The sequence below is a fragment of the Amblyomma americanum genome, chromosome 7, assembly GCF_052857255.1.
Source record: "Amblyomma americanum isolate KBUSLIRL-KWMA chromosome 7, ASM5285725v1, whole genome shotgun sequence".
NCBI classification, from domain to species: domain Eukaryota; kingdom Metazoa; phylum Arthropoda; class Arachnida; order Ixodida; family Ixodidae; genus Amblyomma; species Amblyomma americanum.
Genome location: NC_135503.1, coordinates 167,558,492 through 167,630,580, shown reverse-complemented (window position 1 = coordinate 167,630,580; position 72,089 = coordinate 167,558,492). Strand labels below are relative to the sequence as shown.

At 48.5% G+C, this 72,089-nt stretch overlaps 3 non-coding genes across 3 annotated transcripts; all 3 read left to right on the top strand.

Moving 5' to 3' along the window:
* The first annotated feature begins 43,875 nt into the window (after positions 1–43,875).
* TRNAS-CGA (transfer RNA serine (anticodon CGA)) lies at positions 43,876–43,949 on the top strand. Its single transcript has one exon. It is a non-coding gene; the product is annotated as a tRNA-Ser (tRNA).
* Positions 43,950–49,097: 5,148 nt separating this feature from the next.
* TRNAS-UGA (transfer RNA serine (anticodon UGA)) lies at positions 49,098–49,171 on the top strand. The gene has a single exon. It is a non-coding gene; the product is annotated as a tRNA-Ser (tRNA).
* Positions 49,172–49,570: 399 nt separating this feature from the next.
* TRNAS-UGA (transfer RNA serine (anticodon UGA)) lies at positions 49,571–49,644 on the top strand. Its single transcript has one exon. It is a non-coding gene; the product is annotated as a tRNA-Ser (tRNA).
* The last annotated feature ends 22,445 nt before the right edge of the window (positions 49,645–72,089 follow it).

Here is a 72,089-nt window from a genome sequence, read left to right as displayed (position 1 = left end):
TGGTAAACCAGTTATCTAACCTAACATCACTTTTATTACAACGCTTAGAAGCCTAATCGAGAATGGCGAGTACACGTAGTTCTGGTGTGCTCCAATGTAACTGCAGAGGTCTCTCCACAAAGCTGGGAGAGCTCCAATCTCGACTTCGCATAAACAAGCTCCAGGTGTGGGCCCTGCTACTGCAGGAGACCAATGCCTTGCCATCTATTCCGGGCTTTAATGGATACATGTCTCCTTCGATGAACGACCGTCGTGTGCACACTGTTGCCCATCTGGGAAAGGCGGCGTTTTCCTCAAGTTCGCCTCTCTTTAGAAAACTAGTGCACCTCATATTTATTTATTTATTTACAATACTGCCAGTCCCATCAGGGACCATAGCAGGTGGGCGAACAAAAATGACAAACATGATAAAAATTTGAGCCGTGCACTTTGGAATACAAATCAAACACACGTGAACAGAAAGGAACAAGAAAAATACAAGAAAAGGTAAACATTAGCAAGGAAAAAGAAAAATACATGTCTAGGAGTCGGGTAGAGCATTGCCATAAGGAATTCAATTAGAGCACATGGGAACACAGCAGCGGAAAAAATAAGACTTTCTTCACAATTAATTAACAATCTAATGAAGTGATGAGAGGCGGTTGAGTATGTCAGTGAAACTGCTTTATTCGTTAATTGATAATGATTCTATCCGTGACGTGAACTGAGATAATGTGGTTGCAGTTATGATTGAGGGATCAAGGCGATTCTATTCTCTGATCACGAGGGGAAAGTACGAATACATGAACGTGTTGTTATGGCATGAGTATTCTGTTATCGCGGCTGCGTGTTTATGCCTCGACGGGCGTGATTGCGAGAAAGATATGTATTTTGATACATCTATCTTGTAGTAGTTGTGCATCAGGTGAAATAAAAATTTTAGTCGTGCTTGTTGCGCTCTTGATGATAGCGTCTCTAAACCCGAAATAGCCGCGAGGTTAGTTGGTGAATCTGTGCGCTTTTATTTGTTGTGTATAAACCGCAATGCTTTACGCTGTACTTTTTCTAGTTTTGTTACATTAGTCACTGAATGGGGGAACCAAACTGTGTTAGCGTATTCTAAAACTGGTCGAACGAAAGTAGTATATGCGAGAAGCTTTGTCGATGTGGGTGCAAGGCGCAGACATCTTCGAAGAAAAAATAGTTTGCGTAATGCTTTCGAGGTTATGCTAGCAATGTGCGCGTCCCATCTGAGGTCAGAAGTTAGTGTGACGCCTAAGTACTTATTATGCTGGTGAACTTTCGTCAGTATTCTGCCATTAACAAAGTACGGAAAATCATAAGGTTGCCTTTTTCTTGTTACCGTCATGCAAACAGATTTAGTCGTGTTTACCGTCATTTGCCATGTTTTGCACCATTCGGTTATTTTGTTCAATGAATCGCTGAGTGAGATGTGGTCTTCGTAGCTGTTAATTGTTTTATAGATAATGCAGTCATCGGCGAAGAGTGTGATGTTAGAATCGATATTGTTGGTTATGTCGTTGATGAAAATTAAAAATAACAGTGGCCCCAACACGGATCCTTGAGGTACACCTGATATGACAGGTACTGTCGCAGATTCCATGTTCTGAAACAGTACGAATTGTGTCCGGTTTGATAAGTAATCTGAAATCTAATCTAAAATTTCCCCATCCCCGATGGCACCCCGTAACTTTGCTATTAATTTGTTGTGGCAGACGCGATCCAATGCTTTAGAAAAGTCCAATAATATAATGTCAGTCTGGCTACAGTTATTGATGGCGAATGCAAGGTCATGCACAACCTCTGTAAGCTGTGTGACGGTTGATAGCCCATGACGGAATCCATGTTGGTTTGGAGATAACAGATTGTGTGTATCAAGGAAGTTTGTTAGGTGTTGAAGGATGATATGCTCGAGCATCTTGCAAGCCGTGCTGGTGAGAGATATTGGTCTATAGTTCGATGGTAATGTGGTGTCTCCTGTTTTGTGTATTGGTATAATCTTTGCCTTCTTCCAGTCGTCCGGTAAAGTTGATGACTCGAGAGATTTACGAAATATTAGACCCAAGTATCTGCTGCACCATTCTCCGTATCGTTTCAAGAAATCGTTTGGGATATTGTCTGGTCCGGGTGATTTTTTAGGGTCAAGCGTGAGTAATAGATTAAAAATGCCGGCATCTGATATGATTAAAGGGTCAATGCGTGATGTTTGATTGCCGTAAATGACCGGGAGATTATCGTCATTTTTTGTGAAACTTGAGTGAAAAAACGTGTTCTACGCATTAGCATTGTTACCTCTATCTTCTGGAGACAAGTCGGATAACGGGTTCTTAGTTGGACGGAAATGGTTCCAAAATCTATGCGGGTTGTTTGTCAGAAAGTTAGGCAGTGTTACATTAAAGTAGTGTTTCTTGGCCCGTTTGCCTATCTCTCTTAACTTCGCGATTGCGCACGCTAGTTTTGTAGTTTTAGAAGGACATGAACCATGATTTTTGATAGAAATACGCAACCTTTTCACATGACGTTTAGCGTGGATAACATCCCTTGTTACCCATGGACTGTTTCTTTGTGGACGCTTAGTTTTTAGTGGAACATGATTAGTTATGCAGTGTGAAACCATAGTCTTGAAATGAAGCCAAACCCTGTTAATATTGATTGAGGGGTCGGAGACCATTTCACTGAATGCTTCAAATTCATGTGCGAGGTAGGTTAATATGCTGGCATTATCAGCCTTATCGAAGTTCAGTGTTGTCTTTACATCGGATCGTTTTTGTATTGAGCAGTCTAGAGGTAACAAACATAATGGTATGTTGTGATCAGAGATGCCTTCGATGATTTCTGTCTGCGCTTGGTGTACTGGAAAGTGATCACTGATTAGTATAAGATCGAGTATATTGTTTGCTGATCCTTCCTTGCGCATTGGTTCTAGGATAATTTGGTGGAGATTAAAGGAGAGCATTAAGTCAAAAAGAGCTTCTGAAGATGATGATGTGTGTTGCATAGTTATCCAGTCCACGTCCGGAAGGTTAAAGTCACCCATGAGAATGATTCTAGTGCTGCAAGCATATTGTTGAAGGAAGTCATGAATGACAGAAATGCACTCATCTCCTGAAGAGGGACTCCTATACAAACAGCCTACACAGACAGTAGTATTGTTGCAGAGAAGTCTTCAGAATACGCTTTCAGCACCCGACACATCTGGGAGCATAACAAACAGCAGGGTTTTCTTTATCAAGAGAGCCACACCACCGCCACGGGAGTCTCGGTCTTTCCAAACGACTGAGTAGTTGGGTGGTGCGATTTCATGACTCGAAATTTCTGGTGAAAGCCAAGTCTCCGTGACGGCGACGATATCAGGTTCTCGATCAATTAATAAGTTTTCTAAAGATTCTACTTTGTTTACTATGCTCCTTGCGTTTACATTTATGATGGTCAGTGCTTTAATCGTGCTCTTCCCCGTGTCGTTGGTGGGCTCCTTTTTTCGACTGTCTCCTCCTGCTCTTCGTTTTTTTTTCAGCGGAACTTTGTCGTTCGTTTCATGATCCCAAACAAAGGCGCAGCTGTTTATAAATAATTTGTCGAAGGCAAGCGAAACTTTGTCCCCTTTTTGTCGATTTTCTTTGGCACTGTTCCACAGTTTTTTTCTGATTTATCGAATTCTCGGAGAGAAATCTTCCCCAATGGCATATTTCGTGTCTTTAAGTTTAAAACCTTGCTTCAGTATTGCTGTCTTGTTACGGGCATCCAGGAGTTTAAAAATTACCGGCCTATTCTTATTAGCTTGCGGCCTGCCTAACCGGTGAATACGTTCAAAGGCAACTGGCTCGAGCTTTAGGATATCTTGAATGATACTTTTGTTGACAGCCTGCTCCAGAGTTTCGGTTGTTTCTTCTGCATCTTCTGGTAGTCCATAAACAATTAAGTTTGATCTCCTGCTTCTGTTCTCAACATCATCTATCTTTTTTTCCAGTGATTCTATTACGTGATTCATGCGAGAGATCTCAGTTTGATAAGACTGCACTTTAGTTTCTAGAAGTGTTATGGCATCTAACTTGTTTTCGATGTCTGTCAGCCGTTTTTCCTTTATTTCTTTAATATCTTCCGCAATATCCTTCAGTTGTTTAGCGATTTGTGCCATTTCAGGGCCGGGATTTGTTTCGACGTCCCCTGATAACAGGAGGAGTTTGCACAGGAATACAGCAACATCAAACACTTCAAGACAGCTGCGGGCACGGCAGCACTACCAAGAAACGGTCGCTAGAGCGGAAGCATTTGCCAAAACGCCTGCTCACCTGCACAATGAAGACGAAAGGATTAGCGCACCGCATGCTAGTAGTGCCGCCGAGAGGTAGTCGCAGTGGCTGTGAAGCTTCCCAAGGCAACTGTTGTGGTCGTATCATACTATGTAAGACCCGGCGGTGGTGATCCCTCCCGCATTAATCTGGGATGGTTATTAACTCTACGACGACAGCACCCAGGGTGGCCTGTGTTAGTCGGTGGTGACTTTAGCGCCCCTCATCCGGACTGGGGGTACCCCACTTCAAGCCCCCGTGGTAGGCGTGTGCGGGACGCATTCGCGGATGCGCTGTTTGTTTTACTCAACCATCCAGATTCAGCAACGCGGACTGTGCGCCATGCTCGCATTCCAACGTATGCTCCGGACCTTACGTGGTGGTCAGGATCCGGGACTCCATCGTGGCACCTGGAACCAGACTGCTGGGGTAGTGACCACCATCCTATCATCATCGGTCTCCATCCATCAAGGGCCCGCCGATTGCGCCGTAGGTGTTCTGTGGTCAATTGGGACACGTTTCGCACCAGCGTCGAAGATCTCTCTCTGCAATCATCTACACTACTTGTGGACTGCATACAAACTGCTCTGAATAAGGCTACTGCTGTTACCTGGACAGACGTGAATCGCCCGGCGCCGGATGTGGGTCTGCTTAACCTGTGGGCTGCTCGCCGACAAGCTGAGATGGCAGCTTCCCGAGACCCGACTTCTGCGCAAGCACGGACAAGGCTGAATTACCTTACTGCCAAGGCTCGCAGATATGAACGCGATTTCTCGCAACGGCAGTGGCATGCGTGGTGTGAGCAGTTCTCGACAATGTCATCGAATGCTGTTCTCTCGCGAACGTTTCGAGCAATGGAACGTGGTTCCCGTCGTCCTGACGCAGCGGCCACAGCATGCTTCGCAGCTAACTTAGATCCGGATGATTTCGCCAGAGAGCCAGCGCGGAAGTTTTTCCCCAAGTATGATGTGTTGCCTCCAAGGATCATAGGAACTTCCTTGGCTGCCATTCCAGCATATGTCAATAAGCTCCCATCTACAGCCGACGCCGAGGGAATTGCGAGGCCATTTTCAATGCCCGAGTTGCAGCAATAGACGAGGCCCTTCGGAAGACTGCGCCCGGTTCGGACTCCATTCCGTACGAGGTTTACAAGAACTTAAGTGCCGCGGTACAGCCTCAACTCCTCGCCACCATTAACAAGGTATGGATAGAAGGCGTCGTACCAAAAACCTGGAAATCGGCTATTGTGATCCCCATACCAAAGCCGGGGAAGCCGCCGACAGACCTCGGAAATTTCCGGCCTTTATCGCTTACGCCAACATTATGCAAGTTTACCGAAAACATGCTTGCCACACGACTATCGTGGTGGCTTGAGCACTATGGTTTCTACCATCCCACCCACATTGGCTTTCGTACGTCCGTAGGTACAGAAGATGGACTGCCTGTCTTGGCGTCAGCAGTTCTGGCGTAAACTCGCAGCCACAATGTACGTACTGTATTGGCCATGAACGCTGAAAAGGCGTACGATAATATCAGTCGTGCTGCCATCCTGAAATCGCTTGACATGCTGCATTTCCCCATCAGAGTGCGCCATTTTGTTAAATCCTACCTTGAAGGCCGACACTTTGCCATACTCCTTGGTGGTGAGGCCGTCGGATCATTTGTGCCACTTCGCGGCGTTCTCCAGGGATCGGTGTTATCGCCAACATTATTTAATATTGCTTTTATCCGCCTTGCTTGGCGCTTACATGATGTCTCTGAGATTAAGTTCTTATTGTATGCTGATGATATAGCGGTGTGGAGCACTCACAACGACCTGATGACTCAAGCAGCAGGCCTACAATCAGCCATAGATATTACGTCGACTTTTGCTTCTTCAATGGGTTTGCAGCTTTCAGTGAGCAAAACCACGTTCGTGTCAGTCGGCAACCGCTGGGGGCGCCGTAAACTGGCTGCAACACCAATTCGTCTCCATCTATCCGGAGCTCCAATTCAAGAAAGTACGACCGTAAAAATCTTTGGCTTGACAATACACGAGTAAGGAACAGGTACTGTTTAACTTTCTCGGGCTAAAAAGCAAGCAATTCAGGCGTTGGGTCTGATTAGACGCATTGCTCCCAAAACAGGCGGAGCCCGCTCTCATGTTGCCCGACAGTTGGTGGGGGCGGTTGTGCAACCGCGCCTCGTTTACCAAGCCCAATTCTAGCATTTGACGAGGGCTCAATGGGATCATCTAGAAGCTGTTAATCGGGAGGCAATGAGGGTGATCACTTGCCTTCCCCGCATTACCCCAATCGTGGCGCTCCAAGAACATGCGCAGCTGAATACACTAGATGAGCTGGTGCAGCAACGACGTGATGCTCGCCGCCTAAAGTCAAGCCTTACACACACAACGTGTGCACTCAAGGCATATGCTTCAGCGCACTCCATTCTACAGCCGCCCCCGGCAGTTCTTCCTCCTTGGCGTTTTGTGCAGCTAAGCGACAACAAACCAACTGATCTACGTCGGCCATCATCTACCCGCGCGGCATCGTCGTTTCTCGACCGGATTACAGAGGAAGACGCCAATCTGCCACATGGCTCCATTTTTATGTACGTTGACGCAAGCATCTAGGCCTGCGAAACAACAACGGCAGTTTACTGTCCTTGCAAGCCTGCTCTGAACAAAACGTCAAAGTTTCGCCTCTCAGAACCTCCTTCCTTCTTCTGTGCGGAGATGCTTGCGGTTCAAGAGGCACTTTGTTTTTTGCCACCGTTCCCATGCTACCCACGGCCCGCATTGTCATTCGCACCGACGCCCTTCACGTCACACGCCTTCTACGACGAGTCAGTCGCACCCCAAAAATCTGCCAAGACATCCATCGTCTAGCGACACGCATCCCGCAGCAAATCCGTATTTAGTGGGTCCCGCGTGACCTCCTGGCCGCACAAAGCCGCGCAGATTCTGCGACCCGCCTTTCGACCCCAACCTCATCTTTGCCTCGTGTCCCCACTCTAAATAACACCACCTTCCTTTTAACAAGAAAGGAACACCTCCGGCGCCGCACACGTGCTCAAATCCCTCCGTGTGCGGTAACCCTCCCCCGTAGTCTTACCCGTGCAGAAGAGGTTGCGCTTCAGAGGATACGAGTCGGGGTTGCCCTAACTCCAGCTGTGACACGCAAGTGGCCGCATTTAAAAGATTTATATCCCCGCCCCAGGTATCCAGTCTGCAAGATCAGAGACTGTGAGGCGGATATCCACCACCTGTTGTGGGACTGCCCGGCGCTGAAGCCGACGAGAATTCGGCACCTGGCGGCAGTGGGACTCTCACCGGACAATCCGGATTGCTATATTGCCTGGACACAGGGTCCATAGCATCGTTCACTTCTTGATTTCATCAAATCAGCCCATCATTTTCATTTATTTAGGCATCTTACTCATCTCTCACTTCATAGTTTTTAGGCCCTGAGGCAATAAACATCGCTTAAAAAAAGTCCCAAATTCCGACACCACCTGCAATACGAAAGATCCATGTAAACCCGATATCCAGACACATGCATCACGAGCGGCAGAAGGGCATCAGGAGAGCCAGAGTCAAAGCACTGGCAAAGAAACTATCAAAAAAGCTGGAAGCGGTATACGCGGAGATCGGGGCCTATGCCGAGCCAAGCAGGTTTGCTATTGCTGCGGTCGAAAACAAGAAGAGGACATCATCAGGGCTTCCATGTATCCGAAGGATTTTGCGGAAGCGGAACCGCTGGCCATAGCCATCACCATTACGACTCAAGACCAACAGGGGAAGTCAATGCACGTATTGACCGACTCCCAACAAGCTTGCAGGGACTACCTTGCTGGAAAACGTCACGGAGGGGCAAGCACACAATTAAGTACACTCTCACTCACACAGAATAACAAGGATACCTAGTCACGAATGCCTAGCTGGAAACGACGTAGCGAATGATCTAGCCCCAGCTGTCACAAACCGGGCGGATCCCCGTCCCTAACCCCCCTAGGACCGTATTGTGACAGGCTGGAACACCTTAGGCTAGAAAGAAGACATTTCGCACCGCCACACAAACAACTGTCCTTCTCGGGTGCCATTGAGGGGAAGAGGATACAAAAACATATCTAAGTCCACATTTTACTCAAGATCAGACCCACACAATACCCAAGATCCTGTCCTTTGGTGCGGAGCAAGTTCCACCCTCTATCATACATTTTGCGAATGCCAGGACAAACCAGAGAAAAAGTTAATAGTGCCGTGCCGTACCCGGCACACGGGCAGTCGGAGGAGGCCCTGAGCAGCGACAACCTGGAACAGCAAGCCTGGATCATCAAGCTAGCCCGGAGGTAAGCTGCCGCCAGCGAAGCCCTGGACTAGGGGCCCCTACCACCAGGATCCTTTGTAATTACAAGTTTTTCTCTCTCTGTCCAGCGACTAATCATTAATTGCACTGCCATTGTGGGTAGTTTGCTTACAATCCCGTGGTCAGCTAGTGATGACGTGACAACTTCACGTGATGAAGTTGGGCCACCTGCTAGAAACAGGCTTCGGACAGACAGGAAACCGCTTTTCGGCGTAGTGGAAACCGCAGGGCACTAAAATGGCGACCACAAGAATCGTTGGAGCTTGTGATAACCCTTATACAGCTCAAATGCTGCATTTCAGTGACGTATAATTTCCATGTGGCCTGAATAATGTTTTATTTTAAGCTACAGCATAAGAGCCTCACTGCAGCGGAAAGCCAGCATCACACCGTCAGAATACACTAAAGAAATTAAATGGCGGTGGTTTAGCTCTGGTTAAACCTGGATTGACGCGATAGCTACCGCTGGCCGAGTGGAACTTGGTCACGTGACCAACCAAGTGACGAACCACATGGTCAGCCACGGCGCCGCGCCACTGGCGGTTGCTCCTCACCACGTGACAGCGTGGCAGAGCAGCCACAGGGTGGCGCGCCGGCACACTGAAGGCTCGAAACGCTACCGTAATGTAGCTATCCCTACAAAACTACATAGCTGGGTGAGAGGGAACCGAACCCGCGGAGGCGCTAAGAAATGAGTTCAGTTGGCCTCTCCATCAGACTACTACGCCATCGCCACAGCTTTTTTTTAGCGAAACGCTTCACAACGCCATCTTTTTGAGCCGTCAGTGTGGCCGAAAATTTGACCTGGAATGTAGATAGAGGTCAAACAAGGAAATGACGCCTATCTCGCATATCTCGTGGGACACACGAATCGCTCTGTAAGGGAAGGAAAGTCAAATGAAAGTTGAGTTTAAGGAAAGGGAAACGACGCGGACATCAGCGATGCGAGAAGAATATACTCAGCGATTGATGCAGGCTTTCGTCGTAAGCCGCGTCGGCTACGCAGCACTCTACCTCAGCCTCAGGAAGCTTGACATCAAATAACTCGACGTCATAATCAGAACAGACTACCCGTAGGCCCTGGGTCTCCCTCTTGCGACAATCAACGGACCGGCTGTCATGACTGGGCGTCCACAACATGATAGACGAGCTGATAGAGGCACACCTGACGGCGAAAGTGGTACCGCTCTCCACTACACTGTCTGGCCGACTAGTCATCAATGATTTAACATCAATTGCCCCCAACAGCTGGACAGCCTTATGAAGAAGACAATTCACGGCGGCTCCACTAGCCAGGAATATGCACCCCGATTTTCACCAGTTAATACAAGCATGAGCCGAAGCTATAAAAAGGCAAAACAGTGGGCGCGGGGCGTGTTCTACGTCAATCCTGCGGCTCTCGAGCAGGGAGTGATGGCCGTCACCGTAGTGCACCAAAATAAAACAATTGATGGGCTAGCACTGGCTAGCCAGAATATACTGGCTGCAGAAGTGGCGATTGCTCTAGCTGGAACACACACTACCTAGGAATACATTCTTACAGATTCAGAGACAGCGTATCGAAATTTCCTTAGGGGCAGGATCGCGCCGCTAACAGCTAAAATCCTGCGAGACAGCCACACCTGTGGCTACCAACCCCCCACACTTGCACTTAATATGGGTACCAGGCCACCATGGGTACCAGGCATCCCACGGAACGAGAGCGCACATGCCTCAGCCCGAGCATTTCTCCTCCGGGCACTTAGTACGGATGTCTTGGAGCCTCCTATCCCGCTACTACCTTACACCAACATACTTCAGCACTTAAGGTTATCCCGTCGGGTCTGCCCACCGCCGGCTAAGACACTAGACAAATGGGATGAACTACACGTCTGAGATCTACAGACCAACACTTACAACAAACCACGAAGACTACACTCAATATACCCGGAGTCATTTGACTCACACAGGAAATTCTGCGGGGAGAAGGCGGACCTGTACCATATGGTATAGACCTTACAACAAAATCAGGCCGTCACTGCTGAATAAATAAAATATCTAGGGTTACATTTACCAGCAGATCCCTCATAGAACAGTCACATCGATACGGTTATTAAAAGTTTCCAAAACACTCGTAACCTACGTTTAGCTAATCTAAAAACAAAGCTATTATCATACGCTTCACTAATGCGCTCGAAATTAGATTCCGCCTCTTCGATCTGGAAGCCCCATCAAGAATACCTAGTAACAAAATTGGGGTCTCTGCAAAATAACGCTGCTCGGTTCATATTGTCACGCGTGAATGTGGGAGATCACTGATCACAAGAGACAGCGGCGGGCTTAGACGAACGTCTTGACCACAGCTCCAGATCACTTCTTCTTCTTCAGGCGGTGTGTGCTAGCGAAATGCACCGTGTCACTGGCCCCCCGGAAAGTAAGAGCATCGTCCCGAGGCGTAGCCAGTGTGTTTAAAGAAAAGTTCACTAGGGAAAGCATTATGTGCGCGCGAAAGTCCAGCTCTACCGCTATCGCTCGTAGTAAGGCTTGAGACGGACAACGTGCACCACCTCAGGGTGCAGGGATCGCCGAGACTTCTGAAAGCCGTCAGGTACGACCTCATAGTTGAGGTCTCCAATTGGCCTGATCACTGTGTAGGCTCCAAATTACCGGCAGAGGAGCTTTTCGCTAAGTCCGCGTTGGCGAATCGGAAACCAGACCCACAGACGGTCTCCTGATGTGTACCGAGCATCACGGCGTCAGAGGTTATTGTGTTGGGCATCTCGGCATTGTTGGTCGAGAGTCCGCACTCTGGCCAGCTGACGAGGTGTAGGAAGGTGTGAAGATCTGATATTCGGGTCGATGTCGTTCACATGCGGTAACATGGCGTCCAGCATCGTGGTCACGTCGCGACCGTAAACGAGACAGAACGGTGGCACGTTTGTCATTTCCTGCACGGCTGTATTGTATGCGAAGGTGGCCTATGAGAGCACTTCGTCTCAAGTTCTGTGCTGAACGTTGACATACATTGAGAGCATGTCAGCTAGCGTTTTGTTTAATCGTTCCGTTAAACCGTTCGTCTGAGGGTGGTAGGATGTCGTCTTTCGGTGGTCTGTATGACTGTTGCGTAAAATCTGCTGCAGGAGGTCAGCCATGAATACTGTACCCCTGTCGGTGATCAGGATCTCCGGTGCACCGTGACGCAAAACGATCTGATGGATGAAACATTTTGCCACGTCAAGGGTTATGGCGCTTGGCGGAGTTGATGTTTCCGCGTATCGTGTCAAGTAGTCAGTTGCCACGATGACCCACTTGTTTCCCGAATGAGAAAGAGGGAATGGGCCCGGCATGTGCATCCCGATCTGCTGGAAAGGCAGCAGTGGTGGTGCTATAGGCTTCAAGAATCCAGCTGGTTTTGTTGAGGGCACTTTGCGACGCTGACAGCCTCGGCACGTTCTGACGTAGTGCGCAACTTCCGACTGAAGGCGGGGCCAGTAATATTTCTCTTTGATCCTTGCAAGCGTGCGGGCTACACCCAAATGTCCAGAAGTCGGTTCATCGTGTGAAGCTTGAAACATTTCGTCACGTAGGCTCGTCGGTATGACAAGAAGGTATTGCTGATTGTTTGCGGCGAAATTTTTCTTCACGAAGACACCATGGCGAACGCTGAGTGACGCTACCGAGCTCTTGAAAGCCTTCGGGGCAGTGGGGCGGGAACCGTTAAGAAACTCCATGAGGTGCCAAAGTTCCGGGTCGGCATATTGTTTTTAAGCGAGGCTCGTTGCACTGATCGGAATTAAGGTGATGTCGTCGTCGTAGTCACCGTCCTCCGTTGGGGATTCGACAGGGGCGCGCGAGGGGCAATCGGCGTCCGACTGCTTCCGGCCGGACTTGTACACCACTGTTATGTCGTATTCTTGGAGGCGCATACTCCGTCTGACAAGGCGGGCTGACGGATCTTTGAGGGTCGCGGGACAACACAAGGTATAATGGTTCGTAAGTACAGTAAAACGTTTTCCATAAAGGTAGGGTCACAATTTCGACGTCGCCCACACTATCGCTAGACACTCTTTCTCAGCTGCTGAGTAGTTAGCTTCAGCGTGAGACAAAGAGCGGCTGGCGTAAGCGATGACTCGTTCTCGATTGCTGTGGATTTGAACCAAAACGGCGCCCAGGCCGACGTTGCTTGCGTCAGCATGAAGCTCCGTATCTGCGTTTTCGTCGAAGTGAGCCCGTACTGGAGGTACCTGCAGGTGGCGTTGATGAGTTTTAAATGTTTGTGCTTGAGGGGCGTCCCACGTGAAAGGCGTGTCTGTCCTCTTCAAATGTGTCAGGGGCTCAGCGATTCGAGTGAAATCTTTCACAAAGCGACGGTAGTAGGCACATAATCCTAGAAAGCGGCGGACTGCCTTTTGGTCCTGCGGTGAAGGGAAATTGGCAAAAGCTTTCGTTTCGCCTGGGTCCGGCCGAACTCCCTAGTAACTGAAGACGTGACCCAAGAACTCTAGTTCAGTGTAAGCGAAGTGTAATTTCTTATTTTTTAACGTTAGCCCAGAAGACTTTACCGCTTGCAGCACAACTACGAGGCGACGAAGGTGCTCCTCGAACGTTGGGACGAACACAACAACGTCGTCAAGGTAGACGAGGCATGTCTGCCACTTCAGGTCTGCCAGAACTGTGTCCATCAGCCGTTGGAACGTTGCGGATGAAGAGCGCAAACCAAATGGCATAGAGCCTGTCCGGAGTAATAAATGCGGTTTTTCTCGGTACCGTTCATCAACCTCGATTTGCCAATATCCTAATGTGAGGTCAACGGATGAGAAATATTTTGCATAGCAGAGGCGATTGAGAGCATCGTCCATTAAAGGAAGGGGATAAACATCTTTTTAGTTACTTTGTTTAGGCGACGGTGGTCGACACAAAACCGCAGTGTGCCAGCTTTTTTCTTCACGAGGACGGCAGGTGCCGCCCAGGGACTATGGGGCTTAATGACGTCGTCTCGAAGCATCTTCTTAATTTGACGGCTGATTGCGGCGCGTTCAGTGGAAGACACACGGTAAGGTGACTGTCGGAGAGGGTGCACGGCGTCATCCGTAATTATCCGATGCTTGGCCAAGTGTGTTCTTCCGACGCGGAAAGAACTCGAGATGGTATCGCCGTAGCGGTGGAGGAGATTTTCCACTTGGCCTCGCTGCTGCGGCGAAAGCGCGGGGTTAATGTCGTACTGGAAGTCGGGAACACCGGTGTGAACTTCTGTCGTCGACGACACCATGGCAAGGCTGAGCGCTCGTCGAATGTCGGCGATACCATGAATGTGAGCCACAATGGTCCAAAGGCTGAGATGTTGCTGTTCACCTCCATAATTCGTAAGCAGTACTTCGGTTTCTCCGTTTTCGAGGCAACCGGCCCCTCTGGCGACAGCAAGGCAGCGGTCGTAAAGCATAATTTGTTTGCTTTCCACGACACCTTCAATCTTCCGCAGCGACTTCGCGCCGAGAGATACCACAACACTCGAACGGGGTGGAATGGTGACGTCATCAAGAATCTAAAGAGCTGCGGGACGTTCGGAAGCACTGTGGATTGCGTTCTGGGTGGAGAACGTCACTGACTTTGATTTAAGGTCAAATACCGGGTCAGTTTCTGTCAAAAAAAATTCATTCCGAGGATTTCGTCCCTGGAACACTGGTCGAGTACGACGAAGGCGGCCAGGAACGTGTCCTCTTCGATGGGCACTCGTGACGTGCACTTGACAGCTGGGTGATCAAATGGACCCCGGCAGTACGAAGCTTCGGACCCGTTCAAGGTGTGGTCACCTTTTTCAGAGTCACGGCAAAAGTTCTACTGATTAGCAAGTAGTCGGCGCCGGTGTCCACAAGTGCGGTGACGTCGGTACTGTCGATTGAAATTTTCAGATCAGCAGTTGTGGTCGTAGGTGTACGGGAACGTCGCGGAGTCCGCTCACAGCTGCGGTGTGGCGGCGCCAGGCGGTTTCGTTGCGGCGGTGGAGAATTGATGCGGCGAGGCGTTTTATCGGGCTGGTGATCGTCGGTGCGTCGTAGAAGCGGTCGGCCATGTCTGTACAGTGGTGGAGGATCTTGGACGTTTCGCCGGTGAGCAACCTTCCCCCAAGGTTGCCACTTCTAGTTTTCCCGATGGGGACTAGGAGAACTTCCGCGCGAAATGTCGGCGGAAGAACGTTGCGGAGACAAGAAACGACGTGGAGACGGCGACCGAGCATAGTAGTGTGGTTGTTCGGGTGCCGCGGCCATGTAATCGCTTATTTTTTGAGGCTATTCACCACTCAGCGCAACCCAGCGCACCCCATACACACCACCTCCACCAAGATGTCATGCGCGGATGCGGGGAATCACTGATCATAAGAGACAACGGCGGGATTCGAGAATGTTGTTGTTGTTAGCCTATCAAAAGATGGCACATACCCACACTGGGTGATCGGCCAAGAATCGGGTGGCTATTGACCTGAACGCAGTTAAAAAAAAGGAAAAGCACGTGGGAGCACCACACCGGTGAATTCTTCCTCATGAACAGAAAAGGGATGAGAGTTTTGATTTCAAAATTATAAGAATAATAATAAAGACAGGAATCAAATAATAATGATTAAGTGAAAATGTAATAATTGATAGAAAAGTAAATTTTGGAACACTTAGCAAGGCAGTCGGTGAGATTCTATCTGGAAATTTAGAACAGCGGTACAAACAGATCTGTGGCTGAACCCAAATGTGGTGGCGCCAAATGATAACAACAGAGGGCTGCTCAAACTAACGCCGAGATCCTGCAAGGGCTCCTCCAGCAACCTTTCTCTCAGAGAGTTGAATCGGCGATAATACAGGCAAAAATGTTCTATAGATTCAGGCTCACGGCAAAATGCACAAAGGGGACAGAGCTCCGAACCCGGCTTGTGTAAATAGAAATTTAAAGGGGGGATGCGGCAGCGCAGCCTCGTCAGTGATACTTCAAGCTGCCGAGAGCAACAAAATTTCCTGTTCCAATAATATTCAAGGTGCTCATAATCCGCCGATGTTAAAAGTGTTGTGTCTTGCGTGCTTAAAAACGCACGTAGCCGAAATCCAGATGCTGTAATATAGGCTGTAGCCGGGTTGATTGGCAACACGGGGCCGCTGAGGGAAGCCTTTGCTAGATTGTCAGCAATCTCATTTACTGTCACACTGCTATGACCGGGAACCCATACTAAATGAACAAGGCTAAAATGCGGAGGATGTAGGGATAAGGAAGTTGTTAAAATGGGACCGTCAACATGTGCAGCGAGGGACGAACACAAAGATAAAGAATCAGTAATTACTGCAACTGCTGTAATAGAGGGGTCTAGCTTGCGTAGAGCAAGTACAACTGCTAGAAACTCTGCTTGAAAAATATGGGTAAAATCTGGAAGGCCCAGTGAAAAGGACCAGTCTAAATGCGAGCAAAATATTCCCACACCTGCTTTTTCATTGCATTGCGATGCGTCAGTGGCAATTGCTATATCTGTAGGTAGGTACCTCAGAGAGGTACCTGTAGGTACCTCAGATGATCTTTTAGTAGACCATTTAGAATACTCGGTGGCAAAAGTTTTACATTTTTTGGGAATATGTCGTCGAAAACAATGTGAATAGCGGGCCCATTGCGAAGCACAGGGAGGATATCATAAATGTTTACATCTAAAGGCTGAAGTAAACTTTGCACAAACACTACCTGAGGGGAATTGAAACGAGACCAGAGGACACCAAAAAAGAAGGTCGGCTGGCAACAGAAAATGCTTTGGAAACGGTGGAAATGGGATTCATAAATCCTGAGGTAAGTTTGCACAGTTAAAAATTGAAGTCGTAATAAGAGAGGCGGAATTCGGGCTTCAAGGTACAGCACATTGGTAGCCACAAATTTTGGAACGCCGAGGCACATCCGAAGTGCTTCCCTCTCTAAATGGACGAGAGGACGAAGTTTATATGTAGCCGAGCCTGAAAACAACACTGATCCAAATGCTATGATTGGCCTGACATACATTATGTAGATCATTAATAGCGCATCTCTGCGCATGCCGTACCGGTGATGACATAATCTACGTAACATGACCACGGCACGAGCCCCTTTCGCCGCGACATGATCAATATGAGGTCGCCAGGTGAGTTTGTTGTCATAAATGACCCCTAGGTATTTTAGGGATTGAATCTGTGGTATTATTTTTAACTGGCGAGTGAGAGAGACCACTACAGGAGTGTATAGAGGGAAAACAAAGGTGGCGCACTTGCCAACATTTAACTTGCGGTGTAATGCGCTCAACCAGTGCTCAAGTGTATTCAAATATGACTGCAACAAACCATACAGGGAATGTATATCCGGCGCAGCAGCAAGAAACGCAATGTCGTCCGCATAGACATAAGTGCGTACATGGCGGTGGAGGGGAATTGAGCTCAACAGAATTTCAAAGAGAACAGGAGAAAGAACAGCTCCTTGCGATACACCTCGCGTTTGTCTGCACCTCTCTGAATGAACACCATTATGAACGCAATAGAATTCCCTGTTATAAAGAAATGCAGATATCCATGCAAATGTATAATCTGGAAATTGAAGGGACTGTAGCCTATGTATCAGGATGGAGTGTTCTACACTGTCGTAAGCTTTGGCGAAGTCTAACGTAACCAAAGCCGCGACCAGGCGTTGACGACGAGCAAGGAGAATTCTGCTCTCAAGACCAGCATGTACATTCCATATCGAACACCGTGGCCGGACCCGAGTTGGCACGGGCTGAGTATAGTTTTGCGGTCCACAATGGCTGAAACCAGAATTAGTAACACCCTTTCTATCAACTTTACCACGTTTGATGTTAAAGAAATCGGCCTAATATTATCCAATTCATAGCCTCCACCCTGATTTTTAAGTAAAGGAATCACCTTGGACAGCTTCCACTCAGAAGGTGTCCAAGCGTGTTTGAGAGAATAGTTTATTAGGGGCTATAAGGAGTTGGGAGGCTCTTCAAAGAGAATCTTGAGCATCTTTGTAGTAACACCATCAGGACCAGGAGCAGCAGCTGGCAATCGCTGGACAACTTGTGAAAGCTCTGATAGATTTACTTGTGAGGCATTATCATTTGGCACGACTGGTGCAAACAACATTGGGCGCAGAAGCATGTCTTGACCACAGCTCCAGATCGCTCTTCTTTTTCTTGAGGCGGCGCGTGCTAGCGGAATGCACCGTGTCAATATCTAAGAACTACTCGCGATCAGCAAGTGTAACTGAAATAAAAAAAAGCTCAAAATACCTCTCCTCGAAAAACGGAAAACGCTTTGCATATTGTCAATTTTCTATAAATCATATCACAGTCATTCTTCGTTTGCTTTGTACCATATCAAGCCGGCTCAAAAGATATTCCCACTCATTGATCACCAACTGAAAGTCGAACCAGTTTTTGCTAGAACACACGTCTTTTCATTCGCCTTTTCGCCTCGATATCCGTCAATGGAATCTATTCTCTGGCACCATTGCGTCTGCCAATGATTACGAAGCGTTTGTAACCTCCCTAAAACGTCACTTCGAGCTGTAGCCTTCATCCCTCCATTTTTTTGCATTCTTGTTGAAGCGCAGCTTTCGAAGAAAACTTGAATGTTTGGTGCCACGTGTCTTTATATTTTGAGTGTTTGATGCTTTTCAACGTGGTGTTCCCGCCCAACAAATTTTGTACTTAGCGCAAATTTTTGTTGCTTTGTTTTTACTGTTGTTCCCCCCCATCTAATGCCCCCTGGGGCCTTTAGGTTATTTGAATAAATAAATAAGTAAATAACCAGCCAACACTAGAGCGGTGGGAGGCAGCTCTGACCAGCTCGGATTAAACGAGTCAAATAGAACTCATCGAAAGAGCGCGGACTGCAGCCTATGCCAATGGGGTTCCGGACTGAGAGCTCCAACCACCGCTGCAACCTCCCAAACAATTTCATTAAAATATGTTCACCACCACTACGCCTGTCTCACATATCTCGGTAGACACCCGAACCGCGCCTTAAGAAAAATGAATGCTGGTTTTAAGAAAAGGAAATGACGCCTGTCTCACATTGCGCCGTTTTCTTTCCCCAGAAACCAACTTCTTTTTCAATTTGTCTTTCTGAAATTATCTGCAAGGTTTGCGCATCGTTTGGAACCGGGTTTGGTTCCATATCTCCGCATACAACGAGCAATAATACAGTTGTAAATATCACCGAAGCTATGTTAAATATATAGCTGTCTTGTGTGAGCGCCTTTAATGTCGTTTGGAAGAAGAAAGCGATGATGTTTAACAAATAAAAAAATGCCTACTACTCTGTACGTGTCAATATTGCTATATGTGGAAACCGCCATCGCTCGACCGCAGACGTAGCCAGGGACGTGCAGCTTTTCGCTTTCGACCAAGGTTAACCAGAGTTAAACCACCAGCAATATTTTGCGATTTGTTTAGTGGCATTTCCTAGAAACTTTGTAAGTAATTTAGTTAATGTAACAAGAATATATTTTCAATGTAATAAATGCCATGCTTAAAAAAATTGCTGGTCGTTTAGCTCTACTTAACCCTGGTCTAAAGCGAAAAGCTGCATCTCCCTGCCTACGTTTGTGGTCGAGCGACTGGTGGTTTCCATAGCGTGCCATACTGGCACACACACTGTAGTAGGCATTTTGTTGCGAAAGCAACACTACGCCAGCCAGCCAGCCAGCTCCGCTCATCGCGTGGTCGCACTTCAGCCGTATGCCGTATGCCGCGGTCGACGAACGACCTTGAGCCGCCGTTGCCTAGCAACACCGCAGCCGCGCTCCAACAGTTGGCGCCGCCGTCGATGCCGCTGCCGTCGCCGCTCGCTCCACCAGATGTGCTCCGCTGGGGTAGAGTGAGAGGAGGTGTCGCCTCGAGGAGTATATATATATATATATATATATATATATATATATATATATATATATATATATATGTACAGTATGGAAAGATAAACGTATTTGGTTGCTAAAGGCAAAATGCAAAGTTGTGAAATGCTTCAGCTAGCCATAGATTTATTTTGAGTCGACGTTTCGGACAGAGCCTGTCCTTTCTCAAGACTGCAGTTACAGGGATCCTCTTCTTCTTTTCAAGGAGTTGGCATTGGCACACATGTACGACACATGAACAAAAGAAACAAACGGAGGCTGGAAAGAAAATGGGAACAAAGGAAAGAATACTAGGAAAGAGAGAGAAAGAAAGGAAAGAAAGGGGACAAATAAAAGAGAAAAACGCGCTGTCCCCCGCCGCCCACCCCGCAGCCGCGGGGAGCCGACCCGGGACGAGAAAAAAGACAGAAGAAAAACGAGGAGCGGGAGGGGATAATGTCCATCCCTCAAGGCAACAAAGCGGCGGCGAGTAAAGTGCACAGGAACAGACGGTGGCGGGATCGCCCAACAGACAAAAATTAGAGACGCGTGCACTCGCGTGCCCCGGCCATAGAGAGTAAACAAATCAACAGAATAAAATGCAGACAGGGTCGGAGACCCATAATGTGGAACCTCTTCGGCAGCCAGAGTCAAGGCGGAATCAGCGGCGCCGTGAGCTTAACAAGATACACGTGCACTGTGCATGAAAACACCCAGACACACACAAAACAAAAAGAAAAAGGTGGCAAAACATACGAGTTCGGACAAGTGTCGTGTGGGAGGTAAATGTGAATGGCGGTAGCACTTAGGCAAGTGTTCTTCAATTGCACCCCGCTCGGCAAGGTAATCGAACTGGGAAGATAGGGGTGGGATGGGGTGGGGGATGAAGAAATTTGTGTGAGCTTGAAAAAGATGTCGCTGGTAAGAAACGACCGAGGCATGTCAAGCTGGCTCTCATAATGTCAGCAACGGCCCTGCAAGGGGCGGATGGAGGACAATACACCTGGACTTTCATTAATGCGGTGAGGAATTGTTCCAAATTTGTAAATAAAGTACGACTCGCGTTGTTCTCTTTCCCGGGTGTTGTGGAACCCACCCTGTAGGACTGTTAACTTAATAGCATCAAATGGGTGGTGTCTCTTATTAATGTTTTTTGACAAGGGAAGGTTGGGTAGGGATAAGATATGCGCGCGGTGGTTATTAAAGAGAATTCGTAGAGGGTTGACGGTCTGTCCAATGTACTGCATACTGCACACACTGCATTCTAGGAGGTACATTACGTTGCAGGAATCATAATCAAAGTTGCCATTAATTTTCCATTTGAAGCCTGAAGCTGTGCTTACAGCACAGCTTGATGTTTGTACGTGTTTGCAGACCTGGCATCTACTTTTTCCACAAGACCGGCGTCCCAAAACAGGCTGGTTATTTGTTTTTGAGTGTACTAGAATGTTTTGAATGTTTCTTGGTCGTCTGTAGACCGCGTGAGGGGGAGCAGTAAAAATTTTGGTGAGGCGCTCGCTTTGTTCGAGAATGTTGAAATGTTTTCTGAGGATTTTGTGTACGTTAGGCAGGTTACTGGTGAAGGTAAGTACGTGTTTCCCCCGGTGATCTGTTTCCTCGTTGTAGCGGCGTCGCTCCAGTATTTGCTCTCGGTTGAGTTTAGATGCCTTTTCAAAGGCATCGTCGACAATGGCGGGGGGTATCGTTCCTTAATGAGGATTTCTCGCATGCGTTTGGAATTTTTTACGAAGTCCTCGTCTTGGGAGCATATTCTTTTAAATCGATGTGCCTGAGAGAATGGGATGCTTGTTTTAGAGTGACGAGGATGGCAGCTTTGGAAGTGTAGACATTGTTGGCGGTCCTTCGGTTTTCTATATACACCGGTGGTAAGTGAGCCTTCGTTTACCGAAATCTCAACATCTAGAAAGTTAATTGTGGTGTTGTAGTACGTGTAAGTGAAAGATATGTTGAGGTGGACGAGGTTGAATTCCTTAATAAAACGTTTGAGTTCTTGCTCTGTGTCAGTCCATATTAAAAAGATGTCATCCAAGTAGCGTTTGTTTAGGGTGTGCTTAATGGGGCGATCTTTCAGAAATTTGTATTCAATACTATGCATGAAGATATTGGCGTAGGTGGGTGCCATCATTGTGCCCATGGCTGTGCCGTTAATTTGCAAATAGTGTTCATTGTTAAATTCGAAGTTGTTATATTAGAGTACGATTTTCGGCAGTGTTTCTGAAACACGTAGGGTAGGGGATTCCTCCTTTCTGTTTTGTTCATATGCTTCGATCAGAGATTTGATGCCATCGGAATAAGGAATGTTCGTGTAGAGAGAGACTACATCTAGTGTAGCCAGGAACGCTCCTTCCGGGAGATTGAGACCTATTGCGCGACGGAAATGGTTTGTGTCGCGTATGTAGGAGGCGTGCGTTGTTGGAATATGTCTAATTAGCGTGTCAACGTATCTGGAAATTGGTTCTGTAATCGTGCTCATGCCGGATACTATAGGGCGGCCAGGATTATTCTTTTTGTGGATTTTCAGTAACATGTAGAATAGGCCTTGCGACGGGTTTTGAGCGGTGGGGCTTTAGATAGATTTGGAATGACTTTTGTTAATAGACATAAAAAAATAAAACATTCCCCTATGCACCTTGGTTTCGGTGACTGTTGGCTGCCTTCATAAATTTGTCAAACGAGCGCCTCATTTCCTTTACCTTGTCTGCTAATAGCTTAACGAGGGTCTCGCTTCTGGCAGCCTTGATGTGTCAGGTAGCATAAGAGGGCTCTCGCACAGTTTCCGCCCTCGCCGTTCGATGACGTTCCACGTCACACTCGCGGTATTACAGGACGTTCTACGTCCGCCGCAATGGACGAGGGTGGTGCTGGTGAACACTCCCAAGGTTCGCTTAAACCCAACAAACATAAATACCCACGAGAGCAGCAGATTGGACAGCCGTCGCCGTAGCTCACTTGGTAGAGCACCGAACGCGATATTCGGAGGTCGTGGGTTCAGATCCCACCGGCGGCATGGCTGTTTTTTCTGCTGCTTTGTAAGTAATCTTTTTAAAGCGATATATTAATCGAAGTATTATTATCCAACTGTTAAGCACAAGGCATATAAAAATCAAACATCCCACTACGTACCTTGGTTTCGGTCACTGTTGGCTACCTTCATAAGTATATATATATATATATATATATATATATATATATATATATATATATATATATATATATATATATATATATATACCACCGAAACCAAGATGCATAGGGGAATGCTTTAATTTTTTTTTCATTTTTAGTGCCAATCAATCGGTTTAAAGAAAATTACTTATAAAGCAGCAGAAAAAATAACAATGCCGCCGGTGGGATCCGAACCCACGACCTCCGAATATCGCGTCCGGTGCTCTTACCAACTGAGCTACGGCAACGGATGTCCAATCTGCTGCTTTCGTGGGCATTTATGTATACTGGGTGTAAGCGAAAATTGAGAGTGTTCACCAGCGCCACCCTCGACCTCAGCGGTGGACGTAGCACGCCCTGTAATACCGCGAGTGTGACGTAGAACGTCATCTAACGGCGATGGCGGAAACTGTGCGAGAGCCCTCTTATGCAACCTATGGCAACAAGACTGCCAGAACCGAGACCCCCGTTAAGCTATTAGCAGACAAGGTGAAGAAAATGAGGGGCTCGTTTGAGAAAACATATTAAGGAAGCCAAAAGTCACCGAAACCACGGTGCAGAGAGGAATGCTTTTAATTTTTTTTTTAACTTTTAGTGCCAAGCAATCGGTTTAAAGAAAATTGCTTATAAAGCAGCAGAAAAACAACAATGCCGCCGGTGGGATCCGACAGCACGACCTCCGAATATCGCGTCCGGTGCTCTTACCAACTTAGCTACGGCGACGGATGTCCAATCTGCTTGTTTACTGGGTGTAAGCGAACCTTGAGAGTGTTCACCAGCGCCACCCTCGACAACAGCGGTGGACGTAGCCCGTCCTGTAATGCCGCGAGTGTGACGTAGAACGTCATCTAACGGCGAGGGCGGAAACTGTGCGAGAGCCCTCTTATGCTACCTATGGCAACAAGACTGCCAGAGCCGAGATCCCCGTTAAGCTATTAGCAGACAAGGTAAAGGAAATGAGGGGCTCGTTTGACAAACATATTGAGGAAGCCAGCAGTCCCCGAAACCAAGGTGCATAGGGGAATGCTTTTAATTTTTTTTAAATTTTTAGTGCCAATCAGTCGGTTTAAAGAAAATTACTTATAAAGCAGCAGAAAAAACAACCATGTCGGCTGTGGGATCCGAACCCACGACCTCCGAATATCGCGTCCGGTGCTCTTACCAACTGAGCTACGGCAACGGATGTCCAATCTGCTGCTTTCGTGGGTATTTATGTTTACTGGGTGTAAGCGAACCTTGAGAGTGTTCACCAGCGCCACCCTCCACCACAGCGGTGGACGTAGCACGTCCTGTAATACCGCGAGTGTGACGTAGAACGTCATCTAACGGCGAGGGCGGAAACTGTGCGAGAGCCCTCTTATGCTACCTATGGCAACAAGACTGCCAGAAGGAGGACCCCCGTTAAGCTATTAGCAGACAAGGTAAAGAAAATGAGGGGCTCGTTTGACAAACATATTAAGGAAGCCAACAGTCACCGAAACAAAGGTGCATAGAAGAATGCTTTTAATTTTTTTTATTTTTAGTGCCAATCAATCGGTTTAAACAAAATTACTTATAAAGCAGCAGATAAAACAACCATGCCGCCGGTGGGATCCGAACCCACGACCTCCGAATATCGCGTCCGGTGGTCTTACCAACTGAGCTACGGCAACGGATGTCCAATCTGCTGCTTTCGTGGGTATTTATGTTTATTGGGTGTAAGCGAACCTTGAGAGTGTTCACCAGCGCCACCCTCGACCACAGCGGTGGACGTAGCACGTCCTGTAATACCGCGAGTGTGACGTAGAACGTCATCTAACGGCGAGGGCGGAAACTGTGCGAGAGCCTTCTTATGCTACCTATGGCAACAAGACTGCCAGAACCGAGACCCCCGTTAAGCTATTAGCAGACAAGGTAATGGAAATGATGGGCTCGTTTGACAAACATTAAGGAAGCCAACAGTCACCGAAAGTAAGGTGCATAGCGGAATGCTTTTAATTTTTTTTTTAATTTTTAGTGCCAATCAATCGGTTTAAAGAAAATTACTTTTAAAGCAGCAGAAAAAACAACCATGCCGTCGGTGGGATCCGAACCCGATTGATTGGCACTAAAAATTAAAAAAAAATTAAAAGCATTCCTCTAGGCACCTTGGTTTTGGTGACTGTTGGCTTCCTTAATATGTTTGTCAAACGAGCCCCTGATTTCCTTTACCTTGTCGGCTAATAGCTTAACAGGGGTCTCGGTTCTGGCAGTCTTGTTACCATAGGTAGCATAAGAGGGCTCTCGCACAGTTTCTGCCCTCGCCGTTAGATGACGTTCTACGTCACACTCGCGGTATTGCAGGACGTGCTACGTCCACTGCTGTGGTCGAGGGTGGCGCTGGTGAACACTCTCAAGGTTCGCTTAAACCCAGTAAACATAAATACCCACGAAAGCAGCCGATTGGACATCCGTCGCCGTAGCTCAGTTGGTAAGAGCACCGGACGCGATATTCGGAGGTCGTGGGTTCGGATCCCACCGGCGGCATGGTTATTTTTCTGCTGCTTTATAAGTAATTTTCCTTAAACCGATTGATTGGCACTGAAAATAAAAAAAAATTAAAAGCATTCCCATATGCACCTTGGTTTTGGTGACTGTTGGCTTCTTTAATATGTTTGTCATACGAGCCCCTCATTTCCTTTACCTTGTCTGCTAATAGCTTAACGCGGGACTCGGTTCTGGCAGTCTTGTTGCCATAGGTAGCATAAGAGGGCTCTCGCACAGTTTCCGCCCTAATCGTTAGATGACGTTCTACGTCACACTCGCGGTATTACAGGACGTGCTACGTCCAGCGCTGTGGTCGAGGGTGGCTCTGGTGAACACTCTCAAGACTCGCTTACACCCATTAAAATGAATACCCACGAAAGCAACAGATTGGACATTCGTCGCCGTAGCTCAGTTGGTAACAGCAGCGGACGCGATATTCGGAGGTCGTTTGTTCGGAACCCACCGGCGGCATGGTTGTTTTTCTGCTGCTTTATAAGTAATTTTCTTTAAACCAATTGATTGGCACTAAAGATTAAAAAAAAAATAATAGCTATCCCCTATGCACCTTGGTTTCGGTGACTATTGGCTACCTTAATATGTTTGTCAAACGAGCCCCTCATTTCCTTTACCTTGTCTGCTGATAGCTTAAGGGGGGTCTCGGTTCTGGCATTTTTGTTTCCATAGGTAGCATAAGAGGGCTCTCGCACAGTTTCGGCCCTCGCCGTTAGATGACGTTCTACGTCACACTCGTGGTATTACAGGACGTGCTACGTCCACCGCTGCGGTCGAGGGTGGCGCTTGTTAACACTCTCAAGGTTCGCTTACACCCTGTAAACATAAATACTCACGAAAGCAGCATATTGGACATCCGTCGCCGTAGCTCAGTTGGTAAGAGCACGGGACGCGATATTCGGAGGTCGTGGGTTCGGATCCCACCGGCGGCATGGTTGTTTTTTCTCCTGCATTATAAGTAATTTTCTTTAAACCGATTGATTGGCACTAAATTTTTTAAGAAATTAAAAGCATTCCCCTATGCACCTTGGTTTTGGTGACTGTTGGCTTCCTTAATATGTTTCTCAAAAGAGCCCCTCATTTCCTTTACCTTGTCTGCTAATAGCTTAACGGGGGTCTCGGCTCTGGCAGTCTTGTTGCCATAGGTAGTATAAGAGGGCTCTCGCAGTTTCCGCCTTTGCCGTTAGATGGCGTTCTACGTCACACTCGCGGCATTACAGGGCGTGCTACGTCCACCGCTGTGGTCGAGGGTGGCGCTGGTGAACACTCTCAAGGTTCGCTTTCACCCAGTAAACCTAAATACCCACGAAAGCAGCAGATTGGACATCCGTCGCCGTAGCTCAGTTGGTAAGAGCACCGGACGCGATATTCGGAGGTCGTGGGTTCGGAACCCACCGGCGGCATTGTTGTTTTTTCTGCTGCTTTATAAGTAATTTTCTTTAAACCGATTGATTGGCACTAAAAATTGAAAAAAAAATTAAAAGCATTCTCCTATGCACCTTGGTTTCGGTGACTGTTAGCTTTCTTAATTTGTTTGTGAAACGAGCCCCTCATTTCCTTTACCTTGTCTGCTAAAAGCTTAACGGGGGTCTCGGTTCTGGCAGTCTTGTTGCCATAGGTAGCATAAGAGGGCTCTCGCACAGTTTCCGCCCTCGCCGTTAGATGACGTTCTACGTCACACTGGCGGTATTACAGGACGTGCTACGTCCACCGCTGTGGTCGAGGGTGGCGCTGGTGAACACTCTCAAGGTTCGCTTACACCCAGTAAACATAAATACCCACGAAAGCAGCAGATTGGACATCCGTCGCCGTAGCTCAGTTGGTATGAGCACCGCACACGATATCCGGAGGTCGTGGGCTCGGATCCCACCGGCGGCATGGTTGTTTTTTCTGCTGCTTTATAGGTAATTTTCTTGACCCGCCACGGTGGCTCAGTGGTTAGGGCGCTCGACTACTGATCCGGAGTTCCCGGGTTCAAACCCGACCGCGGCGGCTGCGTTTTTATGAAGGAAAAAACGTTAAGGCGCCCGTGTTCTGTGCGATGTCAGTGCACGTTAAAGATCGCCAGGTGGTCGAAATTTTTCCGGAGCCCTCCACTACGGCACCCCTTTCTCCCTTTCTTCTTTCACACCCTCCTTTATCCCTTCCCTTACGGCGCGGTTCAGGTGTCAAACGATATATGAGACAGATACTGCGCCATTTCGTTTCCCCAAAAAACCAATTATAAGTAATTTTCTTTAAACCGATTGTTTGGCACTAAAATTTAAAAAAAATTCAAAGCATTCTTCTATGCACCTTGGTTTCGGTGACTGTTGGCTTCCTTAATATGTTTGTCAAACAAGCCCCTCATTTCCTTTAACTTGTCTGCTGATAGCTTAACGGGGGTCTCGGTTCTGGCAGTCTTGTTGCCATAGGTAGCATAAGAGGGCTCTAGCACAGTTTCCGCCCTCGCCGTTAGATGACGTTCTACGTCCCACTCGCGGTATTATAGGACGTGGTACGTCCACCGCTGTGGTCGAGGGTGACGCTGGTGAACACTCTCAAGGTTCACTTACACCCAGTAAACATAAATACCCACGAAAGCAGCAGATTGGACATCCGTCGCCGTAGCTCAGTTGGTAAGAGCATCGGACGCGATATTCGGAGGTCGTGGGTTCGGATCCCACCGGCGGCATGGTTGTTTTTTCTGCTGCTTTATAAGTAATTTTCTTTAAACCGATTGATTGGCACTAAAAATTAAAAAAAATTAAAAGAATTCCCCTATGCACCTTGGTTTCGGTGACTGTTGCCTTCCTTAGTATGTTTGTCAAACGAGCCCCTCATTTCCTTTACCATGTCTGCTATTAGCTTAACGGGGGTCTCGGTTCTGGCAGTCTTGTTGCCATAGGTAGCATAAGAGGGCTCTCGCACAGTTTCTGCCCTCGCCGTTAGATGACGTTCTACGTCACACTCGCGGTATTACAGGACGTGCTACGTCCACCGCTGCGGTGGAGGGTGGCGCTGTTGAACGCACTCAAGGTTCGCTTACACCCAGTAAACATAAATACCCACGAAAGCAGCAGATTGGACATCCGTCGCCGTAGCTCAGTTGGTAAGAGCACCGCACACGATATCCGGAGGTCGTGGGTTCGGATCCCACCAGCGCCATTGATGTTTTTTCTACTGCTTTATAAGTAATTTTGTTTAAACCGATTGATTGGCATTAAAAATTGAAAAAAAAATTGAAAGCAATCCCCTATGCACCTTGGTTTCGGTGACTGTTAGCTTTCTTAATATGTTTGTCAAACGAGCCCCTCATTTCCTTTACCTTGTCTGCTAAAATCTTAATGGGGGTCTCGGTTCTGGCAGTCTTGTTGCCATAGGTAGCATAAGAGGGCTCTCGCACAGTTTCCGCCCTCGCCGTTAGATGACGTTCTACGTCACAGTCGCGGTATTACAGGACGTGCTACGTCCACCGCTGTGGTCGAGGGTGGCGCTGGTGAACACTCTCAAGGTTCGCTTACACCCAGTAAACATAAATACCCACGAAAGCAGCAGATTTGACATCCGTCGCCGTAGCTCAGTTGGTAAGAGCACCGCACACGATATCCGGAGGTCGTGGGTTCGGATCCCACCGGCGGCATGGTTGTTTTTCCTGCTGCTTTATAAGTAATTTTCTTGTTTCGCTGCGGTGGCTCAGTGGTTAGGGCGCTCGACTGCTGATCCGGAGTTCCCGGGTTCAAACCCGACCGCGGCGGCTGCGTTTTTATGAAGGAAAAACGTTAAGGCGCCCGTGTGCTGTGTGATGTCAGTGCACGTTAAAAATCGCCAGGTGGTCGAAATTTTTCCGGAGCCCTCCACTACGGCACCCCTTTCTCCCTTCCTTCTTTCACACCCTCCTTGATCCCTTCCCTTACGGCGCGGTTCAGGTGTCCAACGATATATGATACAGATACTGCGCCATTTCGTTTCCTAGAAAAACCAATTATAAGTAATTTTCATTAAACCGATTGTTTGGCACTAAAAATTTAAAAAAATAAAAGCATTCCCCTATGCACCTTGGTTTCGGTGACTGTTGGCTTCCTTAATATGTTTGTCAAACGAGCCCTCATTTCCTTTACCTTGTCTGCTGATAGCTTAACGGGGGTCTCGGTTCTGGCAGTCTTGATGCCATAGGTAGCATAAGAGGGCTCTCGCACAGTTTCCGCCCTCGCCGTTAGATGACGTTCTACGTCACACTCGCGGTATTAAAGGACGTGGTACGTCCACCGCTGTGGTCGAGGGTGGCGCTGCTGAACATTCTCAGGGTTCGCTTACACCCAGTAAACATAAATACCCACGTAAGCAGCAGATTCGACATCCGTCGCTGTAGCTCAGTTGGTAAGAGCACCGGACACGATATTTGGAGGTCGTGGGTACGGATCCCACCGGCGGCATGGTTGTCTTTTCTGCTGCTTTATAAGTAATTTTCTTGACCCGCCGCGGTGGCTCAGTGGTTAGGGCGCTCGACTACTGATCTGGACTTCCCGGGTTCGAACCCGACCGCGGCGGCTGCGTTTTTATGAAGGAAAAACGCTAAGGCGCCCGTGTGCTGTGCGATGTCAGTGCACGTTAAAGATCCCCAGGTGGTCGAAATTTTTCCGGAGCCCTCCACTGCGGCACCCCTTTCTTCCTTTTTTCTTTCACTCCCTCCTTTATCCCTTCCCTTACGGCGCGGTTCAGGTGTCCAACGATATATGAGACAGATACTGCGCCGTTTCGTTTCCCCAAAAAACCAATTATAAGTAATTTTTTTCAACCGCTTGTTTGCCAATAAAAATTAAAAAAAAAATAAAAGCATTCCCCTATGCACCTTGGTTTCGGTGACTGTTGGCTTCCTTAATATGTTTGTCAAACGAGCCCCTCATTTCCTTTACCTTGTCTGCTGATAGCATAACGGGGGTCTCGGTTCTGGCAGTCTTGTTGCCATAGGTAGCATAAGAGGGCTCTCGTACAGTTTCCGTCCTCGCCGTTAGATGACGTTCTACGTCACACTCGCGATATTAAAGGACGTGCTATGTCCACCGCTGTGGTCGAGCGTGGCGCTGGTGAACACTCTCAAGGTTCGCTTACACCCAGTAAACATAAATACCCATGAAAGCAGCAGATTGGACATCCGTCGCCATAGCTCAGTTGGTAAGAGCACCGGACGCGATATTCGGAGGTCGTGGGTTCGGAACCCACCGGCGGCATTGTTGTTTTTTCTGCTGCTTTATAAGTAATTTTCTTTAAACCGATTGATTGGCACTAAAAATTGAAAAAAAAATTAAAAGCATTCTCCTATGCACCTTGGTTTCGGTGACTGTTAGCTTTCTTAATTTGTTTGTGAAACGAGCCCCTCATTTCCTTTACCTTGTCTGCTAAAAGCTTAACGGGGGTCTCGGTTCTGGCAGTCTTGTTGCCATAGGTAGCATAAGAGGGCTCTCGCACAGTTTCCGCCCTCGCCGTTAGATGACGTTCTACGTCACACTGGCGGTATTACAGGACGTGCTACGTCCACCGCTGTGGTCGAGGGTGGCGCTGGTGAACACTCTCAAGGTTCGCTTACACCCAGTAAACATAAATACCCACGAAAGCAGCAGATTGGACATCCGTCGCCGTAGCTCAGTTGGTATGAGCACCGCACACGATATCCGGAGGTCGTGGGCTCGGATCCCACCGGCGGCATGGTTGTTTTTTCTGCTGCTTTATAGGTAATTTTCTTGACCCGCCACGGTGGCTCAGTGGTTAGGGCGCTCGACTACTGATCCGGAGTTCCCGGGTTCAAACCCGACCGCGGCGGCTGCGTTTTTATGAAGGAAAAAACGTTCAGGCGCCCGTGTTCTGTGCGATGTCAGTGCACGTTAAAGATCGCCAGGTGGTCGAAATTTTTCCGGAGCCCTCCACTACGGCACCCCTTTCTCCCTTTCTTCTTTCACACCCTCCTTTATCCCTTCCCTTACGGCGCGGTTCAGGTGTCAAACGATATATGAGACAGATACTGCGCCATTTCGTTTCCCCAAAAAACCAATTATAAGTAATTTTCTTTAAACCGATTGTTTGGCACTAAAATTTAAAAAAAATTCAAAGCATTCTTCTATGCACCTTGGTTTCGGTGACTGTTGGCTTCCTTAATATGTTTGTCAAACAAGCCCCTCATTTCCTTTAACTTGTCTGCTGATAGCTTAACGGGGGTCTCGGTTCTGGCAGTCTTGTTGCCATAGGTAGCATAAGAGGGCTCTAGCACAGTTTCCGCCCTCGCCGTTAGATGACGTTCTACGTCCCACTCGCGGTATTATAGGACGTGCTACGTCCACCGCTGTGGTCGAGGGTGACGCTGGTGAACACTCTCAAGGTTCACTTACACCCAGTAAACATAAATACCCACGAAAGCAGCAGATTGGACATCCGTCGCCGTAGCTCAGTTGGTAAGAGCACCGGACGCGATATTCGGAGGTCGTGGGTTCGGATCCCACCGGCGGCATGGTTGTTTTTTCTGCTGCTTTATAAGTAATTTTCTTTAAACCGATTGATTGGCACTAAAAATTAAAAAAAATTAAAAGAATTCCCCTATGCACCTTGGTTTCGGTGACTGTTGCCTTCCTTAGTATGTTTGTCAAACGAGCCCCTCATTTCCTTTACCATGTCTGCTATTAGCTTAACGGGGGTCTCGGTTCTGGCAGTCTTGTTGCCATAGGTAGCATAAGAGGGCTCTCGCACAGTTTCTGCCCTCGCCGTTAGATGACGTTCTACGTCACACTCGCGGTATTACAGGACGTGCTACGTCCACCGCTGCGGTGGAGGGTGGCGCTGTTGAACGCACTCAAGGTTCGCTTACACCCAGTAAACATAAATACCCACGAAAGCAGCAGATTGGACATCCGTCGCCGTAGCTCAGTTGGTAAGAGCACCGCACACGATATCCGGAGGTCGTGGGTTCGGATCCCACCAGCGCCATTGATGTTTTTTCTACTGCTTTATAAGTAATTTTGTTTAAACCGATTGATTGGCATTAAAAATTGAAAAAAAAATTGAAAGCAATCCCCTATGCACCTTGGTTTCGGTGACTGTTAGCTTTCTTAATATGTTTGTCAAACGAGCCCCTCATTTCCTTTACCTTGTCTGCTAAAATCTTAATGGGGGTCTCGGTTCTGGCAGTCTTGTTGCCATAGGTAGCATAAGAGGGCTCTCGCACAGTTTCCGCCCTCGCCGTTAGATGACGTTCTACGTCACAGTCGCGGTATTACAGGACGTGCTACGTCCACCGCTGTGGTCGAGGGTGGCGCTGGTGAACACTCTCAAGGTTCGCTTACACCCAGTAAACATAAATACCCACGAAAGCAGCAGATTTGACATCCGTCGCCGTAGCTCAGTTGGTAAGAGCACCGCACACGATATCCGGAGGTCGTGGGTTCGGATCCCACCGGCGGCATGGTTGTTTTTCCTGCTGCTTTATAAGTAATTTTCTTGTTTCGCTGCGGTGGCTCAGTGGTTAGGGCGCTCGACTGCTGATCCGGAGTTCCCGGGTTCAAACCCGACCGCGGCGGCTGCGTTTTTATGAAGGAAAAACGTTAAGGCGCCCGTGTGCTGTGTGATGTCAGTGCACGTTAAAAATCGCCAGGTGGTCGAAATTTTTCCGGAGCCCTCCACTACGGCACCCCTTTCTCCCTTCCTTCTTTCACACCCTCCTTGATCCCTTCCCTTACGGCGCGGTTCAGGTGTCCAACGATATATGATACAGATACTGCGCCATTTCGTTTCCTAGAAAAACCAATTATAAGTAATTTTCATTAAACCGATTGTTTGGCACTAAAAATTTAAAAAAATAAAAGCATTCCCCTATGCACCTTGGTTTCGGTGACTGTTGGCTTCCTTAATATGTTTGTCAAACGAGCCCTCATTTCCTTTACCTTGTCTGCTGATAGCTTAACGGGGGTCTCGGTTCTGGCAGTCTTGATGCCATAGGTAGCATAAGAGGGCTCTCGCACAGTTTCCGCCCTCGCCGTTAGATGACGTTCTACGTCACACTCGCGGTATTAAAGGACGTGGTACGTCCACCGCTGTGGTCGAGGGTGGCGCTGCTGAACATTCTCAGGGTTCGCTTACACCCAGTAAACATAAATACCCACGTAAGCAGCAGATTCGACATCCGTCGCTGTAGCTCAGTTGGTAAGAGCACCGGACACGATATTTGGAGGTCGTGGGTACGGATCCCACCGGCGGCATGGTTGTCTTTTCTGCTGCTTTATAAGTAATTTTCTTGACCCGCCGCGGTGGCTCAGTGGTTAGGGCGCTCGACTACTGATCTGGACTTCCCGGGTTCGAACCCGACCGCGGCGGCTGCGTTTTTATGAAGGAAAAACGCTAAGGCGCCCGTGTGCTGTGCGATGTCAGTGCACGTTAAAGATCCCCAGGTGGTCGAAATTTTTCCGGAGCCCTCCACTGCGGCACCCCTTTCTTCCTTTTTTCTTTCACTCCCTCCTTTATCCCTTCCCTTACGGCGCGGTTCAGGTGTCCAACGATATATGAGACAGATACTGCGCCGTTTCGTTTCCCCAAAAAACCAATTATAAGTAATTTTTTTCAACCGCTTGTTTGCCAATAAAAATTAAAAAAAAAATAAAAGCATTCCCCTATGCACCTTGGTTTCGGTGACTGTTGGCTTCCTTAATATGTTTGTCAAACGAGCCCCTCATTTCCTTTACCTTGTCTGCTGATAGCATAACGGGGGTCTCGGTTCTGGCAGTCTTGTTGCCATAGGTAGCATAAGAGGGCTCTCGTACAGTTTCCGTCCTCGCCGTTAGATGACGTTCTACGTCACACTCGCGATATTAAAGGACGTGCTATGTCCACCGCTGTGGTCGAGCGTGGCGCTGGTGAACACTCTCAAGGTTCGCTTACACCCAGTAAACATAAATACCCATGAAAGCAGCAGATTGGACATCCGTCGCCATAGCTCAGTTGGTAAGAGCACCGGACGCGATATTCGGAGGTCGTGGGTTCGGATCCCACCGGCGGCATGGTTGTTTTTTCTGGTGCTTTATAAGTAATTTTCATTAAACCTATTGATTGGCACTAAAAATTAAAAAAAATTAAAAGCATTCCCCTATGCACCTTGCTTTCGGTGACTGTTGGCTTCCTTTATATGTTTGTCAAACGAGCCCCTCATTTCCTTTACTTTATCTGCTAATAGCTTGACGGGGGTCTCGGTTCTGGCAGTCTTGTTGCCATAGGTAGCATAAGAGGTCTATCGCACAGTTTCCGCCCTCGCCGTTAGATGACGTTCTACGTCACACTCGGGGTATTACAGGACGTGCTACGTCCACCGTTGTGGTCGAAGGTGGCGCTGGTGAACGCTCTCAAGGTTCGCTTACACGCAGTAAACATAAATACCCATGAAAGCAGCAGATTGGACATCCGTCGCCATAGCTCAGTTGGTAAGAGCACCGGACGCGATATTCGGAGGTCGTAGGTTCGGATCCCACCGGCGGCATTGTTGTTTTTTCTGCTGCTTTATAAGTAATTTTCTTTAAACCGATTGATTGGCACTGAAAATAAAAAAAAACTATAAGCATTCCCCTATGCACCTTTGATTCGGTGACTGTTGGCTTCCTTAATATTGCCGCGAATATTTGCAGTGTTTGTTCGTTTTTCAAATCTGCCGCGAAACAACTTTATCGCTTTGTTTGCGACGCAAGACGCGACTAGATTTATCTCGATTGATCGCAGCCAGGCAAAGCTGATTCTACGTTGTTCCGGAATGTTCTAGTAACATTGCGCCCTTTATCTCGAATGTTCGCTATCAGCTTTAAATTGAGCACGGCCGACAGCGGCGGGCATTCTGTTCAACGACCGCCGAGCACGCTTGTCGCTTCGCGGCCGCCGAGTGATTCAGTCCATTTTGGGTGCAAGTCAGCCCAATAAACAGTTCTTTTACAAGACCCTTTCGTCCGTCTTCATCGCTGCTTCGACTGCCGTCACCACTACGTGACATCTGGTGGAGGTGCTGGGTAGCCTTCCATGTTCCGGACGCCCCCTTCAAGTCGTGAAGCCAGCCCTGAGCGCTTCGCACCCGAGGACAAACCAGCAGCTCAGCGACCCAGCCGACGTCTCCAGGGAGAGGAGCCTGAGTTTGGGAAACTGCCGGACCGCACCAGACAGCGAAAAGACGCTGCTACGAGCACCGCAACCTCGCCGAAGATGTCGACACCGATCATACTGCAGCAGCCGCGGGTGCCGCCAACTTTCAGTGGATCCCTAGTCGAAGACCCTGAAGAATGGTTGGACCAATTTGAGCGCGTGGCGTCATTCAACAAGTGGGATGATGCGGCTAAGATTGGACACGTTTTTTTCTCATTGGATGGCTCCGCACGCACGTGGTACGAAAACTACGAGTCGTCCCTTACGACATGGGAGCTATTCAAGAGAGAACTATTGAAGGTATTCACCAGTGTCGTGAGGAAAGAAAGAGCCGAACGACTCCTCGAGTCCAGGATCCAGCTTCCGAATGAGCCCGTCCGCAGTTACGTCGAGGAGATGAAGCGCCTATTTCGTCGCGCCGATCCCGGGATGACCGAGGAAAAGAAAGTTCAGTTTTTAATGCGCGGCGTAAAAGAACAACTCTTTGCAAGCCTCGTCCGCCAGCCGCCAAAAACAGTCGAGGAGTTTATGCAAGAAGCCTGCACGATTGAGAAGACCCTCGACGTTCGAGCTCGGCAGTACAATCGCCCTTCCTCTGCCTGTGCAATCCGTTCGGACACGCCGGCCACCACCAGCGACAGCTTGCGGGAACTTATCCGCGAAATCATCCGAGAGGAGCTACGCCGATTACTGCCATCTTCCCCGCAGCCACAAGAAGCGACTCTGATGGATGTGGTAGGGGAAGAAGTGCAACAGGCACTTGGCACCCCGACGGCCACAGAACCCCAGGCCATGACCTACGCCGCTGCAGTAAGTACTGCTCAGCCCCAACGACAATCCCCACGTCCTCCCCGAGATGAGCCAATCGTTCCACAACGCCGCCTCCCAGACCCCGCCCGCCCAGCCTATGACCGACGCTCAAGCCCCAGGAAATGCGACGCCTGGAGGACTTCCGACAACCGGCCGTTGTGCTTCCATTGCGGTGAGGACGGCCATATTCTTCGTCACTGCCCGTACCGACGTATCGGTCTTTGAGGATTTGCCGTTAACGCCCCACGACCACGCTTCGGACAACGTCCGCACTAAATCGACGAGTACCTGCGTCGAGAAGAGTACACGCCGAACCGCTTTTCGCGCTCACCATCGCCGTCAAACTAGCGCTTTGCGTCGCCACGCCGCAGCTACGCAGCCGCGGTACGAGGAAGGTCGCCCAGCCCCCGTAGCGGAAACTAAAGGCAGCAACCTCTGGAGGTGAGGTTGCTCACGAGCTAAACGCCGAAGATCCTCCACCGACCACGCCCCATGAAGACGCTGCACCTGCGACGCCGCATGAAGAACCGACACTCGCTGCACCGACGCCGCACACAATGAGAACCTCGACCACGACGCAAGCTATCTTGAAATCGACGCCGCCACCCAGAGGAGCTTCGACCACACGCCCAACCCGTGACTCGCATAAGCTACGAAGCCGTGACCCGACGCCGAGAGCGACATGCAATGCAAGAGCCAGGACCTCCGTCGTAGAAGTGACTATCGACGGCCGGAAAGTCACCGCTCTAGTCGACACAGGAGCCGATTACTCGGTGATGAATGGAATATTCGCTGCGCAGCTCAGAAAAGTCACAACGGCTTGGGACGGCCCACAAATTCGCACCGCTGGGGGCCACCTCATTACGCCATCAGGACGATGCACAGCGCGAGTGACTGTAAAAGGACATACCTATCCTGCGACCTTTGTTGTGCTACCGCAATGTTCCCGCGAAGTGACCTTGGGTATGGATTTCCTTCATGAGCATCAGGCGATCATCGACCTGCGATCCAAGCTGATCACGCTTTCGACAGACGAAGCCATCGCTTCAATGAAAACTCGGGAAAATCACGTTGCCCTAAGTGTCCTGGAGGAAGAAGTGAGCGTTCCACCCCGTTCAAGCGTTATCGTGACCGTAGACGCCACGAAAGCCATAAACACTGAAGCCATCATCGAGGGGAACATGCAGTTGCTACTAGACCGAGGAATCAGCATCGCAAGAGGCATCGCACATTTCCGCAATGGCCAGGCCGAAGTACTGCTGACTAACTTCAGCGAAGAATACCGGCATATTAACAGAGGAACGACGATTGCTTTCTACGACGAAATATCTGACGTACGAGACTCCTTCGCCCTCTCCGACCCCTCCGCAGAAGATCCGCCTTACCAAGAGAACTCGCCCACTTTCGACATCAACCCAGCCCTGCTCGGGAGCAGACAAGACCAGATCCGCAATCTGCTTCAAAACTACAGTGAGTGCTTTTCGACATCGCCGATGGTGCGACAGACGCCAATTGCCAAGCATCGCATTATAACGGATCAACACGTCCGACCTCTCCGTCAAAGCCCCTATCGTGTGTCTCCGCGAGAACGACAAGCCATCCGGGACCAAGTCGAAGAAATGCTTCGCGACGACGTCATCCAGCCTTCAAACAGCCCATGGGCGGCACCGGTTGTTCTAGTGAGAAAGAAAGACGGCGCACTTCGATTCTGCGTGGATTACCGCCGCTTGAACAACATAACAAAGAAGGACGTCTACCCCCTCCCCCGCATCGACGACACACTGGACCGCCTCTGCAACGCCAAATATTTCTCATCGATGGACCTCAAGAGCGGCTACTGGCAAATTGAGGTCGACGAAAGAGATCGCGAGAAGACAGCATTCATAACTCCGGATGGGCTGTTTGAGTTCAAGGTGATGCCATTTGGTCTCTGTTCCGCACCAGCGACGTTTCAGCGAGTAATGGATACAGAGCTGGCAGGCCTGAAGTGGAAAATTTGTCTTTTATATTTAGATGACGTCGTTGTCTTCGCCTCGAACTTTGAAGAGCACCTCAGAAGACTTCGAACAGTACTAGACGCAATCAAGTCGTCTGGCCTAACCTTGAAAGATGAAAAATGCCACTTTGCCTACGAAGAGCTGCTGTTTCTAGGCCACATCGTTAGCAAGGAAGGAGTACGCCCAGACCCGCAGAAAACAGCTGCTATTGAACAGTTTCAACCGCCGGCCGATAAGAAAGCAGTGCGCAGATTTCTCGGACTATGCGCATATTACCGACGATTTGTGAAAAACTTTTCGCGCATCGCCGAGCCCCTGACCCAACTGACGAAGGCAGACGTGCCGTTTAAATGGGAAGCGCCGCAAGCAGAAGCCTTCAAGGAACTTCAGCGTCGTTTACAGTCCCCACCGATCCTTGCGCATTTTGATGAAAACGCCGATACTGAAGTTCATACCGACGCAAGCAGCGTGGGACTAGGCGCCGTTCTCGTTCAAAAAAGTGACGGGCTGGAGAAGGTCATCGCATACGCTAGCCGTTCCCTTTCCAAGGCCGAGGCTAACTATTCGACCAATGAGAAGGAGTGCCTTGCCATCATCTGGGCTACGTCGAAATTCCGCCCCTACCTCTACGGACGGCCGTTCAAGGTGGTCAGCGACCACCACGCGCTCTGCTGGCTTGCCAATTTGAAGGATCCCTCTGGCCGACTCGCACGATGGAGTCTGCGTCTCCAGGAGTTTGACGTCACCGTCGTTTAAAAGTCCGGACGCAAGCACACTGACGCCGATTGCCTCTCACGAGCCCCTGTAGATGCACCGCCGCTGGACGACAATGAGGACGCCTTCCTGGGACCCATCAGCGCAAGCTCTTTTGCTCAGCAGCAACGCTCTGACCCCAAACTAAAAGGCCTCATCGAGTACCTGGAAGGCAAGGTTTCTTCACCCCCTGCTTCATTCAAGCGAGGACTGTCTTCCTTCTGTTTGCAGAATGAGGTCCTTGTGAAGAAGAACTTTACAGCGAACAAAACAGCCTACCTCCTTGTTGTACCTACTTGTCTCCGCGAAGAAGTTCTACAGGCTTCACACGACGAGCCGACAGCTGGACATCTCGGGTTTACTCGCACCCTCCGCCGCATTCAAGACAAGTATTACTGGCCCCGACTGTCTGCCGATGTCGCACACTATGTGAAAACATGCCGAGATTGTCAGCGACGAAAGACTCCTCCCAGAAGACCAGCAGGATTTCTGAACCCCATTGAACCTCCCTCAAGGCCCTTTCAGCAGATTGGCATGGACTTGCTTGGCCCTTTTCCAACGTCAACATCTGGAAATAAGTGGATCATCATAGCGACCGACTACCTGACCCGCTACGCCGAGGCGAAAGCCCTACCGAACGGAACATCATCAGAAGTGGCCAAATTTTTCGTGGAGTGCATTCTTCTTCGACACGGTGCCCCCGATGTGCTCATCACGGACAGAGGAACAGCATTTACGGCGGAACTCATGCAAGCCATCCTGCGCTACAGCCAAACCAGCCACCGGAGGACAACTGCATACCATCCGCAGACCAACGGACTGACCGAGCGCCTGAACAAAACCATCGCCGATATGCTCGCTATGTATGTCGATGCCGAACACAAAACCTGGGATGTCATCCTGCCTTACGTCGTCTTCGCCTACAACACCGCAGTGCAGGAGACCACCCAGATGACGCCTTTTAGGCTCGTCCATGGCAGGGATGCCACAACCACGCTAGACGCCATGCTGCCCAACGTTACAGAAGAAGAGAACGTCGACGTTGCCGCCTACCTTCAACGCGCAGAAGAAGCTCGAAGGCTTGCCCGATTACGGATCAAAGATCAGCAGCGGTCCGACGCCAGACGCTACAACCTACGAAGACGCAACGCGGAATACAAGCCAGGAGACCAAGTCTGGGTGTGGACGCCCATTCGCCGCCGTGGATTGAGTGCAAAGCTTTTGCGCCGCTATTTCGGCCCGTACAAGGTTCTTCGTCGGCTGGGTGAACTGGATTATGAAGTCATCCCTGACGCAATGACTGCATCCCAGCGACGCCGCGTACGACCAGAAGTTGTCCATGTAGTCCGTCGGAAGCCGTATTATGCGCGCTAAAGGCCGCTGCGTTTCCATGCTCTATTTTCACAAGATCCGTTTTTTCTCTTACTAGTCGCATTATTTCTTTTAATGCATCGGGCCGATGCTTCTTTTAGAGGGGAGTAATGCCGCGAATATTTGAAGTGTTTGTTCGTTTTCCAAATCTGCCGCGACACCACTTTATCGCTTTGTTTGCGATGCAAGACGCGACTAGATTTATCTCGATTGATCGCAGCCAGGCAAAGTTGATTCTACGTTGTTCCGGAATGTTCTAGTAACTTGGCGCCCTTTATCTCGAATGTTCGCTATCAGCTTTAAATTGAGCACGGCCGACAGCGGCGGGCATTCTGTTCAACGACCGCCGAGCACGCTTGTCGCTTCGCGGCCGCCGAGTGATTCAGTCCATTTTGGGTGCAAGTCAGCCCAATAAACAGTTCTTTTACAAGACCCTTTCGTCCGTCTTCATCGCTGCTTCGACTGCCGTCACCACTACGTGACAATATGGTTGTCAAACAAGCCCCTCATTTCCTTTACCATGCCTGCTAATAGCTTAACGGGGGTCTCGGTTCTGGCAGTCTTGTTGCCATAGGTAGCATAAGAGGGCTCTCGCACAGTTTCCGCCCTCACCGTTAGACGACGTTCTACGTCACACTCGCGGTATTACAGGACGATCTACGATCCACCGCTGTGGTCGAGGGTGGCGCTGGGGAACACTCTCAAGGTTCGCTTACATCCAGTAAACTTAAATACCCACCAAAAGCAGGAGATTTGAGATCCGTCGCCGTAGCTCAGTTGGTAAGAGCACCGGACGCGATATTCGGAGGTCGTGGGTTCGGATCCCACCGTCGGCATGGTTGTTTTTCTGCTGCTTTATAAGTAATTTTCCTTAAACCGATTGGTTGGCACTAAAAGTTTAAAAAGAAATTAAAAGCATTCCCCTATGTATCTTGGTTTCGGTGACGGTTGGCTTCCTTAATATGTTTGTCAAACAAGCCCCTCATTTACTTTACCATGTCTGCTAATAGCTTAACGGGGGTCTCGGTTCTGGCAGTCTTGTTGCCATATATAGCATAAGAGGGCTCTCGCACAGTTTCCGCCCTCACCGTTAGACGACGTTCTACGTCACACTCGCGGTATTACAGGACGATCTACGATCCACCGCTGTGGTCGAGGGTGGCGCTGGTGAACACTCTCAAGGTTCGCTTACATCCAGTAAACTTAAATACCCACCAAAAGCAGGAGATTTGACATCCGTCGCCGTAGCTAAGTTGGGAAGAGCACCGGACGCGATATCCGGAGGTCGTGGGTTCGGATCCCACCGGCGGCATGGTTGTTTTTCTGCTGCTTTATAAGTAGTTTTCCTTAAACCGATTGATTGGCACTAAAAATTTAATAAGAAATTAAAAGCATTCCCCTATGTTCCTTTGTTTCGGTGACTGTTGGCTTCCTTAATATGTTTGTCAAACGAGCCCCTCATTTCCTTTACCTTGTCTGCTAATAGCTTAACGGGGGTCTCGGTTCTGGCAGTCTTGTTGCCATAGATAGCATAAGAGGGCTCTCACACAGTTTCCGCCCTCGCCGTTAGATGACGTTCTACGTCACACTCGCGGTATTACAGGACGTGCTACGTCCACCGCTGTGGTCGAGGGTGGCGCTGGTGAACGCTCTCAACGTTCGCTTACACCCAGTAAACATAAATACCCACGAAAGCAGCAGATTGGACATCCGTCGCCGTAGCTCAGTTGGTAAGAGCACCGGACGCGATATTCGGAGGTCGTGGGTTTGGTTCCCACCGGCGGCATGGTTGTTTTTTCTGCTGCTATATAAGTAATTTTCCTTAAACCGATTGATTGGCACTAAAAATTTAATAAGAAATTAAAAGCATTTCCCTATGCACCTTGGTTTCAGCGACTGTTGGCTTCCTTAATATGTTTGTCAAACGAGCCCCTCATTTCCTTTACCTTGACTGCTAATAGCTTAACGGGGGTCTCGGTTCTGGCAGTCTTGTTGCCATAGGCAGCATAAGGGGGCTCTCGCACAGTTTCCGCCCTCGCCGTTAGATGACGTTCTACGTCACACTCGCGGTATTACAGGACGTGCTACGTCCACCGCTGTGGTCGAGGGTGGCCCTGGTGAACAGTCTCAAGGTGCGCTTACACCCAGTAAACATAAATACCCACGAAAGCAGCAGATTGGACATCCGTCGCCGTAGCTCAGTTGGTAAGAGCACCGGACGCGATATTCGGAGGTCGTGGGTTCAGATCACACCGGCGGCATGGTTGTTTTTCTGCTGCTTTATAAGTAATTTTGCTTAAACCGATTGATTGGCACTAAAGGTTTAAAAAGAAATTAAAAGCATTCCCCTATGTATCTTGGTTTCGGTGACGGTTGGCTTCCTTAATATGTTTGTCAAACAAGTCCCTCATTTCCTTTACCATGTCTGCTAATAGCTTAACGGGGGGTCTCGGTTCTGGCAGTCTTGTTGCCATATATAGCATAAGAGGGCTCTCGCACAGTTTCCGCCCTCACCGTTAGATGACGTTCTACGTCACACTCGCGGTATTACAGGACGATCTACGATCCACCGCTGTGGTCGAGGGTGGCGCTGGTGAACACTCTCAAGGTTCGCTTACATCCAGTAAACTTAAATACCCACCAAAAGCAGGAGATTTGACATCCGTCGCCGTAGCTAAGTTGGGAAGAGCACCGGACGCGATATCCGGTGGTCGTGGGTTCGGATCCCACCGGCGGCATGGTTGTTTTTTCTTCTGCTTTATAAGTATTTTTCTTTAAACCGATTGATTAGCACTAAAAATTAAAAAAAATTAAAAGCATTCCCCTATGCACCTTGGTTTCGGTGACTGTTGGCTTCCTTAATATGTTTGTCAAACGAGCCCCTCATTTCCTTTACCTTGTCTGCTAATAGCTTAACGGGGGTCTCGGTTCTGGCAGTATTGTTGCCATAGATAGCATAAGAGGGCTCTCGCACAGTTTCCGCCCTCGCCGTTAGATGACGTTCTACGTCACACTCGCGGTATTACAGGACGTGCTACGTCCACCGCTGTGGTCGAGGGTGGCGCTGGTGAACACTGTCAAGGTTCGCTTACACCCAGTAAACATAAATACCCACGAAATCAGCAGATTGGACATCCGTCGCCGTAGCTCAGTTGGTAAGAGCACCAGACCTGATATTCGGAGGTCGTGGGTTTGGTTCCCACCGGCGGCATGGTTGTTTTTTCTGCTGCTTTATAAGTAATTTTCCTTAAACCGATTGATTGGCACTAAAAATTTAATAAGAAATTAAAAGCATTTCCCTATGCACCTTGGTTTCAGCGACTGTTGGCTTCCTTAATATGTTTGTCAAACGAGCCCCTCATTTCCTTTACCTTGACTGCTAATAGCTTAACGGGGGTCTCGGTTCTGGCAGTCTTGTTGCCATAGATAGCATAAGAGGGCTCTCACACAGTTTCCGCCCTCGCCGTTAGATGACGTTCTACGTCACACTCGCGGTATTACAGGACGTGCTACGTCCACCGCTGTGGTCGAGGGTGGCGCTGGTGAACGCTCTCAACGTTCGCTTACACCCAGTAAACATAAATACCCACGAAAGCAGCAGATTGGACATCCGTCGCCGTAGCTCAGTTGGTAAGAGCACCGGACGCGATATCCGGTGGTCGTGGGTTCGGATCCCACCGGCGGCATGGTTGTTTTTTCTTCTGCTTTAATTTTGCTTAAACCGATTGATTGGCACTAAAAGTTTAAAAAGAAATTAAAAGCATTCCCCTATGTATCTTGGTTTCGGTGACGGTTGGCTTCCTTAATATGTTTGTCAAACAAGTCCCTCATTTCCTTTACCATGTCTGCTAATAGCTTAACGGGGGGTCTCGGTTCTGGCAGTCTTGTTGCCATATATAGCATAAGAGGGCTCTCGCACAGTTTCCGCCCTCACCGTTAGATGACGTTCTACGTCACACTCGCGGTATTACAGGACGATTTACGATCCACCGCTGTGGTCGAGGGTGGCGCTTGTGAACACTCTCAAGGTTCGCTTACATCCAGTAAACTTAAATACCCACCAAAAGCAGGAGATTTGACATCCGTCGCCGTAGCTAAGTTGGTAAGAGCACCAGACGCGATATTCGGAGGTCGTGGGTTTGGTTCCCACCGGCGGCATGGTTGTTTTTTCTGCTGCTTTATAAGTAATTTTCCTTAAACCGATTGATTGGCACTAAAAATTTAATAAGAAATTAAAAGCATTCCCCTATGTTCCTTTGTTTCGGTGACTGTTGGCTTCCTTAATATGTTTGTCAAACGAGCCCCTCATTTCCTTTACCTTGTCTGCTAATAGCTTAACGGGGGTCTCGGTTCTGGCAGTCTTGTTGCCATAGATAGCATAAGAGGGCTCTCACACAGTTTCCGCCCTCGCCGTTAGATGACGTTCTACGTCACACTCGCGGTATTACAGGACGTGCTACGTCCACCGCTGTGGTCGAGGGTGGCGCTGGTGAACGCTCTCAACGTTCGCTTACACCCAGTAAACATAAATACCCACGAAAGCAGCAGATTGGACATCCGTCGCCGTAGCTCAGTTGGTAAGAGCACCGGACGCGATATTCGGAGGTCGTGGGTTTGGTTCCCACCGGCGGCATGGTTGTTTTTTCTGCTGCTATATACGTAATTTTCCTTAAACCGATTGATTGGCACTAAAAATTTAATAAGAAATTAAAAGCATTTCCCTATGCACCTTGGTTTCAGCGACTGTTGGCTTCCTTAATATGTTTGTCAAACGAGCCCCTCATTTCCTTTACCTTGACTGCTAATAGCTTAACGGGGGTCTCGGTTCTGGCAGTCTTGTTGCCATAGGCAGCATAAGGGGGCTCTCGCACAGTTTCCGCCCTCGCCGTTAGATGACGTTCTACGTCACACTCGCGGTATTACAGGACGTGCTACGTCCACCGCTGTGGTCGAGGGTGGCCCTGGTGAACAGTCTCAAGGTGCGCTTACACCCAGTAAACATAAATACCCACGAAAGCAGCAGATTGGACATCCGTCGCCGTAGCTCAGTTGGTAAGAGCACCGGACGCGATATTCGGAGGTCGTGGGTTCAGATCACACCGGCGGCATGGTTGTTTTTCTGCTGCTTTAAAACTAATTTTGCTTAAACCGATTGATTGGCACTAAAAGTTTAAAAAGAAATTAAAAGCATTCCCCTATGTATCTTGGTTTCGGTGACGGTTGGCTTCCTTAATATGTTTGTCAAACAAGTCCCTCATTTCCTTTACCATGTCTGCTAATAGCTTAACGGGGGGTCTCGGTTCTGGCAGTCTTGTTGCCATATATAGCATAAGAGGGCTCTCGCACAGTTTCCGCCCTCACCGTTAGATGACGTTCTACGTCACACTCGCGGTATTACAGGACGATCTACGATCCACCGCTGTGGTCGAGGGTGGCGCTTGTGAACACTCTCAAGGTTCGCTTACATCCAGTAAACTTAAATACCCACCAAAAGCAGGAGATTTGACATCCGTCGCCGTAGCTAAGTTGGGAAGAGCACCGGACGCGATATCCAGTGGTCGTGGGTTCGGATCCCACCGGCGGCATGGTTGTTTTTTCTTCTGCTTTATAAGTATTTTTCTTTAAACCGATTGATTAGCACTAAAAATTAAAAAAAATTAAAAGCATTCCCCTATGCACCTTGGTTTCGGTGACTGTTGGCTTCCTTAATATGTTTGTCAAACGAGCCCCTCATTTCATTTACCTTGTCTGCTAATAGCTTAACGGGGGTCTCGGTTCTGGCAGTATTGTTGCCATAGATAGCATAAGAGGGCTCTCGCACAGTTTCCGCCCTCGCCGTTAGATGACGTTCTACGTCACACTCGCGGTATTACAGGACGTGCTACGTCCACCGCTGTGGTCGAGGGTGGCGCTGGTGAACACTGTCAAGGTTCGCTTACACCCAGTAAACATAAATACCCACGAAATCAGCAGATTGGACATCCGTCGCCGTACCTCAGTTGGTAAGAGCACCAGACGCGATATTCGGAGGTCGTGGGTTTGGTTCCCACCGGCGGCATGGTTGTTTTTTCTGCTGCTTTATAAGTAATTTTCCTTAAACCGATTGATTGGCACTAAAAATATAATAAGAAATTAAAAGCATTTCCCTATGCACCTTGGTTTCAGCGACTGTTGGCTTCCCTAATATGTTTGTCAAACGAGCCCCTCATTTCCTTTACCTTGACTGCTAATAGCTTAACGGGGGTCTCGGTTCTGGCAGTCTTGTTGCCATAGGCAGCATAAGGGGGCTCTCGCACAGTTTCCGCCCTCGCCGTTAGATGACGTTCTACGTCACACTCGCGGTATTACAGGACGTGCTACGTCCACCGCTGTGGTCGAGGGTGGCACTGGTGAACAGTCTCAAGGTTCGCTTACACCCAGTAAACATAAATACCCACGAAAGCAGCAGATTGGACATCCGTCGCCGTAGCTCAGTTGGTAAGAGCACCGGACGCGATATTCGGAGGTCGTGGGTTCAGATCACACCGGCGGCATGGTTGTTTTTCTGCTGCTTTATAAGTAATTTTGCTTAAACCGATTGATTGGCACTAAAAGTTTAAAAAGAAATTAAAAGCATTCCCCTATGTATCTTGGTTTCGGTGACGGTTGGCTTCTTTAATATGTTTGTCAAACAAGTCCCTCATTTCCTTTACCATGTCTGCTAATAGCTTAACGGGGGTCTCGGTTCTGCCAGTCTTGTTGCCATATATAGCATAAGAGGGCTCTCGCACAGTTTCCGCCCTCACCGTTAGATGACGTTCTACGTCACACTCGCGGTATTACAGGACGATCTACGATCCACCGCTGTGGTCGAGGGTGGCGCTGGTGAGCACTCTCAAGGTTCGCTAACATCCAGTAAACTTAAATGCCCACCAAAAGCAGGAGATTTGACATCCGTCGCCGTAGCTAAGTTGGGAAGAGCACCGGACGCGATATCCGGTGGTCGTGGGTTCGGATCACACCGGCGGCATGGTTGTTTTTCTGCTGCTTTATAAGTAATTTTGCTTAAACCGATTGATTGGCACTAAAAGTTTAAAAAGAAATTAAAAGCATTCCCCTATGTATCTTGGTTTCGGTGACGGTTGGCTTCCTTAATATGTTTGTCAAACAAGTCCCTCATTTCCTTTACCATGTCTGCTAATAGCTTAACGGGGGTCTCGGTTCTGCCAGTCTTGTTGCCATATATAGCATAAGAGGGCTCTCGCACAGTTTCCGCCCTCACCGTTAGATGACGTTCTACGTCACACTCGCGGTATTACAGGACGATCTACGATCCACCGCTGTGGTCGAGGGTGGCGCTGGTGAGCACTCTCAAGGTTCGCTAACATCCAGTAAACTTAAATACCCACCAAAAGCAGGAGATTTGACATCCGTCGCCGTAGCTAAGTTGGGAAGAGCACCGGACGCGATATCCGGTGGTCGTGGGTTCGGATCCCACCGGCGGCATGGTTGTTTTTTCTTCTGCTTTATAAGTATTTTTCTTTACACCGATTGATTAGCACTAAAAATTAAAAAAAAATTAAAAGCATTCCCCTATGCACCTTGGTTTCGGTGACTGTTGGCTTCCTTAATATGTTGGTCAAACGAGCCCCTCATTTCCTTTACCTTGTCTGCTAATAGCTTAACGGGGGTCTCGGTTCTGGCAGTCTTGTTGCCATAGATAGCATAAGAGGGCTCTCGCACAGTTTCCGCCATCGCCGTTGGATGACTTTCTACGTCACACTCGCGGTATTACAGGACGTGCTACGTCCACCGCTGTGGTCGAGGGTGGCACTGGTGAACAGTCTCAAGGTTCGCTTACACCCAGTAAACATAAATACCCAGGAAAGCAGCAGATTGGACTTCCGTCGCCGTAGCTCAGTTGGTAAGAGCACCGGACGCGATATTCGGAGGTCGTAGGTTCGGATCCCACCGGCGGCATTGTTGTTTTTTTCTGCTGCCTTATAAGTAATTTTCCTTAAACCAATTGATTTGCACTAAAAATTGAAAAAAAAAATAAAAGCATTCCCCTATGCACCTTGGTTTCGGTGACTGTTTACTTTCTTAATATGTTTGTCGAACGAGCCCCTCATTTCCTTTACCTTGTCTGCTAATAGCTAAACGGGGGTCTCGGTTCTGGCAGTCTTGTTGCCATAGATAGCATAAGAGGGCTCTCGCACAGTTTCCGCCCTCGCCGTTAGATGACGTTCTACGTCACACTCGCGGTGTTACAGGACGTGCTACGTCCACCGCTGTGGTCGAGGGTGGCGCTGGTGAACACTCTCAAGGTTCGCTTACATACAGTAAACATAAATACCCACGAAAGCAGCAGATTGGACATCCGTCGCCGTAGCTCAGTTGGTAAGAGCGCCGGACGCGATATTCGGAGGTCGTGGGTTTGGTTCCCACCGGCAGCATGGTTGTTTTTTCTGCTGCTTTATAAGTAATTTTCTTTAAACCGATTGATTGGCACTAAAATTAAAAAAAAACATTAAAAGCATTCCCCTATGCACCTTGGTTTCAGCGACTTTTGGCTACCTTAATATGTTTGTCAAACGAGCCCCTCATTTCCTTTAACTTGTCTGCTAATAGCTTAACGGGGGTCTCGGTTCTGGCAGTCTTGTTGCCATAGGCAGCATAAGGGGGCTCTCGCACAGTTTCCGCCCTCGCCGTTAGATGACGTTCTACGTCACACTGGCGGTATTACAGGACGTGCTACGTCCACCGCTGTGGTCGAGGGTGGCACTGGTGAACACTCAACGTTCGCTTACACCCAGTAAACATAAATACCCACGAAAGCAGCAGATTGGACATCCGTCGCCGTAGCTCAGTTGGTAAGAGCACCGGACGTGATATTCGGAGGCCGTGGGTTCGGATCCCACCGGCGGCATGGTTGTTTTTCTGCTGCTTTATAAGTAATTTTTCTTAAACCGATTGATTGGCACTAAAAATTAAAAAAAAATTAAAAGCATTCCCCTATGCACCTTGGTTTCGGTGACTTTTGGCTCCCTTAATATGTTTGTCAAACGAGCCCCTCGTTTCCTTTGCCTTGTCTGCTAATAGCTTAACGGGGGTCTCGGTTCTGGCAGTCTTGTTGCCATAGATAGCATAAGACGGCTTTCGCACAGTTTACGCCCTCGCCGTTAGATGACGTTCTACGTCACACTGGCGGTTTTACAGGACGTGCTACGTCCACCGCTGTGGTCGAGGGTGGCACTGGTGAACACTCTCAACGTTCGCTTACACCCAGTAAACATAAATACCCACGAAAGCAGCAGATTGGACATCCGTCTCCGTAGTTCAGTTGGTAAGAGCACCGGACGTGATATTCGGAGGCCGTGGGTTCGGATCCCACCGGAGGCATGGTTGTTTTTCTGCTGCTTTATAAGTAATTTTCCTTAAACCGATTGATTGGCACTAAAAATTAAATAAAAATTAAAAGCATTCCCCTATGCACCTTGGTTTCGGTGACTGTTGGCTCCTTTAATATGTTTGTCAAACGAGCCCCTCGTTTCCTTTGCCTTGTCTGCTAATAGCTTAACGGGGGTCTCGGTTCTGGCAGTCTTGTTGCCATAGATAGCATAAGACGGCTCTCGCACAGTTTACGCCCTCGCCGTTAGATGACGTTCTACGTCACGGCCGCGGTATTACAGGACGTGCTAGATCCTCCGCTGTGGTCGAGGGTGGCGCTGGTCAACGCTCTCAAGGTTCGCTTACACCCAGTACACATAAATACCCAGGAAAGCAGCAGATTGGACATCCGTCGCCGTAGCTCAGTAGGTAAGAGCACCGGACGCGATATTCGGAGGTCGTAGTTTCGGATCCCACCGGCGGCATTGTTGTTTTTTCTGCTGCTTTATAGGTAATTTTCTTTAAACCGATTGATTGGCACTAAAATTAAAAAAAAAACATTAAAAGCATTCACCTATGCACCTTGGTTTCAGGGACTGTTGGCTTCCTTAATATGTTTGTCAAACGAGCCCCTGATTTCCTTTACCTTGTCTGCTAATAGCTTAACGGGGGTCTTGGTTCTGGCAGTCTTGTTGCCATATATAGCATAAGAGGGCTCTCGCACAGTTTCCGCCCTCACCGTTAGACGACGTTCTACGTCACACTCGCGGTATTACAGGACGATCTACGATCCACCGCTGTGGTCGAGGGTGGCGCTGGGGAACACTCTCAAGGTTCGCTTACATCCAGTAAACTTAAATACCCACCAAAAGCAGGAGATTTGACATCCGTCGCCGTAGCTCAGTTGGTAAGAGCACCGGACGCGATATTCGGAGGTCGTGGGTTCGGATCCCACCGTCGGCATGGTTGTTTTTCTTCTGCTTTATAAGTATTTTTCTTTAAACCGATTGATTGCACTAAAAATTAAAAAAAATTAAAAGCATTCCCCTATGCACCTTGGTTTCGATGACTGTTGGCTCCCTTAATGTGTTTGTCAAAGGAGCCCCTCGTTTCCTTCGCCTTGTCTGCTAATAGCTTAATGGGGGCCTCGGTTCTGGCAGTCTTGTTGCCATAGATAGCATAAGACGGCTCTCGCACAGTTTACGCCCTCGCCGTTAGATGACGTTCTACGTCACACTCGCGGTATTACAGGACATGCTACGTCCACCGCTCTGGTCGAGGGTGACGCTGGTAAACGCTCCCAAGGTTCGCTTACACCCAGAAAACATAAATACCCACAAAAGCAGCAGATTGGACATCCGTCGCAGTAGCTCAGTTGGTAAGAGCACGGGATGCGATATCCGGAGGTCGTGGGTTCGGATCCCACCGGCGGCATTGTTTTTTTTTCTGCTGTTTCATAAGTGATTTTCTTTAAACCGATTGATTGGCACTGAAAATTGAAAAAAAAATATAAGCATTCCCCTGTGCACCTTGGTTTCGGTGACTGTTGGCTTCCTTAATATGGTTGTCAAACGAGCCCCTCATTTACTTTACCATGTCTGCTAATAGCTTAACGGGGGTCTCAGTTCTGTTAGTCTTGTTGCCATAGGTAGCATAAGAGGGCTCTCGCATAGTTTCCGCCCTCGCCGTTAGATGAAGTTCTACGTCACACTCGCGGTATTACAGGACGTGCTACGTCCACCGCTGTGGTCGAGGGTGACGCTGGTAAACGCTCCCAAGGTTCGCTTACACCCAGAAAACATAAATACCCACAAAAGCAGCAGATTGGACATCCGTCGCAGTAGCTCAGTTGGTAAGAGCACCGGATGCGATATCCGGAGGTCGTGGGTTCGGATCCCACCGGCGGCATTGTTGTTTTTTTCTGCTGCTTTATAAGTAATTTTCCTTAAACCGATTGATTTGCACTAAAAATTGAAAAAAAAATAAAAGCATTCCCCTATGCACCTTGGTTTCGGTGACTGTTGGCTTTCTTAATATGTTTGTCAAACGAGCCCCTCATTTCCTTTACCTTGTCTGCTAATAGCTAACCGGGGTCTCGGTTCTGGCAGTCTTGTTGAAATAGATAGCATAAGAGGGCTCTCGCACAGTTTCCGCCCTCGCCGTTAGATGACGTTCTACGTCACACTCGCGGTATTACAGGACGTGCTACGTCCACCGCTGTGGTCGAGGGTGGCGCTGGTGAACACTCTCAAGGTTCGTTTACACCCAGTAAACATAAATACCCACGAAAGCAGCAGATTGGACATCCGTCGCCGTAGCTCAGTTGGTAAGAGCACCGGACGCGATATTCGGAGGTCGTGGGTTTGGTTCCCACCGGCAGCATGGTTGTTTTTTCAGCTGCTTTATAAGTTATTTTCTTTGAACCGATTGATTGGCACTAAAATAAAAAAAAACATTAAAAGCATTCCCCTATGCACCTTGGTTTCAGCGACTGTTGGCTTCCCTAATATGTCTGTCAAACGAGCCCCTCATTTCCTTTACCTTGTCTGCTAATAGCTTAACGGGGGTCTCGGTTCTGGCAGTCTTGTTGCCATAGGCAGCATAAGGGGGCTCTCGCACAGTTTCCGCCCTCGTCGTTAGATGACGTTCTACGTCACACTGGCGGTATTTCAGGACGTGCTACGCCCACCGCTGTGGTCGAGGGTGGCACTGGTGAACACTCTCAACATTCGCTTACACCCAGTAAACATAAATACCCACGAAAGCAGCAGATTGGACATTCGTCGCCGTAGCTCAGTTGGTAAGAGCACCGGACGCGATATTCGGAGGTCGTGGGTTCGGATCCCACCGGCGGCATGGTTGTTTTTCTGCTGCTTTATAAGTAATTTTCCTTAAACCGATTGATTGGCACTAAATGTTTAAAAAGAAATTAAAAGCATTCCCCTATGTATCTTGGTTTCGGTGACGGTTGGCTTCCTTAATATGTTTGTCAAACAAGCCCCTCATTTACTTTACCATGTCTGCTAATAGCTTAACGGGGGTCTCGGTTCTGGCAGTCTTGTTGCCATATATAGCATAAGAGGGCTCTCGCACAGTTTCCGCCCTCACCGTTAGACGACGTTCTACGTCACACTCGCGGTATTAAAGGACGATCTACGATCCACCGCTGTGGTCGAGGGTGGCGCTGGTGAACACTCTCAAGGTTCGCTTACATCCAGTAAACTTAAATACCCACAAAAAGCAGGAGATTTGACATCCGTCGCCGTAGCTAAGTTGCGAAGAGCACCGGACGCGATATCCGGAGGTCGTGGGTTCGGATACCACCGGCGGCATGGTTGTTTTTTCTTCTGCTTTATAAGTATTTTTCTTTAAACCGACTGATTGGCACTAACAATGAAAAAAAAATTAAAAGCATTCCCCTATGCACCTTTGTTTCGGTGACTGTTGGCTCCCTTAATATGTTTGTCAAACGAGCCCCTCGTTTCCTTTGCCTTGTCTGCTAATAGCTTAACGGGGGTCTCGGTTCTGGCAGTCTTGTTGCCATAGATAGCATAAGACGGCTCTCGCACAGTTTACGCCCTCGCCGTTAGATGACGTTCTACGTCACGGCCGCGGTATTACAGGACGTGCTACGTCCTCCGCTGTGGTGGAGGGTGGCGCTGGTCAACGCTCTCAAGGTTCGCTTACACCCAGTGCACATAAATACCCAGGAAAGCAGCAGATTGGACATCCGTCGCCGTAGCTGAGTAGGTAAGAGCACCGGACGCGATATTCGGAGGTCGTAGGTTCGGATCCCACCGGCGGCATTGTTGTTTTTTCTGCTGTTTTATAAGTGATTTTCTTTAAACCGATTGATTGGCACTGAAAATTGAAAAAAAATTATAAGCATTCCCCTGTGCACCTTGGTTTCGTTGACTGTTGGCTTCCTTAATATGGTTGTCAAGCGAGCCCCTCATTTACTTTACCATGTCTGCTAATAGCTTAACGGGGGTCTCAGTTCTGTTAGTCTTGTTGCCATAGGTAGCATAAGAGGGCTCTCGCACAGTTTCCGCCCTCGCCGTTAGATGAAGTTCTACGTCACACTCGCGGTATTACAGGACGTGCTACGTCCACCGCTGTGGTCGAGGGTGGCACTGGTGAACACTCTCAACGTTCGCTTACACCCAGTAAACATAAATTCCCACGAAAGCAGCAGATTGGACATCCGTCGCCGAAGCTCAGTAGGTAAGAGCACCGGACGCGATATTCGGAGGTCGTAGGTTCGGATCCCACCGGCGGCATTGTTGTTTTTTCTGCTGCTTTATAAGTAAATTTCTTTAAACCGATTGATTGGCACTAAAATAAAAAAAAACATTAAAAGCATTCCCCTGTGCACCTTGGTTTCAGCGACTGTTGGCTTCCTTAATATGTTTGTCAAACGAGCCCCTCATTTCCTTTACCTTGTCTGCTAATAGCTTAACGGGGGTCTCGGTTCTGGCAATCTTGTTGCCATAGGCAGCATAAGGGGGCTCTCGCACAGTTTCCGCCCTCGCCGCTAGATGACGTTCTCCGTCACACTCGCGGTATTACAGGACGTGCTACGTCCACCGCTGTGGTCGAGGGTGACGCTGCTAAACGCTCCCAAGGTTCGCTTACACCCAGAAAACATAAGTACCCACAAAAGCAGCAGATTGGACATCCGTCGCCGTAGCTCAGTAGGTAAGAGCACCGGACGCGATATTCGGAGGTCGTAGGTTCGGATCCCACCGGCGGCATTGTTGTTTTTTCTGCTGTTTTATAAGTGATTTTCTTTAAACCGATTGATTGGCACTGAAAATTGAAAAAAAATTATAAGCATTCCCCTGTGCACCTTGGTTTCGTTGACTGTTGGCTTCCTTAATATGGTTGTCAAGCGAGCCCCTCATTTACTTTACCATGTCTGCTAATAGCTTAACGGGGGTCTCAGTTCTGTTAGTCTTGTTGCCATAGGTAGCATAAGAGGGCTCTCGCACAGTTTCCGCCCTCGCCGCTAGATGACGTTCTCCGTCACACTCGCGGTATTACAGGACGTGCTACGTCCACCGCTGTGGTCGAGGGTGACGCTGCTAAACGCTCCCAAGGTTCGCTTACACCCAGAAAACATAAGTACCCACAAAAGCAGCAGATTGGACATCCGTCGCCGTAGCTCAGTAGGTAAGAGCACCGGACGTGATATTCGGAGGTCGTAGGTTCGGATCCCACCGGCGGCATTGTTGTTTTTTCTGCTGCTTTATAAGTAAATTTCTTTAAACCGATTGATTGGCACTAAAATAAAAAAAAACATTAAAAGCATTCCCCAGTGCACCTTGGTTTCAGCGACTGTTGGCTTCCTTAATATGGTTGTCAAACGAGCCCCTCATTTCCTTTACCTTGTCTGCTAATAGCTTAACGGGGGTCTCGGTTCTGGCAGTCTTGTTGCCATAGGTAGCATAAGGGGGCTCTCGCACAGTTTCCGCCCTCGCCGCTAGATGACGTTCTACGTCACACTCGCGGTATTACAGGACGTGCTACGTCCACCGCTGTGGTCGAGGGTGGCACTGGTGAACACTCTCAACGTCCGCTTACACCCAGTAAACATAAATTCCCACGAAAGCAGCAGATTGGACATCCGTCGCCGAAGCTCAGTAGGTAAGAGCACCTGACGCGATATTCGGAGGTCGTAGGTTCGGATCCCACCGGCGGCATTTTTGTTTTTTCTGCTGTTTTATAAGTGATTTTCTTTAAACCGATTGATTGGCACTGAAAATTGAAAAAAAATTATAAGAATTCCCCTGTGCACCTTGGTTTCGGTGACTGTTGGCTTCCTTAATATGGTTGTCAAACGAGCCCCTCATTTACTTTACCATGTCTGCTAATAGATTAACGGGGGTCTCAGTTCTGTTAGTCTTGTTGCCATAGATAGCATAAGAGGGCTCTCGCACAGTTTCCGCCCTCGCCGTTAGATGACGTTCTACGTCACACTCGCGGTATTACAGGACGTGCTACGTCCACCGCTGTGGTCGAGGGTGGCGCTGGTGAACACTCTCAAGGTTCGCTTACACCCAGTAAACATAAATACCCACGAAAGCAGCAGATTGGACATCCGTCGACGTAGCTCAGTAGGTAAGAGCACCGGACGCGATATTCGGAGGTCGTAGGTTCGGATCCCACCGGAGGCATTGTTGTTTTTTCTGCTGTTTTATAAGTAATTTTCTTTAAACCGATTGATTGGCACTAAAGATTAAAAAAAAATTAAAAGCATTTCTCTATGCACCTTGGTTTCGGTGACTGTTGGCTTCCTTATTATGTTTGTCAAACGAGCCCCTCATTTCCTTTGCCTTGTCTGCTAATAGCTTAACGGGGGTCTCGGTTCTGGCAGTCTTGTTGCCATAGATAGCATAAGACGGCTCTCGCACAGTTTACGCCCTCGCCGTTAGACGACGTTCTACGTCACGGCCGCGGTATTACAGGACGTGCTACGTCCACCGCTGTGGTCGAGGGGGGCGCTGGTCAACGCTCTCAAGGTTCGCTTACACCCAGTGCACATAAATACCCAGGAAAGCAGCAGATTGGACATCCGTCGCCGTAGCTCAGTAGGTAAGAGCACCGGACGCGATATCAGAGGTCGTAGGTTCGGATCCCACCGGCGGCATTGTTGTTTTTCTGCTGTTTTATGAGTGATTTTCTTTAAACCGATTGATTCTCACTGAAAATTGAAAAAAATTATAAGCATTCCCCTGTGCACCTTGGTTTCGGTGACTGTTGGCTTCCTTAATATGGTTGTCAAACGAGCCCCTCATTTCCTTTAACTTCTCTGCTAATAGCTAAACGGGGTCTCGGTTCTGGCAGTCTTGTTGCCATAGATATCATAAGAGGGCTCTCGCACAGTTTCCGCCCTCGCCGTTAGATGACGTTCTCCGTCATACTCGCGGTATTACAGGACGTGCTACGTCCACCGCTGTGGTCGAGGGTGGCGCTGGTGAACACTCTCAAGGTTCGCTTACACCCAGTAAACATAAATACCCACGAAAGCAGCAGATTGGACATCCGTCGCGGTAGCTCAGTTGGTAAGAGCACCGGACGCGATATTCGGAGGTCGTGGGTCCAAATCCCACCGGCGGCATGGTTGTTTTTTCTGCTGCTTTGTAAGTAATTTTCTTTAAATCGATTGATTGGTACTAAAAATTAAAAGCATTCTCCTATGCACCTTGGTTTCGGTGACTGTTGGCTTCCTTAAAATGTTTGTCAAACGAGCCCCTCATTTCCTTTACCTTGTCTGCTAATAGCTTAACGGGGGTCTCGGTTCTGGCAGTCTTGTTGCCATAGGCAGCATAAGGGGGCTCTCGCACAGTTTCCGCCCTCGCCGTTAGATGACGTTCTACGTCACACTGGCGGTATTACAGGACGTGCTACGTCCACCGCTGTGGTCGAGGGTGGCACTGGTGAACACTCTCAACGTTCGCTTACACCCAGTAAACATAAATACCCACGAAAGCAGCAGATTGGACATCCGTCGCCGTAGCTCAGTTGGTAAGAGCACCGGACGCGATATTCGGAGGTCGTGGGTTCGGAACCCACCGGCGGCATTGTTGTTTTTTCTGCTGCTTTATAAGCAATTTTCTTTAAACCGATTGATTGGCACTAAAAATTGAAAAAAAAATTAAAAGCATTCCCGTATGCACCTTGGTTTCGGTGACTGTTAGCTTTCTTAATATGTTTTTGAAACGAGCCCCTCATTTCCTTTACCTTGTCTGCTAAAAGCTTAACGGGGGTCTCGGTTCTAGCAGTCTTGTTGCCATAGGTAGCATAAGAGGGCTCTCGCACAGTTTCCGCCCTCGCCATTAGATGACGTTCTACGTCACACTGGCAGTATTACAGGACGTGCTACGTCCACCGCTGTGGTCGAGGGTGGCGCTGGTGAACACTCTCAAGGTTCGCTTACACCCAGTAAACATAAATACCCACGAAAGCAGCAGATTGGACATCCGTCGCCGTAGCTCAGTTGGTAAGAGCACCGCACACGATATCCGGAGGTCGTGGGCTCGGATCCCACCGGCGGCATGGTTGTTTTTTCTGCTGCTTTATAGGTAATTTTCTTGACCCGCCACGGTGGCTCAGTGGTTAGGGCGCTCGACTACTGATCCGGAGTTCCCGGGTTCAACCCGACCGCGGCGGCTGCGTTTTTATGAAGGAAAAACGTTAAGGCGCCCGTGTGCTGTGCGATGTCAGTGCACGTTAAAGATCGCTCAGTTTTGAGGAGCAGTTCTTAAATATTCATTCAGTATCCACGGAGTGTCTTAAACCACTGGTTTTAACACATGAAACCCCAATTAATGATTCTATCAGGTTCTTAGATCTCGCCCTTCATTTCACTCCGTCCCATGTGTGTTGGTCGTACGAGCCTCGGGCAAAAAAACCCATCCTGCCATATGCATCAGCCCATTCGTAACTTGTAAAAAGGGCCATTATTCATTCTGTTTTTAATAATGTTTTAAAGTAGTGTTGCCAGCATAGTATGGAACTCAGCTTTGCGAAACAAGTTGATCGCCTTACGAAGGCTGGTTATCCGTCCGATGTACTAGTGTCAGTGGCAGAAAAGCAGCTAAAAAACCTGAGACCTCGCCACACTAGCGAACCGGTTAGGCAAAGGGAAAGAAGAAAGGTTGTTGTTTTGCCTTATCTCCATCAGCTGTCGCACAACCTCCGAAAAATTGGAAGTAGGGCAGGCATTGACGTAGTATTTTCAGTGCCGGAAAAGCTTTCCAGCTTGTGCAAAAAAGTTAACTGCACGACTAACGAAACGCGCAGGTGTAAAGTTAAGCACGGGGATCATTTTGTCCCTTTTAAAGAAGGTGTGGTGTATTCACTGCCCATGTCCTGTGGGAAAAAATATATCGGGCAGACTGGCCGCTGTCTCAACAAAAGGCTAAAAGAGCACAGTGACAATGTCGCACGTGTGGCTACTTCAGGCCACGTAGCCAAACATTTCAGGAACTGCAGCGCAGAAGATGACAGCGAGGATAAATTTGACCCGATGTACAGGCAATGCAGTGTCATAGGGAAACACCGAGACACACTAACAAGAGAAATAATAGAAGCTGCTATGATTATAAGACTGCAGGACGAGTGCATAAGCGCACCATCCGTGGCATTGTCCCAGAAAGAGATGAAATATCTAGAATGTGAAATCTAACACGTGCCGGAAAACCGCCGTTCTTGTACCCTTGCGCATGCCTACAGCTATGCTTCTATGTTTTTTTCCTGTTTTGATCACCAGGTGGTATAAAAAACCCTACTGGTCTCGAATAAAACTTAGTTGACAGTCAGCGCTGTTGTGTCCCCTTCTTGTTCTGTGCCGTCTTTGCGCTGTAATAATGAATGTAGGTAACCAACTTGCCCAAAATGTTGTATTATGGAACTTTATTTCTAGTACAAAGGGCTCTTTTACATTTGTTCCTGATCTCTTTCAAGTGATACCAGTAGTCGCCGCGGCGGCTTGCCGAGCACGTTCACTCGGGTTTTGCGTTCGCAAGAGAATCCTGCCACCTGATGTATCAGCCTTATTTGGCCGCGTACAACCTTCAGCTAGCCATGGGAGAAGACTGCAAGATTCGCAGGTCTGAATGGCTTCAGCAAGTGCGAGCGCACAAGGAGCGCTTGAAGGTTTTGGTACAGTTCCATGCTGGGCCAGAACATTCGAATGCACAGTGGCACCATTTATCACGGTCCACTGACCGCCCCACCGAGTTCCTTTGGCAACAGACCCTCCCAGCGCTTCGTGCACTTCTTCCTAAGAGGACTCCAGTTACCGGGCAACGAATTCACGTCATGGAGGGCATCTCCCTTCCCGACAACATCAGGCAAGTCCTTGGCCGGGGGCCCAAGTTTGCGGTCGAGCCAAAAGCATCGAGACCGGAGCTCTTGGCTATGGTAAAACAAGTTTCCCGACGCGCGGAGAAGACCGAAGCAGACCGTTGCACCTCTGAAGGTGTCGACGTTTTAGCAAAGCACAGACAGGCAGGCAGGAAGCTTCCCTTGTTCAAAACAGTTAATTGGTTGAAAGATAACTCGCTGTCTCTTCTTCCTGCACACAAGGATGGAGGTTTTGTTGTTTTAACCAGAGATGTGTACATGTCAAAAGCAATAGACAGCGTCCTTGCTGTGTTTGACAAGCGCAATGATGTAAAAATGTCGAAAATTAAGAGCCAAGCAAAAAAGCTAACCAACAAGTTGAATTTAAACAAGTTGTCGAGTATGCTTGAGAACTGCCACAAGACCAACCTTGAGATTTTTTTCTCTGCAAAGACCCATAAACCCAACTTGCCGTTTCGTGCAATAGTTTCAGAAGCAGGGACATGGCAGAAGCACGTCGCAAGATACTTGCAACAGAAACTCAACGTTTTAACGATCGATGACCCTTTTAGAATAAGAAATTCTGACGAAGTAATCACCTTCCTAAAAGGATGGGATCACGATAAAAAGCTGCAGGTATTTTCAGTCGACGTAAAAGACTTATATTACACAATTCCCCAGGCGAAAATCTTGTCAGCTGTAAATAAGCACATCGAAAAGAATGGTGTTATAGCCTTCCAAAACGAGTGCGGAATTTCCGCCGATGCCTTCCTAGAATTGTTATCGTTTTATCTTTGTTCGACTTTTGTAGAATGGAATGGGGATATGTACATTCAGAAGGACGGGATATGTATTGGTTCGTGCCTAGCCCCGATTCTTAGCGATATGTTTTTGGCCTTGCGTGACAAAACACTGCAAGATCGTTTGGAAGGGTTTTGTGTGTGCCGCATTTTTAGATTTGTTGACGAGAACTTTGTGTTAGTACAGAATGACAACCTCAGTTTTGAGCAGCAGTTCTTAAATATTCATTCAGTATTCACAGAGTGTCTTAAACCACTGGTTTTAACACATGAAACCCCACTTAATGATTCTATCAGGTTCTTAGATCTCGCCTATCATTTCACTCCGTCCCATGTGTGTTGGTAGTACGAGCCTCGGGCAAAAAAACCCATCCTGCCATATGCATCAGCCCATTCGAAACTTGTAAAAAGGGCCATTATTCATTCTGTGTTTAATAATGTTTTAAAGAAGTGTTGCCAGCATAGTATGGAACTAAGCTTTGCGAAACAAGTTGATCGCCTTACGATGGCTGGTTATCCGTCCGATGTACTAGTGTCAGTGGCAGAAAAGCAGCTAAAAAACCTGAGACCTCGCTACACTAGCGAACCGGTTAGGCAAAGGGAAAGAAGAAAGGTTGTTGTTTTGCCTTATCTCCATCAGGTGTCGCACAACCTCCGAAAAATTGGAAGTAGGGCAGGCGTTGACGTAGTATTTTCAGCGCCGGAAAAGCTTTCTAGCTTGCGCAAAAAAGTTAACTGCATGACTAACGAAACGCGCAGGTGTAAAGTTAAGCACGGGGATCATTTTGTCCCTTGTAAAGAAGGTGTGGTGTATTCACTGCCCATGTCCTGTGGGAAAAAATATATCGGGCAGACTGGCCGCTGTCTCAACAAAAGGCTAAAAGAGCACAGTGACAATGTCGCACGTGTGGCTACTTCAGGCCACGAAGCCAAACATTGCAGGGACTGCAGCGCAGAGGATGACAGCGAGGATAAATGTGAACCGATGTACAGGCAATGCAGTGTCATAGGGAAACACCGAGATACACTAAAAAGAGAAATAATAGAAGCTGCTATGATTATAAGACTGCAGGACGAGTGCATAGGCGCACCATCCGTGGCATTGTCCCAGAAAGAGATGAAATATCTAGAATGTGAAATCTAACACGTGCCGGATAACCGCCGTTCTTGTACCCTTGCGCATGCCTACAGCTATGCTTCTATGTTTTTTTCCTGTTTTGATCACCAGGTGGTATAAAAAACCCTACTGGTCTCGAATAAAACTTAGTTGACAGTCAGCGCTGTTGTGTCCCCTTCTTATTCTGTGCCGTCTTTGCGCTGTAATAATGAAAGTTAGATGACGTTCTACGTCACACTCGCGGTATTACAGGACGTGCTACGTCCACCGCTGTGGTCGAAGGTGGCGCTGGTTCGCTTACGCCCAGTAAACATAAATACCCTCGAAAGCAGCAAATTGGACATCCGTCGCCGTAGCTCAGTTGGTAAGAGCACCGGACACGATATTCGGAGGTCGTGGGTTCGGACACCACCGGCGGCGTGGTTTTTTTTTCTGCTGCTTTATAAGTAATTTTCTTGACCCGCCGCAGTGGCTCAGTGGTTAGGGCGCTCGGCTACTGATCCGGAGTCCACGGGTTCGAACCCGACCGCGGCGGCTGCGTTTTTATGAAGGAAAAACGCTAAATCGCCCGTGTGCTGTGCGATGTCAGTGCACGTTAAAGATCCCCAGGTGGTCGAAATTTTTCCGGAGCCCTCCACTACGGCACCCCTTTCTTCCTTTCTTCTTTCACTCCCTCCTTTATCCCTTCCCTTACGGCGCGGTTCAGGTGTCCAACGATATATGAGAGAGATACTGCGCCATTTCCTTTCCCCAAAAAACCAATTATAAGTAGATTTCTTTAAACCGAATGTTTGGCATTAAAAAGTAAAAAAAATAAAAGCATGCCCATATGCACCTTGGTTTCGGTGACTGTTGGCTTCCTTAATATGTTTGTCAAACGAGCCCCTCATTTCCTTTACCTTGTCTGCTGATAGCTTAACGGGGGTCTCGGTTCTGGCAGTCTTGTTGCCATAGGTAGCATAAGAGGGCTCTCGCACAGTTTCCGTCCTCGCCGTTAGATGACGTTCTACGTCACACTTGCGGTATTTCAGGACGTGCTACGTCCACCGCTGTGGTCGAGGGTGGCGATGGTGAACACTCTCAAGGTTCGCTTACATCCAGTAAACATAAATACCCACGAAAGCAGCAGATTGGACATCCGTCGCCGTAGCTCAGTTGGTAAGAGCACCGGACACGATATTTGGAGGTCGTGGGTACGGATCCCACCGGCGGCATGGTTGTTTTTTCTGCTGCTTTATAAGTATTTTTCTTGACCCGCCGCGGTGGCTCAGTGGTTAGGGCGCTCGACTACTGATCCGGAGTTCCCGGGTTCGAACCCGACCGCGGCGGCTGCGTTTTTATGACGGAAAAACGCTAAGGCGCCCGTGTGCTGTGCGATGTCAGTGCACGTTAAAGATCCCCAGGTGGTCGAAATTTTTCCGGAGCCCTCCACTACGGCACCCCTTTCTTCCTTTGTTCTTTCACTCCCTCCTTTATCCCTTCCCTTACGGCGCGGTTCAGGTGTCCAAAGATATATGAGAGAGATACTGCGCCATTTCCTTTCCCCAAAAAACCAATTATAAGTAGATTTCTTTAAACCGAATGTTTGGCATTAAAAAGTAAAAAAAATAAAAGCATGCCCATATGCACCTTGGTTTCGGTGACTGTTGGCTTCCTTAATATGTTTGTCAAACGAGCCCCTCATTTCCTTTACCTTGTCTGCTGATAGCTTAACGGGGGTCTCGGTTCTGGCAGTCTTGTTGCCATAGGTAGCATAAGAGGGCTCTCGCACAGTTTCCGTCCTCGCCGTTAGATGACGTTCTACGTCGCACTTGCGATATTAAAGGACGTGCTATGTCCACCGCTGTGGTCGAGCGTGGCGCTGGTGAACACTCTCAAGGTTCGCTTACACCCAGTAAACATAAATACCCATGAAAGTAGCAGATTGGACATCCGTCGCCATAGCTCAGTTGGTGAGAGCACCGGACGCGATATTCGGAGGTCGTGGGTTCGGATCCCACCGGCGGCATGGTTGCTTTTCTGCTGCTTTATAAGTAATTTTCTTTAAACCGATTGATTGGCACTAAAAATTAAAAAAAAAATTAAAAGCATTCCCCTATGCACCTTCCTTTCGGTGACTGTTGGCTTCCTTAATATGTTTGTCAAACGAGCCCCTTATTTCATTTACAATGTCTGCTAATAGCTTAACGGGGGTCTCGGTTCTGGCAGTCTTGTTGCGATAGATAGCGTAAGAGCGCTCTCGCACAGTTTCCGCCCTCACCGTTAGATGACGTTCTAGGTCACACTCGCGGTATTACAGGACGATCTACGATCCACAGCTGTGGTCGAGGATGGCGCTGGTGAACACTCTCAAGGTTCGCTTACACAATGTAAACTTAAATCCCCACCAAAAGCAGCAGATTTGACATCCGTCGCCGTGGCTAAGTTCGGAAGAGCACCGGACGCGATATCCGGAGGTCGTGGGTTCGGATCCCACCGGCGGCATTGTTGTTTTTTTCTACTGCTTTATAAGTAATTTTCTTTAAACCGATTGATTGGCACTAAAGATTTAAAAAGAAATTAAAAGCATTCCCGTATGCATTTTGGTTTCGGTGACTGTTGGCTTTCTTAATATATTTGTCAAACGAGCCCCTCATTTCCTTTACCTTGTCTGCTAATAGCTTAACGGGGGTCCCGGTTCTGGCAGTCTTGTTGCCATAGATAGCATAAGAGGGCTCTCGCACAGTTTCCGCCCTCGCCGTTAGATGACGTTCTACCTCACACTCGCGGTATTACAGGACATGCTACGTCCACCGCTCTGGTCGAGGGTGGCGCTGGTGATCGCTCTCAAGGTTAGCTTACACGAAGTAAACATAAATACCCAGGAAAGCAGCAGGTTGGACATCCGTCGCCGTAGCTCAGTTGGTAAGAGCACCGGACGCGATATTCGGAGGTCGTAGGTTCGGATCCCACCGGCGGCATTGTTGTTTTTTCTGCTGCTTTATAAGTAATTTTCTTTAAACCGATTGATTGGCACTGAAAATTAAAAAAAAATTATAAGCATTCCCCTATGCACCTTGGATTCGGTGACTGTTGGCTTCCTTAATATGGTTGTCAAACGAGCCCCTCATTTACTTTACCATGTCTGCTAATAGCTTAACGGGGGTCTCGGTTCTGTTAGTCTTGTTGCCACAGGCAGCATAAGGGGGCTCTCGCACAGTTTGCGCCCTCGCCGTTAGATGACGCTCTACTTCACACTCGCGGTATTACAGGACGTGCTACGTCCACCGCTGTGGTCGAGGGTGGCACTGGTGAACACTCTCAAGGTTCGCTTACACCCAGTAAACATAAATACCCACGAAAGCAGCAGATTGGACATCCGTCGCTGTAGCTCAGTTGGTAAGAGCACCGGACGCGGTATTCGGAGGTCGTGGGTTCAGATCACACCGGTGGCATGATTGTTTTTCTGCTGCTTTATAAGTAATTTTCCTTAAACCGATTGATTGGGACTAAAAGTTTAAAAAGAAATTAAAAGCATTCCCCTATGTATCTTGGTTTCGGTGACGGTTGGCTTCCTTAATATGTTTGTCAAACAAGCCCCTCATTTCCTTTACCATGTCTGCTAATAGCTTAACGGGGGTCTCGGTTCTGGCAGTCTTGTTGCCATATATAGCATAAGAGGGCTCTCGCACAGTTTCCGCCCTCACCGTTAGATGACGTTCTACATCACACTGTCGGTATTACAGGACGATCTACGGTCCACCGCTGTGGTCGAGGGTGGCGCTGGTGAACACTCTCAAGGTTCGCTTACATCCAGTAAACTTAAATACCCACCAAAATCAGGAGATTTGACATCCGTCGCCGTAGCTAAGTCGGGAAGAGCACCGGACGCGATATCCGGAGGTCGTGGGTTCGGATCCCACCGGCGGCATGGTTGTTTTTTCTTCTGCTTTATAAGTATTTTTCTTTAAACCGATTGATTGGCACTAAAAATTAAAAAAAAATTAAAAGCATTCCCCTATGCACCTTGGTTTCGGTGACTGTTGGCTTCCTTAATATGTTTGTCAAACGAGCCCCTCATTTCCTTTACCTTGTCTGCTAATAGCTTAACGGGGGTCTCGGTTCTGGCAGTATTGTTGCCATAGATAGCATAAGAGGGCTCTCGCACAGTTTCCGCCATCGCCGATAGATGACGTTCTACGTCACACTCGCTGTATTACAGGACGTGCTACGTCCACCGCTTTGGTCGAGGGTGGCGCTGGTGAACGCTTTCAACGTTCGCTTACACCCAGTAAACATAAATACCCAGGAAAGCAGCAGATTGGACATCCGTCGCCGTAGCTCAGTTGGTAAGAGCACCGGACAAGATATTCGGAGGTCGTGGGTTCGGACCCACCGGCGGCATGGTTGTTTTTTCTGCTTCTTTAAAGGTAATTTTCTTTATACCGATTGATTGGCACAAAAATTTAAAACAATTAAGAGCATTCCCCTATGCACCTTGGTTTCGGCGACTGTTGGCTTCCTTAATATGTTTGTCAAACGAGCCCCTCATTTCCTTTACCTGACTGCTAATAGCTTAACGGGGGTCTCGGTTCTGGCAGTCTTGTTGCCATAGGCAGCATAAGGGGGCTGTAGTCAAGAGTTCGACGGAAATCCGTCTGGTCAGGCATGGTGATGCAATGAAGTGAAGTAGCAGTCACTGACCATAGTCGAAAAAAGAAAGACGTTTCGAAACCCGTACGGGTTTCTTGTTCACAGTGAGCAGGACAAGAGCGGTGGCGAATTTATATCCTTAGAATGTGACGTAAAGATCGGGTGTAGATGCCTGGCATGGGGCCAGCGTTCTTGTTTAATGTTGCTTGTGATGTTTGGATGAATAGCGATTCCAGCAGAAGGCGCGTCGTCAGGTTTCTTTCCTTAGATAAGATGGAGGCATTGGCCCAGTCAATCTGGTGGCCAGTGTCGTGTGCATGACCCGCCAGCGCATTTGTGGCATGCTTTTTGTTTTTTACATCACGTTGGTGGTCCTTTATGCGTCTTGAGAACTTCCCGGTCTCACCGATGTAGGCATGATTGCAGTTCAGGCATGGTATTTTGTAGACGACTCCTGGAAACTGCTAATTTGGTAGTCGGTCTTTCACATTCATTAGCTGATTCCGCAGCTTGCTGACAGGCAGGTGGGCCACGCGTAAGTCGTATTTTGAGAACACACGAGACAACGCTTCGCTGACACCAGGCATGTATGGAATGCCTGCTCGTGTTCGATACGTCCTACAATCAGTGGTAGCTGGATGTGCAGCTCGTTCTTGTAGCTTTGATATGAAGCGGCTCGGATAACCGTTGGCTGACAGTTCTTCGTGCACTCTTTTTAGCTCCTTTTCTTGATCTTCTCGGCTTTTGCAGACAAGTGTCGCACGTTTGGTCAGTGATGTGACGACGGAGGCTTTGTGCGCAACTGGATGATTGGAATGAAAATTTAAGTACTGGGCTGTGTGCGTAGGCTTTCTGTACACAGAGAACGAAAGGCGATTGTCCCTCCGCTCGACACTGGCCACCAGATTGACTGGGGCAATGCCTCCATCTTATCTAAGGAAAGAAACCTAACGACGCGCCTTCTGCTGGAATCGCTATTCATCCAAACATCACAAGCAACATTAAACAAGAACGCTGGCCCCATGCCAGGCATCTACGCCCGATCTTTACGTCACATTCTCCGGATATAAATTCGCCACCGCTCTTGTCCTGCTCACTGTGAACAAGAAACCCGTACGGGTTTCGAAACGTCTTTCTTTTTTCGACTATGGTCAGTGACTGCTACTTCACTTCGTTGCATAAGGGGGCTCTCGCACAGTTTCCGCCCTCACCGTTAGATGACGTTCTACGTCACACTCACGGTATTACAGGACGTGCTACGTCCACCGCTGTGGTCGAGGGTGGCGCTGGTAAACGCTCTCAAGGTTCGCTTACACCCAGTAAACATAAATACCCATGAAAGCAGCAGATTGGACATCCGTCGCCGTAGCTCAGTTGGTAAGAGCACCGGACGCGATATTCGGAGGTCGTGGGTTCCGACCCCACCGGCGGCATGATTGTTTTTTCTGCTGCTTTATAAGTAATTTTCTTTAAACCGATTGATTGGCACTGAAAATTAAAAAACAAATTATAAGCATTCCCCTATGCACCTTGGATTCGGTGACTGTTGGCTTCCTTAATATGGTTGTCAAACGAGCCCCTCATTTACTTTACCATGTCTGCTAATAGCTTAACGGGGGTCTCGGTTCTGTTAGTCTTGTTGCCATAGGCAGCATAAGGGGGCTCTCGCACAGTTTGCGCCCTCGCCGTTAGATGACGTTCTACGTCACACTCGCGGTATTACAGGACGTGCTACGTCCACCGCTGTGGTCGAGGGTGGCACTGGTGAACACTCTCAAGGTTCGCTTACACCCAGTAAACATAAATACCCACGAAAGCAGCAGATTGGACATCCGTCGCTGTAGCTCAGTTGGTAAGAGCACCGGATGCGGTATTCGGAGGTCGTGGGTTCAGATCACACCGGTGGCATGATTGTTTTTCTGCTGCTTTATAAGTAATTTTCCTTAAACCGATTGATTGGGACTAAAAGTTTAAAAAGAAATTAAAAGCATTCCCCTATGTATCTTGGTTTCGGTGACGGTTGGCTTCCTTAATATGTTTGTCAAACAAGCCCCTCATTTCCTTTATCATGTCTGCTAATAGCTTAACGGGGGTCTCGGTTCTGGCAGTCTTGTTGCCATATATAGCATAAGAGGGCTCTCGCACAGTTTCCGCCCTCACCGTTAGATGACGTTCTACATCACACTGTCGGTATTACAGGACGATCTACGGTCCACCGCTGTGGTCGAGGGTGGCGCTGGTGAACACTCTCAAGGTTCGCTTACATCCAGTAAACTTAAATACCCACCAAAATCAGGAGATTTGACATCCGTCGCCGTAGCTAAGTTGGGAAGAGCACCGGACGCGATATCCGGAGGTCGTGGGTTCGGATCCCACGGGCGGCATGGTTGTTTTTTCTTCTGCTTTATAAGTATTTTTCTTTAAACCGATTGATTGGCACTAAAAATTAAAAAAAAATTAAAAGCATTCCCCTATGCACCTTGGTTTCGGTGACTGTTGGCTTCCTTAATATGTTTGTCAAACGAGCCCCTCATTTCCTTTACCTTGTCTGCTAATAGCTTAACGGGGGTCTCGGTTCTGGCAGTATTGTTGCCATAGATAGCATAAGAGGGCTCTCGCACAGTTTCCGCCATCGCCGATAGATGACGTTCTACGTCACACTCGCTGTATTACAGGACGTGCTACGTCCACCGCTTTGGTCGAGGGTGGCGCTGGTGAACGCTTTCAACGTTCGCTTACACCCAGTAAACATAAATACCCAGGAAAGCAGCAGATTGGACATCCGTCGCCGTAGCTCAGTTGGTAAGAGCACCGGACAAGATATTCGGAGGTCGTGGGTTCGGACCCACCGGCGGCATGGTTGTTTTTTCTGCTTCTTTAAAGGTAATTTTCTTTATACCGATTGATTGGCACAAAAATTTAAAACAATTAAGAGCATTCCCCTATGCACCTTGGTTTCGGCGACTGTTGGCTTCCTTAATATGTTTGTCAAACGAGCCCCTCATTTCCTTTACCTGACTGCTAATAGCTTAACGGGGGTCTCGGTTCTGGCAGTCTTGTTGCCATAGGCAGCATAAGGGGGCTGTAGTCAAGAGTTCGACGGAAATCCGTCTGGTCAGGCATGGTGATGCAATGAAGTGAAGTAGCAGTCACTGACCATAGTCGAAAAAAGAAAGACGTTTCGAAACCCGTACGGGTTTCTTGTTCACAGTGAGCAGGACAAGAGCGGTGGCGAATTTATATCCGGAGAATGTGACGTAAAGATCGGGTGTAGATGCCTGGCATGGGGCCAGCGTTCTTGTTTAATGTTGCTTGTGATGTTTGGATGAATAGCGATTCCAGCAGAAGGCGCGTCGTCAGGTTTCTTTCCTTAGATAAGATGGAGGCATTGCCCCAGTCAATCTGGTGGCCAGTGTCGTGTGCATGACCCGCCAGCGCATTTGTGGCATGCTTTTTGTTTTTTACATCACGTTGGTGGTCCTTTATGCGTCTTGAGAACTTCCCGGTCTCACCGATGTAGGCATTATTGCAGTTCAGGCATGGTATTTTGTAGACGACTCCTGGAAACTGCTAATTTGGTAGTCGGTCTTTCACATTCATTAGCTGATTCCGCAGCTTGCTGACAGGCAGGTGGGCCACGCGTAAGTCGTATTTTGAGAACACACGAGACAACGCTTCGCTGATACCAGGCATGTATGGAATGCCTGCTCGTGTTCGATACGTCCTACAATCAGTGGTAGCTGGATGTGCAGCTCGTTCTTGTAGCTTTGATATGAAGCGGCTCGGATAACCGTTGGCTGACAGTTCTTCGTGCACTCTTTTTAGCTCCTTTTCTTGATCTTCTCGGCTTTTGCAGACAAGTGTCGCACGTTTGGTCAGTGATGTGACGACGGAGGCTTTGTGCGCAACTGGATGATTGGAATGAAAATTTAAGTACTGGGCTGTGTGCGTAGGCTTTCTGTACACAGAGAACGAAAGGCGATTGTCCCTCCGCTCGACACTGGCCACCAGATTGACTGGGGCAATGCCTCCATCTTATCTAAGGAAAGAAACCTGACGACGCGCCTTCTGCTGGAATCGTTATTCATCCAAACATCACAAGCAACATTAAACAAGAACGCTGGCCCCATGCCAGGCATCTACGCCCGATCTTTACGTCACATTCTCCGGATATAAATTCGCCACCGCTCTTGTCCTGCTCACTGTGAACAAGAAACCCGTACGGGTTTCGAAACGTCTTTCTTTTTTCGACTATGGTCAGTGACTGCTACTTCACTTCGTTGAATAAGGGGGCTCTCGCACAGTTTCCGCCCTCACCGTTAGATGACGTTCTACGTCACACTCACGGTATTACAGGACGTGCTACGTCCACCGCTGTGGTCGAGGGTGGCGCTGGTAAACGCTCTCAAGGTTCGCTTACACCCAGTAAACATAAATACCCATGAAAGCAGCAGATTGGACATCCGTCGCCGTAGCTCAGTTGGTAAGAGCACCGGACGCGATATTCGGAGGTCGTGGGTTCCGACCCCACCGGCGGCATGATTGTTTTTTCTGCTGCTTTATAAGTAATTTTCTTGACCCACCGCGGTGGCTCAGTGGTTAGGCGCTCGACTACTGATCCGGAGCTCCCGGGTTCGAACCCGACCGCGGCGGCTGCGTTTTTATGACGGAAAAACGCTAAGGCGCCCGTGTGCTGTGCGATGTCAGTGCACGTTAAAGATGCCCAGGTGGTCGAAATTTTTCCGGAGCCCTCCTCTATGGCACCCCTTTCTTCCTTTGTTCTTTCACTCCCTCCTTCATCCCTTCCCTTACGGCGCGGTTCAGGTGTCCAACGATATATGAGACAGATACTGCGCCATTTCGTTTCCCCAAAAAACCAATTATAAATAATTTTCTTTCAACCGCTTGTTTGCCAATAAAAATAAAAAAAATAAAAGCATTCCCTATGCACCTTGGTTTCGGTGACTGATGGCTTCCTTAATATGTTTGTCAAACGAGCCCCTAATTTCCTTTACCTTGTCCGCTGATAGCTTAACGGGGGTCTCGGTTCTGGCAGTCTTGTTGCCATAGGTAGCATAAGAGGGCTCTCGCACAGTTTCCGTCCTCGCCGTTAGATGACGTTCTACGTCACACTCGCGATATTAAAGGACGTGCTACGTCCACCGCTGTGGTCGAGCGTGGCGCTGGTGAACACTCTCAAGGTTCGCTTACACCCAGTAAACATAAACACCCATGAAAGCAGCAGATTGGACATCCGTCGCCGTAGCTCAGTTGGTAAGAGCACCGGACGCGATATTCGGAGGTCGTGGGTTCGGATCCCACCGGCGGCATGGTTGTTTTTTCTGCTGCTTTATAAGTAATTTTCTTTAAACCGATTGATTGGCACTAAAATTAAAAAAAATAAAAGAATTCCCCTATGCACCTTGGCTTCGGTGACTGTAGCCTTCCTTAATATGTTTGTCAAACGAGCCCCTCATTTCCTTTACCATGTCTGCTATTAGCTTAACGGGGGTCTCGGTTCTGCTAGTCTTGTTGCCATAGGTAGCATAAGAGGGCTCTCGCACAGTTTCCGCCCTAGCCGATAGAAGACGTTCTACGTCACACTCGCGGTATTACAGGACGTGGTACGTCCACCGCTGTGGTCGAGTGTGGCGCTGGTGAACACTCTGAAGGTTCGCTTACAACCAGTAAACATAAATACCCACGAAAGCAGCAGATTGGACATCCGTCGCCGTAGCTCAGTTGGTAAGAGCACCGGACGCGATATTCGGAGGTCGTGGGTTCGGAACCCACCGGCGGCATTGTTGTTTTTTCTGCTGCTTTATAAGTAATTTTCTTTAAACCGATTGATTGGCACTAAAAATTGAAAAAAAAATTAAAAGCATTCCCGTATGCACCTTGGTTTCGGTGACTGTTAGCTTTCTTAATATGTTTTTGAAACGAGCCCCTCATTTCCTTTACCTTGTCTGCTAAAAGCTTAACGGGGGTCTCGGTTCTAGCAGTCTTGTTGCCATAGGTAGCATAAGAGGGCTCTCGCACAGTTTCCGCCCTCGCCATTA